This window comes from Urocitellus parryii, unplaced genomic scaffold (assembly GCF_045843805.1).
Source record: "Urocitellus parryii isolate mUroPar1 unplaced genomic scaffold, mUroPar1.hap1 Scaffold_61, whole genome shotgun sequence".
In the NCBI taxonomy this organism is placed as follows: domain Eukaryota; kingdom Metazoa; phylum Chordata; class Mammalia; order Rodentia; family Sciuridae; genus Urocitellus; species Urocitellus parryii.
This window is the reverse complement of record NW_027554109.1, coordinates 2,058,959-2,131,047: the sequence shown is the minus strand read 5'-3', so window position 1 is coordinate 2,131,047 and position 72,089 is coordinate 2,058,959. Positions and strand designations below refer to the sequence as shown.

The 72,089-nt window shown below is 36.4% G+C and overlaps 1 protein-coding gene across 1 annotated transcript; it reads left to right on the top strand.

The window, feature by feature from the left end:
- Positions 1-29,341: 29,341 nt before the first annotated feature.
- On the top strand, positions 29,342-67,021 carry LOC144252843 (E3 ubiquitin-protein ligase TTC3-like). Its single transcript, XM_077794926.1, is given in 21 exon segments — positions 29,342-29,815; positions 34,156-34,310; positions 34,774-34,816; positions 35,134-35,284; positions 35,947-36,031; positions 37,568-37,621; positions 38,567-38,728; positions 41,068-41,160; positions 41,780-41,844; positions 42,706-42,842; positions 43,874-44,108; positions 44,110-44,195; positions 46,713-46,964; positions 50,102-50,148; positions 51,156-51,212; positions 51,368-51,437; positions 52,499-52,572; positions 54,935-55,099; positions 64,437-64,483; positions 66,507-66,694; positions 66,799-67,021. Coding segments are annotated over 17 exon segments (1,869 nt in total). The 5' UTR covers positions 29,342-29,682; the 3' UTR covers positions 52,543-52,572; positions 54,935-55,099; positions 64,437-64,483; positions 66,507-66,694; positions 66,799-67,021.
- Positions 67,022-72,089: the final 5,068 nt, after the last annotated feature.

Genomic DNA, 72,089 nt, shown 5'->3' with positions numbered 1-72,089 from the left:
AAGTGTCTCTTCCTTTTTGTAAATTATTTTTCTTTGCAGAAAGTATTTTCCAGAGCATTGTGCTAATGCTGACAGAAGCAATTCTGTTTTTCTTTCTTTGGTATGTAGTATGGTTTTAGAGGTCGATGTGATGTACTTTAGTATGACATGAAAGTCATTGTGAGATTTATGGAATTGACCAGAATTTTATTGCAGCCAGATTTTTTCCTAATAACCTAAGCCTGACATCAATTTGGATGATGAATGCACTCAATTTAAATTTCCTTTTTGAATACATACAAATAAATGTTAAAAAAAATACAGAAAAACCTGCATTTGGAGTAGATACCCAGTTCCAAATCTATCATAAACTTGCGTTAGTAATACATTTGAACAATAAAATGTTTTGAGTATTGTTCTTGTTAAATCAATACATTTACCTGTACTTTTGGGGTAAAAAATTCTTCTAAACTGATTTGTATTTATGTCAGAAAAATGTCATCAAATGTGAGTTTGCCTAAATACAATGGAAGGAGTGCCTGAGGAAAAAAAAGTATGAAAAAAGAGAAAAGAGAATGGTTACAATAGATAAAAGAACACATATAAAAACAAAACAAAATTTAAAAAGCTTCAAAACAATAGAGCAAGCACCTCAGAGACATGAGAACATGTCTCTGTTGTTTTATTTTGTTTAAATACTTTGAAGCACTCAACTGTAAAAGCTTTCAGTATACAAAATATAAATACACTTATTTGAAGAATGAAATAGTAAATTTGGAATCAGCCAAATATTAGAAACTAAGTTTAGTAAAGCAGCGTATTTTTGAATATCTAATAAATTATCTAAATGGATTTTTGCTTTGGAAACACTTCCAATAATCTGTACTGAATACTGGGGAGAACAGAACAAGCCTTTTTGAGAACTCAATTTTATGTATCCCAGACCAATCTACTTATGGAATAGACAATGATGACAATGACCTGTTTTTAAAAAGTCTATTATTTATATTAAACAGACTATCAATTCTGTAGTAAAGTTTAGAAGTAAACTTTGGTGTGCTAATCTTCTCTGCTAAGAGAGCTTTTGGGGATAAAATATATTCTGTTATTCTGAAACATTTTCTTGTGTACTGCACTCCGATGTAATTATCCATTTGTGAATTTTTAAAAGCATGAATTAATTCAAGCAATTGTTACTAAAATACAGCTAGTCAATATTAACATATTTTTCTAATGGTTCAATTCTTTGACTACATATAATCATTTAAAAAAAAAACTTTTGTCTTAAGTTTGTTTCAGAAAAATACTGAAAATAAATAGAATCTTAAGTATACTGTTTTCCAGACATTACATTGACCTTATGTTCAATTGACCTTATGACTTCATGTACATAGAAATTTCATTTGTGATATTGGACTGTTAAAATATTTCATTTTTTAAGAGGTAAGCATTTTTAGGTTATATAAATCCTTTTCCATTTGAAGTTTAAGAAAAGCAAGGATTAAAAAACTGTCTCAGAATGAAAAAATTAGAACTACAAGGCATACACATTGCAAATAAAATTTATAGTTTAAATGTTTTTACATGACATATTACTAAATGTTTTAAAATTTATATCTTACCCCTCTGGAATCACTTGACAATTACATAATAGGTTGATTTCTCATATCTGTTTAGAATAGTATGATTCAAATATTGAAGGAAAGCTATATTAGAATCTATATATTCACCTATATCAAAATCAATTTTGATATTGCTAAATATATAGCTCTACACATAAATGAATACTAGAAGAAAAGTAAGAAGTCCAAATAATAATAGTAAAATCATAGGTGATTTTAATTTATTTTATACCATTAAAATACAAAGTTACAACAAATCTAGTTTTGCAGATCTTAGTTGCATTCTTGAATTGAGCAGCTGTCTGGACTGGAAATGATTCAGAATGCTGCATCCGCCCCACCACTTGTGCAGTTTATATTTATAGCCAGAGAAAGGAAGTGACATGCAGAAAAGGGAAGTGAGGTACAGAAACAGCTGGATTAGTTACAGCTCTATATTTGCCTTCTTACTATAGTTTGAATAGTTGACTGGCTGTGATTGACTGAAGTGCAACTTCTGTGATTGGTTGACACTCACCTATTTATTACCAAGGCAAATTTCAAGTCAGGTTTTCAGTTTCTGTACTAAGTTAGGTTGCAGTTAATTATGTAAGGACATGACTGGAGCCTTCCTCAGGCCAAATGTAGCTTGATTTATGAATAATTTTGTATACTTTCTCCTTGCTTCAATAAAGGTAAAGTACATTTATAATTATAACAAAATAATGGTATCATAAGAATAATTTCTTATGAAAAATTTCTTTAGATTTGATTTCTTTAACAGAATGAGTCTAGGAACTGTCTTTTCATGTCCTTTATTGTTATGTGTTGTTCCTAATTAATTCTCACTCTCAGCAAGGAAAAGGTAGCAAAACTGTTGTTACTTGTAATTTCATGGCTTAGAACTTGAAATTGTTTGTTCCAAGAAGAAAATTGAAATTTGTTTATACTGAAACAATATAAATCTTTTTTATTATTATTAATACATATGAATTATGCAAATTAATGGGGTACACAATGATATTTCCATTCACACACATATATAAATATGGTTCACTGATCATTAATTATGTCCACATACCCTTCTTCTATCCTTGCTCCCTTTACCCTGCACCCTTCCCAATTATTACACTTAGACTTTCAATTCTACTTTTTTCTCCCCCTTTTCATTTTTTCAAGTTTCCATACATTAGAGAGTCTACAGTTCTTCTGTGTCTGGCTAATTTCACTTAGCATTATATCCTCCATTTCCATTCATATAATATACATCTTTTTGCCTCTGTTATTCTTCAATGCTAACTTTTTCATGCCAGTTACATCCTTCCTTAGGAAGCTGATTCATCCCTGATACTGTCCTGGCTGCCAGTGACTATCAAGAGATAACACTGTACTTTATTAATGATGACCACAAAAGCAAGCCTTATTCAGAACATGCAGGGAACAATGAATGATAATTCCCTTTTTTTGTTTATGCTAAAATGTACCTTTTGAAATTTTATAACATAGAACAAACATCTTCCAACAATGTCTCTTGAACTCCTCAGTTCATAATAATTGCATTCCTAGGATATGATCTCTTTCTATTTTTTATTAATTTTTAATTTGTTTTAATTAGTTATACAAGACAGTAGAAAGCATTTATGCATTTTGGAATATCAGACATAGATGGGATATAATTTCTCATTTTTTGAGTATACATGTTGTAGAATCATATTGGTCATGCAGTCACACATATACACAAAATAATATCTGTTTCATTCTACTATCTTTCCTATCCCTTCCTTTCACTTCCCTCTACCTAATCTAAGATAATGCTGTTCTTCTCTAGTGCCCCCTGCCTTATCGTGAATTAGAAATTACAACACTGCCCTTGACACACCACCAAAAATGTAAGTTAATGAGATGAGCTGGGTCAGAGAAAGAGTTCCATTTGAGAAAGATATATCTCTCTTATAATATGACTTAAAACTGACTGAGAGAACATGCATCCACATAGATTAGGGGTAAGAGATAATATTAATAAGGAGGGCCCAATGGTGTTACAGAGCCACAGTCTCTAAAGTTCTCAAAGGGCCTGGGATGTGACCACCTGCAGAAGGGTGGATGGCTTCCCTGTCTGCCAGCATGGGGAGATAACCTATCTCTCTGGTGCAGTAGACTAGAGAGAGCTCTACCATTGGAACACATGGGCAATAATGTGATTCCTACAAGCAGCTTAAACTCAAGGTTCCATCTCCCAGAACCCTGCATTCATCTATTGGTCCTATGGCATTGTAGAACAGAATGGAAATTTTAGCAGTTTTAAGAGCTGACAGACTGTAGTTTTGCATGCTAACACACAGCAACTCTGCTTGTTGACATTTAAACTTAGAGGCCTGCAGCAGTTAACAGGTACCTGTAACAAGATAGCCACAGTAGCAGAAGCAGTAAACAAAGTAGCAGGGAAAAAATAATCCCCCTTTAGACTGAGTGCATTAAAAGCCCCTAAGCTGTATGAGCTAAGAATCCCTCGACTGTTGACAAGTTTGTACCCATATAAGGAATGTAAAATGCACCCTCTAATAAAATTGTACCAACTCCATTTCTTGATTATCTCAAACTTGCTTATATAGAGAAGTAAAAGCCCTTCTGTGTTCGGGACTCAGACTTTGGGAATTATTCCTCTGGGTCATGGCACCTCTAATAATGTGTTGCTTCCCAGTCTCAGTATCCTGACCCTCATTTCCCTCTACAATGGTAGATAAGTCAGCCATAATCAGTGTATCAACACCACTCTGGTGGACCAGTCTTGTGCAAGATTCAGGAAAGAAATACTGTGCCAGCCAGAATATGCTCAGCATAATGACCCCTGTATATCTGTCCCTTCTGTGAGCAGAGGCCACCCCACAGGTTCCAGTACTAGTCCTGGGGAAATCTATTTGGCTCGCTGAGCACAATAGAAGGTTAGAGAGCTCCTCCAGCTGGAGACATAGGACTGAAACCCACATAGCTCAAATCTCAGCCAGGTGCTGCTCCAAAGCACAGCACTCGTGATTTCACTGCAACAGGGCTTCTAAAGAGGTCCCCCAAAAGGGAGGTAGACTTCTACTCAGGCCTAGAGGATCCCAGACATCACCTCAGAAAGGAATTTAAAGAAGGGTCAAAATGAAGCCTAGACTGACTTAATTGACAGAAAAAAAAAAGCATATACTCTGAAAGGGTAGGATACAGACATTGGAGAGGAATGGTACATCTTAGCTAGATATGTATATATATATATATATAATCTAATAATTCAGAGGCAGGATCTAAAAGGGTATCTTTAATTCTCCTTTATGTTCAGAACTGGACATGCTGACCATTCACAGGAAAGGGGTCATTTTCTGACATGTTGACCATTACCAGGACAGGATCAATTTCTCTTCCCTGCTTTTGATGCATTCTGCTTTGTGGATTTTAAAAAACCATATGCTTTTTGTGAAATTAAACTATGTGGTGCATTAGATAAGGCCTAATAATTTATTTAATAGTGCTCTTTGTGATCCAAGTGTGTGAAAGTGACTTTTAGATCTGGACTTTAAATTGTGGCCACTCTTGTGTTGTCCCACTTGTTTCCTTCATACCTGTCCTTATCTCTTCTATCCTATCCCTCAGTCTAAGCCAGTTCTCACCCTGGAGAGGGGCTTGGAAAATTTGAAGGAAAGGACTTTCAGCAATGACATTTAGGTGGATGTGTTGTATTTTTATGTGCTAAATCTGGCAATCCTATCTTTTTCGCACTTTATTCATTTCAGAAATGACTAACAGTGCATTTATACTGTAATTTAACCATTACTTATTTTGATTATTTATTTTCCATCTAGAATGTCTTAAAATGATGTTTTCAAGAAGAGCACATAGGCAAGAATTCTTTCTACACCTTGGCATGTGCTCATATCTCCACTATTCTTTTCAAATATATAATAGTTAGGTAGAAATGAACAAAGGTCTGTCTCATATAGGATTTGAAGTAAAGAACCTATTTTGGGGGTACTTGCACCTGTGTACCAAACAGTGATCACATACTAACACTTTATTCTTCTTTATATAGCAGAAACAGACCATTACCTGCCTAAAGACAGAGCTCTGCTTTACTCATTTTTGAGTGAATAAGTATACTCACTGAATATGCATTTTCTTACCTGTGCTCAATCTTTAGAACTGGTTTAAGGAATACAAAAATTCAGTAATTCCATGTAAGGAAAGAACAACAGATAAGGAAGAAGAAAGCTGAAAATTGGGAGACACTACAATGGTGCACCTTCTTAGAAACTTAGGGTCTGTGTATGATACACTGGGAAAATGGATTTAGAAATGTAACTCACTACCATGTTGTGGAGGGCTAAACCAAGGGATTATTTTTTTTAATATGAGCAACACTGAAAAACAATGTTAGTGAGGGCACAAGCTACTATTTAATAACCACAGAGGCCTGCTTCCCATCAGGTGTGTTATACCAACAGCTTTAAAGGATACTGAGTGATGATGCACAGTTTTAAGTACTGAGCCAATAGATTGCTGGTCACCTCCAGAGTCACTGTGTTCTCTGTTTCTCCAAGACTTGGCCAGCCTTAAACAAGGCAGCATTTTTTTCTATTTATTTTAGGTTTGGGGGAAAAATCATATGCTTTTTCATAATTACTCATCAGCCTTTAGAATTTTTGACTTCACATTTTTGTATTCTATCTCATTAAAAAAAATAAAAATAAAACACACATTCACTCAAGTCTCTTACTCCTGAACAGTCTTTTAGCAAACTATAGCAAATGACTGTTTCTAGAGCATGGTGTTTTACTGACAACTATGTTAATCTCTAAAAATAATTTTTATAAAGAACTTAGTTTCTAAAAAGCCTTTCATATATAATGACATTCCTCGAAATGCCAGGATAAAATAAATAGATGAAGAAAGCGTAGAACAGTAGGGTTTTATTTTTATATAAAAGGTCTCTTTGAGAATTGGATTAAAACTACCAGCAATACCCACCAGATTTACATAACAATCTCATGGAGTTCCCACCTCCCAAAGTCCCACTTCCAAGATGTCTGGATAACTCAAGTTCAAAAACTGATTTGATCTACATTAAATTATGTTCTCTTGTATCTGTCCTTATTCTTTCCTTTTATCTAAACATTTTAAATAAGGAAAAACCAGAGGGAAATAAAATTCATGGGACTACAAGATAGGCAATTAAGTACTAATTATTTAGAAAGCTTCTGTACCAAGACCACAAAACATCATAAAGTAAACGCATTGGTTTCCTAATTTCTCACCATAGAAATCAGCCTGCACTAAACTGATTTTAGTTATTTATTTCACAAGCGTTTATGAATACCTGCAAAGTAGCACACTGGGTATTATGGGGAAAGCAGAGGAATTTTAACACAGTCTATGTTCTCAAGGAGACTCTGACCTAATAAATGCACTAAAAGCCTTGCATGAGTAATAATAATGCAAAGCAGAATGTGACTCATCTTATGAAAAATACAGATCATGTGGTAATATATCATGAGATCCCAGAAGAGTACAGTAGGAAGGCTATCAGGTCCATCAAGGAAGGCTTCCCAAAGTATTCCAGCCTGGCTATGCATGAAGAATAAGATAATACATAAGAATAAGAACATTTTTTTTAAAAAGGGGTTATTCTTGGTGAAGAGAATGAAGTAGTGTCTGGCACAGAGTAGGCCCAAATATATTGTTATTCCATGAATGAACAAAGGAGCAAGAAAAGGTAAGAAGCAGGGCAGCTAAAGGCCTTCATGAGGCACAGTGAGCAGTTGGCTTTGGTGAAAGTAAATAGGAAGGGGAGCCATGGGGAGATAAATGGGAATAGTGGACTAAAGCCCTAGATGGGGAAGTTGGGGGGACTGTTAAAGGGTTTGGAACTACTGTGCAGCAAAACCTTAGCTGTGTTTCAGTGGGAACAGAATAGGATATAAAATTGAAGGGCAGAGCTGGGCCCTGGGAGCAGGGTGGAGCACATCTCAACCACTCCCTCCCAAAACCTACTCAAAGCACAATGTGCCACCCTGAATCTCAAGTAAAAAGCACTGAAATACTCCTAAATGTACTGGAATAGGAAATATGACTGTATTTCAAACTGACACCCCATGGTGAAACAATTGTCTTGGAGCTAATTCTTCTGTCACAGTAAAAATGGCTAATTATCCTCAAATCAGAAACTGAGAAGACAGTGAGTAAGCACTTCCAGGAAAGAGCCACCACAAGCATGTCAGAACACTCATGTTTGTTCTCATGACCACATATGGGACTATTTTACTGATGGTGAGCTTCCGTGGTAGACCTCCTGACCTAGCGCCTTCATTTTCAGAATAACAATGTCATGGGCCTTCCCAAATCCCCAGGCTCCAACATTTACATGCAAAGAAACATAAATGCATCTTCAAGTCAATAGTTATAATACAAAGATGCAATTCATAAAATATCCATTTATTATCTGACTTGCTCATTATACTAGCATCTTTCTCAGAGATGTCCTCATTTGACTAAAATCAGTAACTGGTATGATGAAGTTCATGGAAAGATTTTGAGTTGGGTATGGAGGAGCATGCCTGTACTCCCAAAAACTCAGAATGCTGAGGCAGGACGATCACAAGTTAGACACCAGCCTCAGCAACTTAGGCCTTAAGCAACTTGGCAAGATTATCTCAAAATAAAAAACATAAAAAGGGCTGGGGATGTGACTCAGTGGTTAGGCACCTCTGTGTTCAATCCCTGGTACCAAAAAAAAAAAAAAAAAGAAAAAGAAAAAAAAAGAGAAGGAAAGAAAGATCTTGAAATGTCAGAAAAACTTGTTATGTTGATTTTATTCCTCATGAGAAGAAATATATAGATATACAAGCTCAAATATGTAGGCCTACTTTTTACACCAAGATAAGAGTCTATATTATCTATGTTTGCTTTTAACACATTTTCAGCTATGTTCTAAATTATAAACTTCAAAGTAAAAACAATAGGTTCACTGTCAAAACCTACCAAAAATTAAATGAAACATTCTAAAAAATATGTAAAATATACAATAGGTAAATCATAATCAGGACATGAATTCATAACAAGTTTGTTACATAACAAAAGTACAATGTCAAGGGAACCATCATAAATTCATGCTAAAATCAAGATTTTTTTCCAATATAATCCTACTTTTTAACAACCCTGAGGTGCCAGGGTTTAAAGAGGATAGATATCAACTGGTTTACTTGCATTTATACTTATAATTTGTACTTACTTTCAAAAACTTTTCCATGAAAGGATGCTTTTCAAAAAGCAGTTCCTTCTATTTGCTTTCTTATTGTCTATTTCTCCAGAAATCGCATGACTCAATCCTGCCTATAGAGTATAATACCTAACTCACTCTACTGCTCAGTATAGTTCTGCAATGAGCTCTATGAAAAATTAAACAAAACAAACTAGCCAATTTCAACCTAAAAACCACCCAATAGTACTTCAGGTTTTTGAAATTAGCTTTTCACAATTTTTATGAGATTTAAAGTGCCAGACTTTCCTGCTACAAATCTTATCAGTGGAGAAATATTCTTATTATACAATGCATCCTAAGAAGTCTAACCTTTACTTGGGAATTTTAGTTCATTTATGTTCAAAATTATTTTACAAATCTCCATTTATGATGTTTGAATTTTCATTGAATTTTTATCTACTAATTAAATCATAGTAAATGTAACAAACATCTATGGCATTAACATGCTTAAACTTTTCAAAATGATATGTTGAAAAGTGAAACAGTATTTCTCATGTCAAAATTAATGATTTTATAAAATAAAGCTATGTTAGCAATTTTTTAAAATATGAAAAACAAAATTCAAAGATTCATTTTCTTAGACTACATATCCTGAGATAGAATCATACACAAATTAATAATCCACTATACAAGAGGCAGTCAATTTTTATGCAAATGGTAAATGTTTACAAGAGTAACTTTTACTGGATCTCATTTGCAACATAGGTTTATTTGTGGGAAAACTCAGAATCAAAAATAATAATAATTATTATTATTATTAGCAGCTTCTAAGCTCACAAATAATTTCTCAGTCCTGAATAATACATTAGCTAATCCACAAAGACTGCCAAGTTTTCATTAGATGCCACAGCCACAACTCTAATATTATCAAGTTATTGATAAAGGTCACATTTTCATTTTTAAGTTGATTCAATTCACCAAATGTTTGTTGGACAACCACTAGACTTTGGTTAGGAGAATCTTTTTAAAGGTGTGACATGTTGCTGTCTCTGTACTTATCCCAATTCACTCAATACACTATTCCTTCAGCACCTGTTTCAGGCAGTGGATAGGCAGGGTCATAGTGATGAACCAAAAATCAAAGTTCCTGTCCTTCATGGTACTTAACACACACATGCACAAAACTCTTACATAAAATATATGTGCCAAAAATAAGAGTACAAATTGCTGAACATGTCATGAAAGATAAAAGTCCCCTAAGGAAACACAAGTGTAGTTTCATATGGATGCTGTGGGTGCAGAGGGGTTAGAAACAGAAGTGGAAAATGGAGCCTATGAAATATAATACATATCCTTTGGAGGATGAGCAGTATGGATTCCGGGCCCATGACAATACTTTAACCACTGCATTGCACCCACATCTGTTTTATCTTGCAAAGTTACATATGAAATTTCATTTGGAAAAAAAAAAAAGATTCTGTTGAAGGAATAAAAGGAAAAGCTTTGAAAATCACTGACCTAATTACTGAGCTTCGTTTTATTTCTTAAACTTGATGAAAAGCTAGAACTGTGTAAAAAATCCTTTGATGTTCTGGGAAAAAAAGTTTAAACTGTTTTCTATTTAAAGATTGGATTTGGAATCATATTCTTCTCTAGTTGCATTTTCCAGACATGTCCCGCTACACCAGAGATGCCCACCCATTTCCTGCATGCCCCTCACACCCCTCTCCAAGAAGACAATTGAGTGTCCATTTCAGGGATGTTATTCGTGCTTGTTAAGATGACCCTGCCCTCTTCGTCAGAAGAGTCTGGACTTGGGTCAGTCATATTTTTTTCTCCTAGAAATGTGCAATTATGACTCACCACTTTTATCAGTTTCTGAGTGCTCAGACAGACATATAAGACTGCAAGAATCATTTTATGGCATAAACACTGAGAAATAGAGAAGCAGGTTTACAGCAAAAGACAGGAAAGAATGACACAGACATGCAGACAAGGGCAGAAAGGAGTGACCCTGAGGCTCTGGAGAGAAGGAGAAAGTCAACTTTATTTCTGGTTCCGAGTTCCTCGGCTCTGGTGTCTCATGAGACTCAGATATAAAATGGATTATCTTTCTTTCATCTGGAATCAGTAATAATCCATTATACACAGTTCCTCCATTTTCTTGGTAATTTCACTGTCAGATTTTCCTTCCTTTTTTTTCTAATACAGAATAATTGTCAGCTTTAAAAGACTGTAGGTAAAAGCAGAGTTTCATTAAAGGTAAGTAACCACATTCATGAATGCTAACCCTCTCTCCAGAGCTGTAAATACCTCCGGTGCCTAGTTCCCACCCTAAAAGGTGCCACAGGTGAATTCACATGGTATTGTTATCTTCCACTCTGGTCCTTCTCAATCACCTAAAGGTCACAGTCAGCACCACACTCAACACCCATGTAATGACATCAATGTCTAGGTCTGTACAATTCTACTCCTCCCATTCTCTCTTAAACTCACTCTAATTAAACTTTTACCCATACTGTATTTGTCATTGCCCAGGTGGCTTTGAGGTGCAAAGAAGTTTATTCAGATTCAAATCATGTTCTTCTCTAGCCTATTAAATCATGCTGATAAAACTTATTTAAGATCTTCTTTCCAATGTTCCAATACAAGATATAAACTTAGAAACATTTATATTGAAAATCAAAAGTTGAAATCAATTACTCAACTGCACATTTTTAAGTTATTATACTGCCATTCCAAATGGCCAAAATCTTTACTTCTTTGAAGCATATATAATAAATATAAACAAAGCCTTCCTTAACACAAATATGAATGCCATATTTTTGAGTATTGAACACTTTTATGCTATATTCTAAATCTTCTTGAAGCCAAAAAATGTACAGCCATTAAGGAAGATATCTCCATCCCTAGGAACTGATATTACTTTAACCAGAGAGTTGGTGACAGAACAGAAAAGTGGATAGATACGTTTCAAGGTGTCATTCCTGGTGTTCATAGTCCACCCATTAAATGAGACACATCATGTTACTGCATTCCTCAGAAGCCTCCACAAACTGAAGCTGCTGGAAAGAATGTCCCTTTTTCCAAACTGCACAATATCTATGCCCACATGTCTCATAGTTATCCTGCTTCCTACAAATCCTTAATCTCCTTCTCCCTGAGGCAAAGTCCATGGCCCTCCACTTGCCAAGTGAGAATGAATCTCTCCCTCCTCTGTGTTTCTGGAGTATGTTGTTTATGTTTCTCTCTTACCAGTTAGAACATTCTGCTTTGAGATATATTTAGTTGAATGCATGTGTTACTCCTCTCTCAGAACTGTAAGCTCTTTAATGAAAGGCACTGTTTCTTACTTAACTTCATATGCCAAAATGTGTTCTGAAAAGCATTCATTTAGTAGTAGTTTGTACTAAAATTATACTTATTTGAATTGTAAAGCTTTTATGCATAATGTTAAATGAGTAAAAAAAATAAGAACTATACATTGATTCAGACTGTGGACCAGAAATATGTATAGAAGCATAGAACAGTTGAAATGACCCTTATGAGATTTTGCACAGGCAAGTGGCCACAAACAGAGAGGTAAAATAGTATGCAAGATAATGTATGATCAATCACTAAGTTGCCTGGATATAAATCCTATTCCATTTACTAGCTGAGTTATCCACACTTAACCCCTCTATGACTCAGTTTATTATTCTATGCAAGGGGACTAATAAAATCCTCAGTTCACAGAATGATTATAAGGATTTGAAGCAAAAAAGGAAGTCCCTGTAGAGAAACATCTTAAAAGATTACCTCTGGAGGTACTGAGAGTAATGTTATCTATTACTATGACATGAACATATGGCATATGAAGTTAAGTAAGAAACAGAGCCTTTCATTAAAGAGCTTACAGTTCTGAGAAGGGAGTAACACATGCATGTAACTGTTGTCTCAAAGCCTAAATTATGAAATGCAAAATAGGAATTTTGAGTAAAGAGAAAACTTATTTGAGAAAATAATATTCAAGGGCTCTTAATGTCTATTTGTCTCATAAGTTTTCCAAGAATCAGACTTTGATATTATAACAAAATAGTAACAAAAATGAAAAATTCACATTTTTACTATCCCAAAATCAAGGGTACATAATTAATAGTCCCGGGATTTCAAAAGTTGTTTATTGAACAAATAAATAAAAAAGATAACACTTTTTAAAAAGCAAGATAAATGTTATAGAATGTTAATTGCTAGTTTTCAATTTAAATTATATTGTTCATATTCCTTTTATCCGTCTGGATTTTTCCCAGAAATATTTTTTACTTGAAATGCAAAGACTCAGATTAATCTAACTCTAAATAAACCTTAGGCAGTGATAAAAAGAAATGAAGTAATGAGTAAGAACAGTTAAAGATCAGTGAATGCAGTACCAAGATATACATATGAATTGTTAAATTTCTTTAAGTTTTCTCTAAAATAGATATATCATCCTTTTGGGTCTAACTTAACCATGGAAGTTTTCAATATCCCATATTGTTCATACCTCTGGAAGCCTACATGCTCAAACTCCAGAGATTACCTGAAATGTAAAACTTTTGATTCCAGAGATCACAATTCAGTTATTGCAAGTATGGGTAAATTAGCAAAAGGAAATAAATATCCTTGGTTATATACAGTGCTGCTTTGGTTGAGGGAACAACTTAATTATGATACATATATCATAATACATTACCAAACTTAAACTCAAACTTTAATTTTAGTCCTCATTCATTCAGCACATATTTCTTTATGTTCTCCTAATGCAGATTATTATTTTTGGACCTCATTCTAATTCCTAATATTTACAAAAGCTGCCAATATCGATAGAGGATGCTTTTAAGTGTGTACAACTTCTCCCTAGAATAGGAAAAAGAAACAGGCAGGCCAAAGTTTGAATTCTGCATTAACCTGTTGAATGACTTACTAACTAAATTCTCCTAAGTTTCAGTTTTTCATCTGAGAACATGGAAAATATACCACCTCCCAATTATAAAGTGAGATAATTTAATGCAATGTCTGATCTTCAATAGAAAAGTACCTATTATAAGTCACGACATTATCATTACAGATCTATAAAGATCAGTGGAACGGGCCACATATACAGATAGACAGGCAAGAAACACTTTCTCCTCTCAGATCCAATCACTAAGACCTATAGAGTTAAAAGGAAATCAGAGACACCCTCAAAAACACCAGGCAGCCCTTTGATCTCTGCCTCTGCTGAATTCTAGCTTCTATCCTTGCTATCCTTGGATATATGTGCCTGTCTTTCAGATAACTCCACAAGAGTGAAAACAACATGCATAGAATCTCAGAATTGGAAGAGTTTCAGAAGGAGACATAGGGTAGCCCCCTGTACTGAGGTGGGAGAATGCTTAAATCATCCAAGGCAGATGGCTATCTATTCCTAGTTTTAAAGATCTCTAAGGACTGAACTTCCCCAAATACCTTGGTTACCTGTATCGATTTTTAATCCCTTCTTTCTACTTATATCCATCTTTATGTTCAACTCAACTTTTTCTCTTGCTACAATTTAAAAGTATTTCCTTTTATTTGGTCTCCTGTGAAAGTAAAGAACATCTGTTCTGCACCTTCCATATAATAACCTTTCAAATACTTGAAGACAGTTAAGTCACACCTTAGTCTTCCCTCCTCCAAGTTAAACAGTCCTGATCTCACTGAGCCCTCTCTTAGGACCAAGTCCCCATTCCTTACATCACTTTTGCTGATCTTCGCTGGACGTGCTCCAGAGTCTCCATATTGTTTGCCAGATGCAAAGACCAAAATCGAACACAGCAATAATGCCAAATAAAGCAGAAGGATTACTTTTCACTTCTGTATCCCTCTCTTGATAAAACATTCCAAGTGGTGTACTTGCCCTTTTTTCCAAAAATATATTGCTCTTTCTAAGCCTCTTTGCTTTATAATCATGTATGCTATCATCTTGTGGTACCTTTCTCCAAGGCTCATATCAGATTTCAGGTTCTTCAAATAATTCCTGTCAGTAAGGACCAAATATAGAAGCAAGCTGTTTCAGAACATTTTCTACCTTCTATAAAAGCTAAAATAGAAAAGCTGTGAAAACAAAATCAAAATTCATGCAATCCATGAAATAACCATCCACATTTACATCTTGATGGCATACAAAACAACCATGATTTTTTTTCATGATTTGTACATAAAAATTCATCTACTTCTACTTCATGGATGATATAATCTAACAAACTCTGTAGGCGTGTCTTATAAACAAAGAACAAGAAAACAAATTAAAAGTTAAATCAATAAGTTTGTGAAAATGTTGGGTTCCAGATTTTTAAATCTTATTGGAGTTTTATATTTAAATTTATAATAATATACACTAAGCATACTGTTTCCTACAAATAAATATGAAAAGCATAAATAACCCAGTAAGAAAAAATGGGCAAAAGACATGAACAGGCTTTCCATAAAAGAGAAACACAAATGTCAAATAAACAAAGAAATTTCAATTCAGTATCTTTAGAGAATATAGAACATAAATCAGTATTACAGTGAGAAACTCCTTTTAAAATAGTTGTGTGGCAAAAATAAAACAAATTATGACAAGTTTTTAATAGGATGTAGAGTTGAAAGATACTTTATTAATATTTGTTAATTAGTAGTAGGATAAAACCTGCTTTAGCTACTGTGAGGTAAGCTTAAACATTCATAAACCCAACAACTGACATATCCAGTGTATAATACATGCCTAAGAGAAAGCTTCTATGCATTAGGAGACATGTTCACAGCAGTTCTCTTCACCACAGCAAAACCTATAAGCAATCCAAAACCTTTTACACATCAGGAATGTGTGAGACTCCATGGTGATACATTCAATAGAATGCTATGCAGACAACAAAGCAAATGAACTCTAGCAGCATACACAGCATGAATGATTCTTACTAATAAAATATTACACACTCATAGATTGTTGGTGGGAATGCAAATTGGTGCAACCATTATGAAAAGCAGTATGGAGGTTCCTCAGAAAACTTGGAATGAAACCACCTTTGACACAACTATCTCACTCCTTAGTTTATACCCAAAGGACTTAAATCAGCACATTACAGTGATGCTGCCACATCAATGTTTATAGCAACTCAACTCGCAATAGCTTAACTATGGAACCAACCTAGTGCATTTCAACACATGAATGGATAAAGAAAATGTAAGATATATATATATATATATATATATGTGTGTGTGTGTGTATGTGTGTGTGTGTGTGTGTGTGTGTGATAGAACATTACTTAGTCTTAAAGAAGAATAAAATTATGACATTTGCCAGTAAATGGATGGAGATGGAGAATATCATGCTGAGTAGAACAAGGCAAACCCAAAACACCAAAGGCCGAATGTTTTCTCTGATGTGCAGATACTAATCCACAATAATGGGGAGGGCTAGGGAAGAATAGAGTTACTTTAGATTAGATAGAGGAAAGTGGAGGGAGGGTAGGGGGTATGGGGGTGGGAAGGTTAGTAGAATGAATCACACATTATTACCCTATGTACATATATAACTATATGAGCAGTGGGATTCTATATCATGTACAACCAGAAGAATTAGAAATTATACTCCATCTATATATGATGTATCAAAGTACATTCTACTGTCATGTATAACTAATAATAATAAATAAATAAAAGATAAAAAAGGTGATGCCTATCAATATTCTTTGTGAAATGAAAACAATTAAAATTGAAAATATACTCTTAGGGTATATATATATATATATATATATATATATATATATATATATAATGAAATTATATAAAAAGACAAGCAAGAGGATTATGAGCACAGAACTGAGGATATTGGTTAATTTGTGATTGCAAAAATAGCCCTAATTTTATACACACACACACACACACACACACACACACACACACACACATATGCATACCTACTTATCCATAAAATATATACATTTGTTACATAATCATTCACCCAGGAATCTCAGGAGCAATTTCCCTAATACATAATTACACAATAGAAATGAAGTTTTTGAAAGATATATTAGGTGTAGATTTTTGTACTGTGACTCTGAAATAACATTGATTCAAACTGCATGAGTTAAATCACCCACCTCTTGGGCCAGGCCATGAGTACCAAACTAGACACCTATAACTGACACTGGATAAACATTCATGCTACAAACAGAATGACAGCTCATCTTACTGCTACCTTGTTCATAATATAAGCAACAACTAACATCTCAAGCCTGACTTAAAATGCCATTTATTCAACTAGAAATTGACAACTTAATATTTACCAGGCATTATGACTGACTGATGAGACAGTGATGAGCAAGAGAAAATACAGATAACTGCCCATATATAGTTCACTGGTATTAAAGGAGAAAACATTACATATATTGATATAAACAAAAATTCAACAGGTAATGAGACCTCTTAGAAAAATAAAATAGAACAATTAGCAAATGATTGTTTGACTAGTTTAAATGGCAGTCTGGGGACACCTCTACTGAGTAGTGACAAGTAGACTAGGATCAGAATAACAAGAAGGAGCCAGCTATAGAATGATGGTCAGCAGAAGAACTTTCCAAGCAGAAAGAATAGCCAATGCTAAGAATCTAAGTTAGGAACAACCTTCATGTTCACAAAGGAGAAAAATCAGAAAGATCAGTTAATACTGAAGGAGGAAAGAGGACAAGGATTCAAAACAACAGAATCATTTTATACCTATTTATAATAGCCTTGGAATCCACAAATTATTTACTATACTCTAGTATCTTTCATTAAAAATCTTTAACTTGTAAATAGTAACAATCTCTATTAAAAAGAAATGTTTTGCAGCACCTATGTAAACAACTTTTATTTATTTATTTTTGTGGGCTTTTCCAAAACTGTTTAAAATTCAAGTATTTTTAAATTACAAAAAAAAATTAAATGGTAGTCCCAATTTAGTCTTAGACCAATAAAGTTTGTTATCACTATCCAAATCCAGGTGCAAAAACTTTTTTGCTAATGTTACAAATTCACTACTTAGAGAGAAAAGCTCCCCAAACACACCTGCACCTTTTCAAAATTGATTTAATATTGTGTTAAAGTAAACATATTAAGGACATGAATGTTTAGTCATCAAAAAGCTCCATTGCCCAATCTGCTTTTTAAAGTAAATTAAATAGGCTACTTGGATTCTGATAAATAGCATTTCATGGTACCCTTTCCAAAACCAATATTGTCAGGAAGTACCTGAATATTGGTTTGATCTGATGACTTAAATAATTGAGAATAAATTAAATAATGTCTAAGGAAGACTCTACATTTGGAAGATATAGCACTGAAAACCATATTTTCTTACACGAGGTAAGAGAATATAGTTGTTAAGAACCCAGACTTTAATACCACTGCTTGAGTTCTCTTCTTGCTTCTGCCTCTTAGAGTTGTATAAATTAGTTACAAACTCTGTGTGCTCAGTTTCCCCATCTATGAAATGGAGTCTGTACTTACATGCACCAAGATGGCTATGAGTATTGAACAAGTTACAACATGTACAGCACTCTCCAGTTCCTGACATATATCAGAAAATGATAGTTATAATGTTAGTATTTGTTATTAAGTCATTCACAAAACACACACATCATTCTGCTGTCTGAATTTCACACTCACTAAAGTTATTGTAACCAATTACTTATGTATTAACAGACACATAAAGAAATGTATATATTATAAAGTAAATAGCACATAAAGAAAAATATATAACAACTAAGAACAGAGCAGGGAGGAAGAGCAGGAAGAAAAGATCATCATTAAACAGATACACTAAGTGGGAGGGAAAGGGAGAGAAAAGGGAAATTGCATGGTAATGGAGGGAGACCCTCATTGTTATACAAAATTACACATAAGAGTTTGTGAGGGGAATGGGAAAATAAACAAGGAGAGAAATGAAATACAGTAAATGGGGTAGAGAGAGAAGATGGGAGGGGAGGGGAGGGGGGATAGTAGAGGATGGGAAAGATAGCAGAATACAACAGTTACTAATAGGGCATTATATAAAAATGTGGACGTGTAACAGATGTGATTCTGCAATCTGTATTTGGGGTAAAAATGGGAGCTCATAACCAACTTGAATCTAATGTATGAAACATGATATGTCAAGAGCTTTGTAATGTTTTGAACAACCAATAAAAAAAGAAAAATATATAAATAAAGTATAAATTGAAAAAGTCATAAAATTTGCAAGTTGATAAAAATAATCCAACAAAATAGGGATTAAAATTCAATTTTCAATGTCTAGCATTTCTCTAATGTTAATTCATTTCAGGGATATACCTCACATTCTTTTAACATCATAAACAAAATTTAAAAGGAATCATACTAAATAGGTTGAATATAATCATCTTGGTTAGAATAATTCTACTAGCAGGTGGTTTAGGTATACTAAAAATAATTAATTACATATTACCCATCATAAAAAATAATGCTGATCCTAGGATAATGCTTACATGATTTTAAAAATTCAATTACTGAATGTTATAAATGTAAAATATATATTACACATATACTATTTTCTCAATGAATGTTTACAAATTTTTGTTTCGGGCAAACAGGGATGTGTAAGGTTATATTGTGCTGACTTCACTCATAAAAAACTAGAAGAAATCCTGTTGATCTATCTCTGATGCTCTCCATATTACACACTGTGTACTGAAAATTACCATCTCTAACTCTAAATGAAGCAAAGTACTATAATAATGGGGATTTTCCATCCTTATGACAAATATGTGTTTACATTTTAAAGAACATTCCCACTAAATAAAAATAAAAACGAACAAGAAAAATAATTCATCACCTAAGCGAATTGAAAATGTTGACAAATTTGAGAGGAGGGTGTTGTGTGTGTGGTGGAAGACTTCTGCTACTCTATTTACTTGTTTTCCATAAGCAGTGACTCTAAAATTTTAATAGAAGGAAAGATAAAACAGAAACACATTTTGTGTGTGTGTGTGTGTGTGTGTGTGTGTAGAATATAAAAAATGTTTTAGGTTCTTGAGGCTCAATCATATTTCATTCACTATGCTGTATTAGTGCAATGAATAGAGTAACAGAGTTAAAGGAGTCATTAGATTGTGAACAACATCTATCTATAGTGATAAAAGATTAATTCAATGACAATAACAATGAAGGGGTTTTTATGGTCTTAAATTTAGTTTTAGAACTTTATTCAAATTGGTAAAAACAGCAAGAAGTTATTTGCCCCAGGTTTACATTTCTTTTACAAAATCTTTTATCTAATATCAAAATCTTTTATCTAATACCAAAACCTTTTAACTAGTATCAATCAAACATAAACTGAAGGTTTCTACTTTAAGGCATGATCCTTGGAAAATATTTTTAAATCTTTTTCTGATAAAAAGCTCTCAACAAATTAGATATAGAATATATCTCATATAATAAAGAACATATGTGATAAGTCCACAATTAACATCATATTCAATGATGATTGCTTCCTTTTAATATCAAGAATAAGACCAGAATTGCCCTCCTTGCTAAATATTTTCAATATAGAAGAGTTAGTCAAGAAAAAGAAATAAAAGATATTTGAATCTATCTGAAGAAGAAAAATTATGTTTACAGACATTATTTTCCACATTTAAAAAAACTAAAAATTCCATCAAGAAATGCTTAGAATAAAAAACTCATTAAATTTTCAGGATACAAAAATAAATACATAAAAATCAATTGTATTTGTATAGACTAACAATAAAGTATCCAAAATTTAAAAAATCCCATTTACTATATAATTTTTTAAAACTTAGCAACAAATTTTACCAAGTGAGTAAAATATCTATATACTAAAAACTATAAAATATTAGTGAAAGATTGGGGAAGACACAAGTAAATGGGAAGATACCAAATGTTCATGGATTGGAAGAATTAATACTCTCAAAATATCCAGACCATTTCAAGTGATCTACAGATTCAGTGCAGTTCCTCTAAAAATTCCAATGACATTTTTCACAGAAATACAGACACAATCTTAAAATTCATATAGAACCAAAAAATGATCCAAATAAAGCAATCTTGAACAAAACAATCAAAACTAGAATTACTGTACTAGATAATTTCAAAATACACTACACCAAGGTGTAACAATCAAAACAGCATTTTACAGGTGTAAAAACAGGCATACAAATTGATGAACCAGACCAGAGAGCCCAGAAATAAATCCATGCACTGTGATCATCATCAATTAAGATGAGAAGGACACACAATGGGAAAAAGACACTTTTCTTCAATAAATAAAATTTGGAAAATTGAATATCTACATGCAAAAGAATATAATAACACCCACATCACCCTATGCACAAAATATACTCAAAATGGATTAAAAACCAACGTATGACCTAAAACTGCAAAACTACTGGAGGAAAACAAAGGTAAAATGTTGAGACTGAACTGGGCCACAAATTTTGACATGATCCCAAGAACACAGACAGTAAAATCGAAAGTGTACAAATCGGGCTACATCGAACTGAAAAGGTTCTGCACAGAAAGAAACAACAGAATAAGAGACAATCAACAGAATGGGAGAAAATACTTGCAAACCATACCTCTGAGAGGTATGGGTTAATATAAAATTATAAGAAATTCAACTCAATAGCAAGAAAGTAAAGAACCCAATTATAAAATGGCTAAAGTCTCTGAATAGATATTTCTCAAAAGAGGATATGCAAATGGTCAGCAAGTAATTGCAAAAAAATGATCAATGTCACTGGTCATCAGGAAAATGCAATTCAAAACCACAATGAGATCAAACCTGTTAGAATGGCTATTATTAAAAAGACAATAGCAAGTGCTAACAAAGATGTGCAGAAGAGGGAAATCTCCTGCACTTCCATTGGGAATGTAAATTGGTATAACCATTACTGAAAACAGTATGGAGGCTGCTCAAAAAAAAAAAATCAAACTAGAATTACTGTATGATCTGGCAACTCCATTTCTGAATATATACCCAAAGAAAATGAAATCAGTAGGTCAAAAAATATCTGCACTCCCATGTTCACTGAAGCATTACTCACAAGAGCCAAAATACGAATCAACCTAAGTGTTCCCTGATGGATGAATGAATTAATAAAATGTGATATCCATGTGCACACATGTGTGTATGTGCACACACACATATATATACTCAGTGGAATATTATTCAGCCTTAAAAAATAAAAATGTCATTGCAACAACATCAAAGGATATGAAGGAAATTATGCTAAGTGAAATAAACCACAGAAAAACACTACATGATCTCACTTGTATGTAAAATCTAAAAAAGCCAAACTCAAAGAAGCAAGGAGAATGGCAGTTGTCAGGGACTCCAGGAGGAAGGAAGTAGATTTGGTCAAAGAATACAAAGTTTCAATTATGCAAAAAATAAATAAATTCTGGATATCTAATATACATCAGAACTATAATTAATAACACCGTATTACATGCTTAAAATTTGCCAAGGTAGCAATCTTAAATATTCTGACCATAGTGGGAGTGGGAGAATAACTATGTGAGGTCAGGGGTATGTTAACTAGCTTGATTGTGATAATCATGTCACAATATGTTTGTATACCAAAATATCACACTGTATACCATGAGTATACACAACTTTTGCTTGTCAATCATACCTCAAAAAAGCTGGAAAAAAAAAAAAAAAACAACTCTAGTAATCAATTCTTATATCAGTAAAACCACTGTGGAGCCACTGTGCCTGGATTTTTATCCTAGCTCTACTGTGAACAAGCTGAATAATTTTAAGAACATTTCTTTAAATCTCTATGCTTGGATTTCATCATCCAGAAAATGGGTTTAAAGGTTAAATAAGACTTTATTTAAAAAGATGTTAGCACTAAAGTGTCTGAACGTTAGAATGTGAGCAATTGAGCAATCGAGAGACAAAGTAAAAAATGCCTCTACCTAAATCAATTAGTCAATGTAATATCAGAACAGGAGTTACTCAGACAGCGGGTTTTGCTTTCTCAATGACTGAAGCAAGCATTTTTCCTCAAATAAACATTTTTTCTGCTAAAGTCTTATCAATATATTTATCCCTGGTACTCTGATGCAGCTAAAGCCAAAATATACCCCATTTATCCTTCATTCTCAGATATTGTTTACATTCGATTTCTACTTTGGTCTTATGTTAAAGTACGGGACCCTTGCCCAAGTTACAAATTTGAAAACAGCTGAGAATTCTTGATTTTTAGTTCCCAGAGTTATGATATTAGAGTATGTTTTTTTAAAAATCCCTAGACTCTCTAAATGGGCTTATGAAAGACTGACTTAACTCCAGAGACAGGATATAGTGGGGAGAGGTATTGAAAGCAAAGCCCTAAACAAAATTGTTTGTTATTTTGATACTAGGCAAGAACAATAGAAGATTACTTTGAGTAGAAAATCCAAAAGACAATCTAGATAAATTATTGTCTATCCAATAAGGAATAGTAAAGATAATAAACATGGCCAGGGTGATGAAAGGAGAGGTTAATATTAGAAATCCCTCCAACATCTTTGAACATTTAAGAGAGTAAAGAATTTTAAAAAACTATATGATCAACTATCTCAGTAAACCACATTAAGCATATACACTGTGAAGAAGGAAATAGTAGACACTATTCTTTAATACCAGGAACAGTACAAGAAAGTCCACTATCAACATATATTTACCCATGTACTACAGTGCCTTTCAAGAACAATTTTTTAAAAAAGAAAATTAAGGCGAAATGATTAGAAGAGTGGCAATAGAAATATCATTGTTTTAAAAATGATATGACTTCCTACATTGAAACCCTATCTGCCACCAGAATCTACGGAAAAATTATAAGAAATGAAATATATAATAAAATTCACATAAATGTTATGTAAAATTTTAATCAAATTTTTTCTAAAAAAGCATATATTTAAATAAATGTGTGAAATAAAGCAAGCAAAGTAACTAAGTTAAATATTTTAAAGTAGGTATATATCAAAGAAATTAATTAAAAATGGAAGGAAGGAAATGGTTGCCAGGGGCTGAAGTGGGAGAGGAAATGGGAAGCTTCTAGTCAAAGGTAAAAAATTCAGTTAGGAGAGATAAGGTTTGAAGATCTGTTATACAGCAAAGTGAATTCAGTTAATAATGATGTATTGAAAACTCAAAATTGCTAAAAATAAAAAGTAAATGTTCTCATCACAAAAGACAAGAATGTAAAGTGACTAATATGTGATATTACACAATATGTAAATATTACACAATGCGCACATATTTTTATGCAAACACCATATATTATACAAAATATTACATTGTATACTATAAATACACAATTTTTCACTCATCGACTTAAATAAATAAGAAAATAAGGGCTATGGAAGGAAAAAACTTTTAATTTTATAGTTCAAAGAGACCCTCACTAGGACTCACAGTTATCGTTCTGACTCAATTCTATGTGCCTGTAGTACTTATTTAAGAAGGGGCCCTGGCATTGACTTTGCTTCCTGAAACAAATATAATAAAGCCTTCAAAGTTTTTGGTTCATGTGCTAATTTTCCAAACAATATCCTTTCCTCCCTCCATTCACATCTTCTAAGTCATGTGTGAAACTTTTTACCCTGATTGATCACTATATAGATATTTTTCCTCTCATCTCTGAAAATGGGTTCTACAGCCAGCACATTTCTTTTAAGCTCACCCCAGCTCCTAGGAGATCACAGTAGTTAAAAGTGCACACAAAATTAATTCTGTAGCACCAACAGTATAATTTGGCAGTTTCATTCACAGGTAATGAATGAGACATTACTAATTCAATGCCAGGCAATTTTAAAAAGATTGGTTTTCAAATATTAACATTATGCAAAAAAAGTACTATGACAGATACCAATAATGTACTGTGTATTTTAAAATAAAAACTAAAAGAAAGGATTTAGAATTTCTTACACATAAGAAATTGATAAATGTTTGAGGAGATAGATATAATTAACCTAATTTAAACATTATTCACTGTATATGTGGATGGAACATGAAGAAAGAGCCTAAAGAATGGGAGAAAATCTTTGCTACGTGCACCTCAGATAGAGTATTAATACTCGAGAAATATAAAGAACTCAAAAAACTTAACATCAAAATAAACAAATAACCCAATAAATAAATGGGCAAAGGAACTAAACAGACACTTCACAGAATAAGAAATACAATCAGCCAACAAATATATAAAAACATGTTCAACATCTCTAGCAATTAGAGAAATACAAATTAAAACTACACTGAAGTTCCATTTCACTCCAATCAGAATGGCAATAATCATGAATACAAGTAACAATAAATGTTGAGGAGAATGTGGGGGAAAAGGTACACTCATACATTACTGGTGGAACTGCAAATTGGTCCAATCACTATGCAAAGCAGTATGAAAATTCCTCACATAACTTAGAATGGAACCACAATTTAACCCATTTATCCCTTTCCTCAGCATATACCCAAAGGACTTAAAATCAGCAAACTATAGTGACACAGCCACATCAATGTTCATAGCAGCTCAATTCATAGTATCTAAGTTATGAAACCAACAGATGAATGGATAAAGAAAATGTGGTACATATACACAATAGAATATTACATAGCCATAAAGAAGAATGAAATTATGGCATTTGCCAGTAAATGGATGTAAGCAGAGACTATTATGCTAAATTTGAAATAAACCAATCCCAAAAAACAGAGGCCGAATGTTCTCTCTGAAATGCAGATGCTAACTCACAATAAGTATCAGGGAGGGAAGAATAGAAATTCATTGGCTTAGAGAAAGGGGAATGAAGGGAAGGGAGGGGAGATGGGAATGGGAAAGACAGTAGAATTAATTGGACATAAATTTCCTATGTTCATATATGAATACATAACCAATATAACTCCATATTACGTACAACTACAAAAATGGAAAGTTATTCTCCATGTATGTATGATATATCAAAATACATTCTGTCATGCAAAACTAAAAAGGAGCAATTTTTTTAAAAAAATTTAAGTTAGATTTTTTTAAAAAGGTATTGCCAGCACAAAAATCAGCATTTTTGTCTGAGAAGCAAAATTCAGTAAAAGGACAATAATGAGAATTTTTAAGGTATTTTGTTACTGTTTGACAAATAGCAATAAATAACAGACATGGAGTTGGAAATCCAGAAGAGCAGTCAAGCTTGCTTCTTCACCCAGGTTAACTGAAAACATAAAAGTGGGCAAGATATGAAAGTAGTAGTAGAATACACAAGCAGTACAAAAACCAAAAATTCATCCTTTGTGGGAGAAGTTACAGAAAAGATGGCAGACATCTTCAAGTGTGGAAGACAAATGAGAAGTTATAAGTTAATATAAATGCAAAGAAGGGAACATTTTAAGAAGTAGATGACCCCTCATTGCTATTAAAGACAGCAGCAGAGGTCAGGCCTGTGGGGTGAATTTGAGAAGAGATCCTCAAATTTGCCTATGAAGGGATTATGAATAACTATTTAATGAATAAACAAAATTTAGGTAGAGAACTAAATTAAGAACAAAATTGAAAGGCAGAACCTAAGTAATATTCTGAAGAAAATGGCATAACTTTTCAAAAACCTGAATTTTATTTGTGCTTTGATTAATTGTTAGCAGAACTATTATCTTTTTTAATTTCATCTATGTTATTTTCTCTTTAAGTTTATTCTAATCTAGAACAGGCTAAAACCTGAAGTTGGGAATGTTGATGCTTGCTTGTAATCTCAGCTACTCAGCAGGCTGAGGAAGGAGGATTCCAAGTTTGAGGCCAGCCTGGGCTACTTAATGAGATCCTGTATCAAAATTAAAAAAAAAAAAAGACTAAGACCTAAAACTACATGTGATTATGGTGGCAATGTGTCAACTATTATGTAGGTCATGTATACACTTGGTCTCTTGAATTAGAATTAACTGCATAGATGAACATGTTCAAATAAGTACTCAGCAAAGGAAATATGATATAAAATTGCTTTTTGCTGGATAGAGGATAGATGCATGGATAGATATTTTCCTTGAAAATATCAACATTATCAAATATCATTAACAATCACTTGCTTATTGTTAAATACATACAGGTTTTGTGTGCGTGTGTGTGTGTGTGTGTGTGTGTGTGTGTGTGTGAAGAGAAAGAGAAAGAAGGAGGGAGGAAGGGAGGAAGAGAAACAAAGAACAGAGAGAACAAAAAAAATAAAAAGAGTGAAAACAAGGGAGAAAGGAGGGAAAAGGGAAGAAATTCAGGGTGTGTTCTCAGAGGTGTTACAAAATCCAACTAGTTAATAGTGAACATTAACTGTCATATGATTTGGGGAATCATTAAGTATATCTGAACTATTTTTAATGTAGTCCTACCTTTAATTACATGGGAAAAGCTCTCAGTGAGTCAAGAGTTCATCCAGTATAGCTGTGCATGTATCTTATTAGGAAAAGGTTGCATTTGAAATACTTTTTCAGTAACAAGTACACATTAACATTTATTGAAAAGAGTTATAACTCTAATAAAGTAAGTTACATCTAATAAATAATAAATAAAATAGAAAGAACTTAGATACAAAAAAAAAAGAATCTCCACTGACAATACTCATGCTGACTTAATCGGATATGGGAATTTAATGAGAGATTGTAACATACTTCTTAGAAATAGCAAGCTAATTAAACTATATATAGCCTAGAGTAACAGAGCTCACTTGTGGTACTTAACTCCCCACAAATCCATGAAGTAGAAATGATTTATCCTTTTAAATGAAAGCTTAGAAGACAATCATCTTGATAAAGCTCACACAGCAGAAAATGGCAACTTCTAGAACAAAAATTAAGAAAACAGTCTATCAAACATTGAATTTCAACCATAGAACCAACAAGAGACAGACCAGAGCAAGAACAAAGAGTAAGAGAAACCCATCCCCACTACCAAGACACAGGTATTCAGGGATTGCTGGAACCTCAGCTCAAGATCCAGCAAATCAACTTTCAAAATTTAAAGCAAAATACTCTTATAGACAAGTTGTAGGTGAGAAAATTCATTACTAGAAGATCAGTTCATATATATATATATATATATATATATATATATATATATATATATACACACACACACACACACACACACACACACACATTTAAAAGGAATATAATACCAAATAAAAGAAAAGATCCACACAAAGAAATTGGAACTTACCAGGGATGGGAAAAATTAGGATTATATATTTTTTATTTTTAATCACTTTTAAAATAACTGTCTTTTGTGAAAGTACTAAGAATGTCTTACAGGATTTATAAATATTTAGATTTTTTTTAAAAAAGGTGGCAAGATAGTACAAAATGTGGGAAGAATAACTGGAACTATAGTAAGATTCTTAAATTCATGAAGAGGTTAATATTATTTGAAAGTAGACTGTTATATTTAAGTTAAAGATGAATGTTTATAAACTCTTTAGCAATCACTAATTTAAAAAAATAACCACTAACAAAAAGTTTGTAAATGTATAAATCATAAGTTATTGTTGAAGATTATTATTAACATGTTTTTTAAAGTCTAAATTCAAAAGAAGAGGAATAAAGAAACAAAGACCAGATTTGACAAATAGAAAACAGCTAGAAAGATGGTAGATTTAAATCCGAACACATCTATGATTGCAAAAATACAGATAAATGGCCTAAATACACCATTAAATACAAGGATAGGTATATTAAATGTTTAAAAGCAAGATTCAAATATATACCATCCATAAAAAAGCCATTCTAAGCATATAAGAATAGGTAAATTAAAAGTAAAAATGATGGGGAAAAATATATGAAGACTCTTTAAAAGTTGAGGGGCTATCAAAGAAAAAGTAAATTTCAGTAAAAGAAATTTTGCCAGGAATAAAGTTTTCATAAAGCAATGATAATAAAGATTTTATAAAACAATGGTATAGAAGTCCGCTCAGCCAAAGGCGCTTGGCCCCGCCGCCCCGCCGCCCGCGCCCAGCCACCTGACTCTCCCTGACGCAGAAGACGCGCCCGCCCACCTGACTCTTGCTGACGCAGAAGACGCGGCCCTGGCCCTTCACCTTCTGCGGCCTCCTGCTGTGCTCAGGTCCGCCAGAGGCCGCGCACCACGCGCGGCGCTGCGGGGAGGCCGGGTTCCCTGGCCCGCGCGCCCCGCCCGCCAGGCTGGCTGGGGCTCCCGCTCAGCCGAAGGCGCTTCCGGCCCCGCCGTGCCGCCGCCCTGCCGCCCCGCCGCCGCCCTGCCGCCCCGCGCCCGGCCACCTGACTCTTGCCGACCCAGAAGACGCGCCTACCTGACTCTCGCTGACGCAGAAGACGCGGCCGCCTACCTGAGCGCAGCAGGAGGCCGCAGAAGGTGAAGGCCCTGGCCCGCGGGCCCCTTCCGCCAGGCTCGGCGGGAGTCCCAGGCAGAGGAAGGCGTTTCCGGCCCGTGCTTCCGGCCCGCCACGCCGCCGCGCTGCCGCCCCGCCGCCCCGCGCCTGGCCACCTGACTCTCGCCAACCCAGAAGACGAGCCCGCCCACCTGACTTGCTGACGCAGAAGACAGGGCCCTGGCCCTTCACCTTCTGCGGCCTCCTCCTGCGCTCAGGTCCCCCAGAGGCCGCGCACCGAGCACGGCGCTGCGGGGAGGCCGGGGTTCCCTGGCCCACGCGCCCCGCCCGCCAGGCTCGGCGGGGCTCCCGCTCAGCCAAAGGCGATTCCGGCCCCGCCGCCCCGCAAGCTTCCGGCCCCACCGCGCCGCTGCCCTGCCGCCCCGCCGCCCCGCCGCCCCGCGCCCGGCCACCTGACTCTCGCGGACCCAGAAGACGCGCCCGCCTACCTGACTCTCGCTGACGCAGAAGATGCGCCGCCGCAGCTCAGGCACACGCGCGCGCCGCCGGGCAGCACCGCCACGCAGTGAAGGTGAAGGAGCAGCGCGAGGCGTGCAGCCGCCCCATCGTGGTGCGCACGAGCGCGGCAGGCTGGCGCCCACAGGTACAGGTAGCACAGCGGGAGGCTCGCCCGCCCGCCGCGCTCCGCCCCGCCGGCAGGCCGGAAGAGGCCCGCCGCACACAGGCTGCGCGGGCGGGGGAGCGCGGGCACCGGGAAGGGACACCGCGCGGGGCGAGCGAGGCCGCGGAGGCCTCTGGGGCGGGTACCTGAGTGCAGTGATGCAGGGAGAAGCCCCCACGTGGGAGGTGTGCAGCGGTCGGGGAGGTCAGGACCCGGAGGGTGTTGGGGTAAAGACACTGCAAGTAGTTCCTCTTTTTTCAGTTGTCTGAGAGAGTTTGGATTGGTCTGATTTGTTTCTTAAAAAAATTGGTGAAACCTATTTGAAAATGACCTAGATTTAGTATTTTCTTTGTGGAAGCTGAGTAGTCATTAGCAGTTGAGTGGTAGTAGGAGTGTTCAGGTTCTCTATTTATTTTAGTTTTAGAAATTTGTCCTTTCATTAGCATGTTTAAAGTTTATTGGCATCAAGTTAACAATATTTTAATATCCCTTTCAATCTTTTCTTTATTTGGATGTTCCCTTTTCTCATTTTGAATATTATTTATGTCTGACTTCTCTCTCTGTCTCTATTTCTCTCTTTTATTATTGCCAAAGTTTGTCTGTTTTATTAATCTTCACAAAAGACTAACTTTTTACAGGGGCAAGGCGGGTGCTAGGGATTGAACCCAGGTCCTTGTGCATGCTGATTTTCCTCTTTTATTTATGATTTCCTTTCCTTTCTTTTCTTTTTCTAACTTAAATTGCAAGTTTTAACATCAATTTTAGCCATTTTTGTTTTCTAGTATAAGCATGTAATGCTATGAATTTTCTTGAAATTCATTATTTTCTTCATCTAAGTTTCTAATGCTTTCATTAATTTTCAGAAATTAAGTTCTTATAAAAAGCTCAATTTTCTTTTTTTTTTTTTTTGGCTTACTATTTAGAAATGCTTTTTGCTTGTTTGTTTGTTTTGTCTTGGTACTGGGGATTGAACCCAAGGGGCTTAACTACTGAGCCACATCCCCAGCAATTTTTTATATTTTATTTAGAAACAGTCTGTTTCTGAGATGCTTAGGGCCTCGATAAATTGCTGAGGCTGGCCTTGAACTCACTATCCTGCTGCCTTAGCTTTCCCAGCCACTGGGATTACAGGCATGTGCCACCACACCTGGCGTGTTTTATCTTTTCAAATGTATCTGCATTAACTTTTTCATTGTTTTAATTTTCAGGTGTATCAACGTTAATTTTTTTTTTCACCTATGTTGTTAGAGAATGTGTTCTTGTTATTCTTTCATTCTTATTTTTATGACCTTGTCCATAGTAAATTCTATAATTTTCCTGTAATCATTAAAGGTAAGAAATTGTGTTGTTCAGTCTTTATATTAGTTTTTATCATATCATTAATTGAGAAGAGTATGTTGGAATCTTCTGTTACCTTCTTATAGACTTTTTATACTTCTAACAGTTTTTGTTTTTATGTATTTATTAGCTGCATACAAGCTTAATATTTTCTCAACATATCTACTCTGTTGTGATCCTCTCTATTCCTAATTTTGCTTTTTTTGACTTAGAGTCTTTGGTGGTAATTTATCTAGAATGTGCTTTTCATTTGATTTTCACTTTTTTCATATTGCTGGTCTTATCTTTCAGGCCCATCAGACAATCAGTGTCTTTTAATTGGTAGGATTAGAAGTTCCTTTAGTTCAAGACTCTTGATTGGTGGTCAACTCAGTTTTTATTTCAAACTATTTTATAACCCTTTTCTTAAAAGAATGTGGTGAGAATATTATGCAAAGTCTGCTGCTAGTTTTATTTATGCTTTTTTTGAAGAAAATATCTTTTTCTTATAGCTGCATTGGATTTTGTCTTTGATTTATATCATTTCATTTCTAAGTTTAGATGGAAATTAATTTTTTTATTCAATTTTGGATACTTGATGTTCATTCTGAATGTTGTCTTTCATGAGATCTAGAAGATTCTGGAGCCTTGTATTCTTTAAATATTGCCTCTTTTTTATTTGGACTGTTCTCCCCTTCTGGAGTTTTAACTGGCTATATGTATGTGTAACTGTTTCTAGATCACTTACTCTTCCCCCCATCCTACTTTTCATCTTATTTCTCCTTAATAAAATTTTTAGTGCTGGGTAATTTCATCCTTCTTATGGTCTAGTTTGCCATTTTTCTCTTAGGTGTGCCTAATTTTCTCTCTAATCCCCCATTTTTTTTCACTTTTAACAATTATATTTTTAATTTCTCAAAGTTCAGCTTGGTTATTTTTCATATATACACATTCATTCATTGTAGTCTCATGTTACTTGCTCATTTTGTAGTTATTCACAGACTGTGTCTGGAAATCTCAATGTTTCTATCCTTAGGGGATCCAAATTTATTGCTTTTTTTCCCCCATCTGTTGTCTGCCCCTCATGGTGGCTTCTTATTTCCAGTGCTTGGTGATCCCCTTTTAGAAACTCTAAAGATCTATTTGGTAGGAATTTGTGAGAGTCTTGAGAGCCTAACTGGAAGTTACTTGTCTTTCTGAAAGCATTTGTATTAGCTCTGGCTGGGAGACAGGAGTTTAATTTGACCCACTTTTCAGTTCTGACATTTTGCTTCCAGTCTAGGGTTCACTGTCTTGAGAGAGTCTCCTGAAATATATTTCTGTGAGCAGAAAGTACTTAAAAGTATTTTTAAAAAGTCCAAGATCTGCTTTCCTACTACTTACTGCTTTTGGTTGCCAAGTTCCTGTCTAAAAGTTTGCTGCTTTTTGGGGGGAGAGGGTCTCCTGAAATGTATTTCCGTGAGCTGAAATTACTTAAAAGTATTTTTAAGAAATCCAAGATCTGCTTTTCTTGCATTGGTAGTGTCCTTCAGAATCTAGTTCATCATAACTGATGTGATCAGAAGTGTATTTTAAGATTAATTTTAGTAATATATTTAGCTTGTATTAGAAAACTTTTGTTGTATCAAACATAGTATTTCTTTATGTTATCAATTTTCTGTTAAAATAAATTTGTTTAAAAGGTTGGGTTATTCTGGAGGGAGATATTAAATAAATAATAGTATAGGTGGCAAGCAGACTGCACAGTGTATCCTCTGGACCCATAGTGACCTTGCAGAAATGAACCTGTGGTGGTCAAACAGTGTAAGAACTGTGTCAGGAGTGGGCAGGGTGCTCTAGGCTTGTAGAGTAGAAGTGCAAAAATAAACTTGGTACTGTGGAAAATGCTTCCTAGAATTGAGTGTCAAGGATTGGTAGGCACTAGGTGGTCACAGAGTAAGGTTTGTTTAGGAATGATGAGCAGTTGGGTATGACTAGATTCCATGTTATATGTCACGAAGTGACTGGAGATAGAAACAGGAATAGGATCACATGAAACCTATGCTTATAGTAAGGAGGTTGGACTTTATTCTGATAATGAAGGAAAGATGTTGAATGATTTTCTGCTGTAATATTATATGATCAGTGTTTTAGAGGATACCAGGTTTGACAGTAAACCACAGTTAGGAGATCATTTATGCATTTTTGAGAGGAATAAAGGTAAAGATACAACTAAGGCAGTGGCACTGGACATGAAGAGGTATGTGTGTGCTAGATTTAGATCTTGGGGAAGAAGAAATTGAGGACTTAGTGGTCAGTTGGATAGAAATGTTGAGGAAAATAGGGAGTCTAGATTGACCCCCAGATTTTTGGTTTGAGTAACCATGTGGCATGTAGAGCAATTAACTGATAAATAGCATATAGAAAGAGGAAAGAACTTGGTTTCATTTGCTTTTTTTTTTTTTTTTTGAGGAAAAAGTTGTTTGCTTTTCAACTTACTGAAACTTACTGAGGGACTTATGGGACATCTTGGTTAAGATCCAATAGCAATTGGCACAGAGGGTCTAGAAGTTAAGAGAAGGATTTGGGATTTTAGCATTTGGCAGTTTGGAAGCCATTGTTTTCCTACAGTACCATATGAGATAATTTTAAATGGTACATGGATAAGCACTTGAAATTTTTTAATAGTTAGGATTTTATGTGTATGAAAAACATAACTTGTGGATCAAACCTATGACATCATGGACATTATCACATAGGCCAAGTGAGTACAATGAAAGGAAAATATTAGTAAAAATACATGTGATATATGGAAATGGCAACAATCATGGTGAAGCTATGCAAATAAAGTTTTGGGAGAGAATGGGGGGAGAATCACAGAATGGGGACAAAAATCAGTGTTCTGATTGGAGTTCCTTGAAGCATAGGTTTTAAGTATTTTTCAATTATACTATAGAAGCCAGGAAGAATGCTGCTCATGTCATCTCAAATGATTTAATTACTGAATTGGATTGTTATTTCCTTAGGATTGTGTGCCATGGACAATTTTACTGATGGAGACTTCACTGTGGCAGATTATGCATTGTTGCAAGATAGCCCTTTCGAAGATGATTGTGTCTTTGCTCCTGAATATAAGACGGATGACTATGTTCGTGTGACCCAGCTTTACTGTGATGGAGTGGTAAGTAGGTTTGTTAAATTTTTGTTTTTAACATGGTATATCCTAAAGGCGTTCTGATTTAGGGCATTAGAGTAAAGATTTTGTGTGTGTATGTGTGTGTATGTGTGTGTATGTGTGTGTGTGTGTGTGTGGCTATGGGTTTTTATAAGAAGGAACACATGCTTTTGAAGAGGTTATTATTCAATAGAAATAAGTTGTGCCTCAACAATAAGAATAGATTTCAGAGAATAAGAAGACATGAGGCGGCTTTCTGAGAATTAGAAAAACTCTTGAATTGAGTTCTAGAAAGATACTCAGGAAATATGAAAAAGGCCTTAAATTAAGACTCACTGGCTACAGATATATTCAAAGCATATAAGTAAATGTACATTAGATTTTTTTCAGTTTAGTTCTGCTAATCAAAAAGTATACTTGTGTATTTTACCAGTTGCAAATCGAAATAATTTTCTTTTTTTTTTTTTAGGGTATGAAGTATAAAGATTATGCCCAAAGCGAGAAACATTTAGGTGAGCATGTTGACATATTAACGTTAATTTATTGATGGACCACAAATGGAGGTGATTTATCTAGTCATATCAACAAATCAGATTTATATGTCTTCTTAAAAATAGATTCTTACTATTGTTTTTCCTGGAAACCAAAATCTTTCTTTGTAAATTGAGTTTTAGCCAACACTTAAATATTCTTAACATCTAGCAGTTTAAAAAACATTAATTCATTTCTTGTCTTCTCATATCCATTTTTACCTTTTCTGTATAGCAGTGTTGATTCATTAAAAATCAGGGCACAAATATTAATTTTAAACTTTTTTATTTTAATTAAGAATTTGACATCTGCAATATACGGTGTAGTAAACCACTTTCTGTCCTGCAAGATTACTGTGATGCCATTAAAATATATATCTTCTGGCCACTTCTTTTTCAACATCAGTACAGTTCTGTAATATCACGATTACATCCCTGTGTGGAGACCATGTAAGTCACTATATGTTATTCATTTTGGATGAGCGGTGATAAGCATGTTGCACAGTGCTAAGGAATGCCAAATACAATGGAAGGCTTATACCTCATTCTTTTTTTTTTTTGGTGATACTGTGGGTTGAACTCAGGGTCTCCCCCGTGCTTGACAAGCTACACCTTCGACCCTTTTTTAAAAAAATTATTTTGAGATGCAGTCTAGCTAAACAAAGTTTCAGCCCGCCTTAAACTTGAAATCCTCCTGCCTCACCATCTGGAATAGCTAGGATTTTAGGCATATGCCACCACACTTGGCTTACTCTTCATTCTTATATGCTGTTCAGTTTTGCTTTTGTTTAACAGGTAGAAAAAGTAATTTCTTGGAATTTGAATATGAAAGAAAATTTATAACATTATAATGAAATAATTCTGAATAGTATTAGATGGTAGACTTGAAGTTAAGTCAGGAAAAATTAAAATACTTTTATAAATGTCAGTGGTATAGAACTGAGAGAGAGAGGATATATGGTTTGGTCCATTTAATAAATTCCTTATTTATGTTACCTAGAGTGGAGAAAAGAACTGAATGTTTTTGTCAGCGTGTAATATAAGCATAAAATTCAGTGAATTTGTATATATGAGAATGTAATCTTTCCCAAAATAAATTTGTCTTTAAACAGTTCTCGTGCCTCTGAGATGAGTTTGAAGAAATTACAATATCTTGAGTTGATGTAAGATATTGTGGATTTGGCAAAGAAAGTTGCGGTAAGTGGTAGAATGTAAATATAGAGTGTCAGTTGTTAACTGTTAACTGCTATAAACTGTGTGACCAGTTTATAGCAGTTAACAAATAAGCTTTTCAGTTTTCTTTACCTGAGATTATTCTGCTGTCAGAGTGTGCATGGTATGGAAGTGATAACGTTGATGACCAATGTCCTGGTTCTGCCATGCCATAATGGACCAGGACAGCTTCTTGATATTAAAGGAGAGAAATTAGAATTTGTCACAAATGAAAGGGGGCCCTGGTTCATAGAAACCTTAATCACAGGTTCTAAAAGTAAACAAACTCCGTCTTTTGACATAAAAACATACCACTATTGACAAATACTTTGCCTTTGGGATAAAATTTATCAGGATAGATTTGAGGTGGTGTCTTTGTACTATGGTGATTCTCTCTCTCTCTCTCTCCTTTGGGGGTGGGAGACTGAACTCAGGGGCACTCAACCACTGAGCTACATCCCCAGCCTGTTTTGTATTTTATTTAGAGACAGGGTTTCACTGAGTTACTTAGTACCTCGCTTTTGCTGAGGCTGGCTTTGAACTCATGATCCTTCTGCCTTGACCTCCTCTCTCTTTTAAAAAGCCATTTGATAATTTTTCTTATTTCAGTTGGTTATGGAGCCAGGTGTTATACTTGTTTTTATTCTGACTGCGAACTTAAATTTAGAAAGCATTCTGGTGTTTATTTCTGCTGATAACTCATTACAGTAACAAACCAGCCAATGTGCCCTGTTAGAAAACCTAGGTTTAATGAACTTTAAAAATCTACACATCTAAAATTTACACAAAATCAGTTTATTACTAGAGCCTTGTGGAAGACTTTTGATGAATTCTTGTTTTAGAGCTCTTAAGGGGTAAATTGATCATGTAAGTGCTTGTGGAAAATATACTACTATGTAATACAGTTAAACATTATTTAATGATTGGGTACATTCTGAGGAATGCACCATCAATTGGTTTTGTTGTCTTAGTATCATATAGTATACTTATACAGACCCAGATGGTGTAGATTAGTCACTGGATGTGACCTCTTAATGCAATTAAGAGACAAAGTGAACACAAGTTGTGACTGCTGCTGACATATGGCATGATACTTTACAGTGAAGTTTGTTTTTTTTTTTATTTCAATAAGTAGCAGTACACTCTAAAATAACAGTTACATAAACCAGTAATGTAGTTGTTTAATATCATTATCAAGTGTTATACATATATATAATTATCTGTACTATTCTTTAATATAATTGGTAGGGCAGTAAGTTTTATATCAGCATCACATAAGCTTGTGAACAGTACATTTTATTGTGGTATGTAGGATGTCACCATAGCTACAATGTCATTAGGTAATAATAATCTTAAACTCTGTTATAATCTTTGGTACCAATGTCCCATTTGGCTCATCATTGATGGAAAATGTCGTTATGCAACACAAGACTATTCCTAAAATGGAGATTTTTTTTTTCTATTACAAAATCCAGGAATAAGGAAAAAATGCTTTTTTGTTCTTTTTTTTTTATTTTGCAGAATGATTCATTCCTTATCGAAGGCTTATTGAGAATTGGTTATAAAATAGAAAATGTAAGTGTTAAATGTGGAAACCCAGCTCACCCACTGAATAAATGGCAGTCACATCACTGCCCATTTTCCCATGTATTGAGACCATATATTCAAAGTTATATGTAATATTTGGTAGTATGGTTTCTATATTTTACTCAGTGTAATCTCATTTTGCAGGTTTGTTTCATTACATTTTTTTACCCATATATGTTACAAGTTTTTTTCTTGTCTTTTAGATTGTTTTCCTAGCATATATTCCCCCAAATGAAATTATTAGGTCCCCAGTATGAATATTTTTACTGTATAATTACTAGGTAATCCTCAGATGCAGTGATAAACCAAATTTTAATGGTACTGGTGATAGAAATGTCTTCATGTTTCCTTTAAGCCTTATACCAGCAGTGGCAATTCAGCTATTTAATTTCTGAGGTTATTTCATACATTAAAAGAACAAACATTTCTGTTAACTCTTGACCCTTCCTGAGAATCAATGCTCTGAGCATCCATTTGCCTAGCCATAGTCTTGATTATCTCATAATAATTCTTTTTGCCACAGACTATGTAAAATATGTAGTCCCTGTGGAGAACTTTAATCTATACCTTTAACCTTAGGGTAAAGAGGGAAGTCCTAGTCTAATTGAGATTTGAGACTTCTTTTCTACCTTGTAAATTTGTACTCTCATACTGCAAAGGATAGCCTTTGACCAGGTTGTACACCTCAGCTTTCAGGTCTGTAATCATTGCAAAAGCATTTTGAACTCAGGGTAGCCGGAGGTCACCCAAAGATGGAACACGTGAGTCCACAGTTTCTGTTAACTTGTATGTTGTAGTCCAGTTATCCTCTATTGTGTGATGCAGTAATGAAAATACATAAGTTTTGTATAAAGGTTTGAAATACTGATTAAGATAAATATATATTGCCACAGAATACTTGAGTATAATTCTTCTTTCCTCTTTTTGAAACAGAAAATTTTGGCAATGGAAGAAGCTTTAAATTGGGTAAAATACACAGGCGATACAACAATTCTACCTAAATTAGGATTAATCGACAATTGTTGGTCTATGTTAAGTATTTTCTTCACTGAATGTAAGTATAAGTTCTTTAAATTGTTAACTCAGTTTTTAAAGGTATTATTTGGGAAATGGAATATATAATTATATGATTTTTCATTTATTCTAGCAGCATTTAAAAAATGTTTTTCTTTATAGTGTTTTTCTTCTGTATATGAAATAAAATAACTTTATTTTTTTTATTTCCTTCATTTATTTTTATTCTTTTTAATAGTGACAGAGTATATTTTGACATATTATCCATACCTGGAGTATAACTTGAATAAGAGAACTTAAACCTTATAGTTAGTTTTATCCTGTTTTTTACCATTCAGATTATTGTGGCATCATACTTTAAAAATCCTATCTAATAGTTGTCATAAGTTATAATATGTAATACTCAAATAAAAAGCTCACAACTGGACCCATGTCTTTTTATTCATATGAGAAAATAACAGAAGGTAAAATTCTGATTTTCATTTTCTTGATAAATCTGCTATTCTTTTATGTATGGAGAAATAGCCTTACATATTTCTCCAGTTTTCTGAAATGTTTTTCTTCCTTCCTTTCTTTCTTTCTTTTTTTTGTGGTGCTGGGGATTGAATCCAGGGCCTTATGCATGCTGGCCAAGTCCTCCGCCACTAAGCTATGTCCCCAGCCCTGAAATGATTTTCTTTAAAGCATTTGAATATTAGCAGTAAATTTTTTAGAGTATATTTTATAGGAATCTTGACACAGAAAATGTTTTGACTCTTTAGTTGATGATAATCCATAATCTGCAATCTCCATTGTGAAGAGGGAAGATTTGTCTATTGACTTAAATAATAGAGAGGAATTAAATAAAGATAGCTCTTTCTGTTAGGCTCACTAGATAGTGGGATGTATTATACTGATAGAGGTTATTCTCTTCATTGTTTTGAAAGCCTCTGATTCTGGACCAGGTTTTAGGGTAGAGGTGGAGAAGCAATATCATGTATTGCCACTATTGTGGGCCCATTTCTGATTCTCTCATAATAGCCCTGTGGGGTGGCTGTTATTCTCTCTTTTTTTTGCGGGGGTACTGATGATTGAACTCACAGGCCCGACCAGTGAGCCACATCCCTAGCCCTATTTTTTTTTTTTTGTATTTTTATTTTTTAGAGATAAGGTCTGTGTTGCTTAGTGTCTTTTTTGCTGAGGCTTGCTTTGAACTTATGATCCTCCTGTCTCAGCCTCCCGAGCCGCTGGGATTATAGGCGTGCACCACCATGCCCAGCCTATTATTCTTAATTGTAGAAGTGAACAATCTAAGACTTATGAGGTTAAGAGAGATTTCTACAGTCTAGTAAGTAGTAGAACTTAGATAAGAAAGCAAGTTGCAGAATGATTTGTACAGTATGATGCCATTTATATAATGTTTAAAAACATGCAAAACAATATGCATATTCTTAATACAGAGAATGTATTCAAAATGTTTTAAAAATGCATGGGCATGTTGAACACCAGGGGAGTGGCTATCTCTGGGGGTAAAGGAGGGAAAATAACTAACACAGTGGATGTCAACTGTAACAAACTTCTGCAAAAGAAGCTGAAGTAAATATGGCAAAATGTTAATTTCTTGCTAAGTTGGTACACAGTTGGTACATGGGTGTTCATTATGTTAATGTTACTCTTTGTACTTTTATGTATACTTGAATTATTTGATAAAGTGTAATTAAAAGTGCACATAAGAGGGGAAAAGCCCAGAATTCTAAATACCTTCTATTAATTTTTCAGCTTTCACTATGATATGCTGAAGTAATATACAACCAAAATATTATGACTAACAATGAGAGGGTCTTTTCTTGGTTATATTACTTGTCCTGAAGTTTTGTCGTTGTTGGCCAGGGTTGAGCTGCAGCTGGGTCTATTCTCTGTGGCCATGTTCTTTATTTCCAAATCCAAGTTGTACTTTTTTGGAACATGTTTCTTTAACAGAGGGAAAAATAACAATAGCCAGTTCACACTGTGTTTCCTAGAGTGCTCATTTAGACCTGGTGTATGCTATGGCAGTTTGACTTCCTTTACCACAAAGCAAGTCACAGGGACAGGTCTGCCCCATACGAGTGGATACAGTCTTCCTATAAGAAGGCTCTGAAATGGCAGCAATCAGGCACTTTCGTTGCCTCCCTAAAGGAAATTTCATAGTATATTTTGAATGTACTTTGTGGTTAAAATAGTATATGTGTTGGGGCTGGGATTGTGCCTCAGTGGTAGAGCACTCACCTAGCATGTGTAAGACACTGGGTTCGATCCTCAGCACCACACAAAAATAAATAAATAAATTAAATAAAGGTATTGTGTCCATCTACAGTTAAAAACGAAGTTTAAAAAATTGGTATACATGCATAGATTTATCCCTCCTACACATAACATTCTTCTTCTTTTAAATCAAATAGGATTTTCTACAAGGAATTTGTCTTACCCCTGACTGTGAAGGTATCATTTCTAAGATTATCATCTTTAGCAGTGGTGGTCAAGTTAAATGTGAAGTAAGTATCTAATAAAGGAGAAACTTTATTAAATTTGTAACCAAAATGTTTAAACCTGTTAAAATGTTTTAAGTTTGAGGAAGTTGTGTGATTTGAATCTTGTCTTTTGTAAGAAAAAAAAAGTTATATCATAAGAAAATAAATATTAGGACATGCATTGCAGTGAAGCATTTTCACATTCTTTTATTTCCTCCTAGGAAAAGCATACTTTTTATATTTTGGTTTTACTCTTTTTGATAACTTCCATTTTATTAATACCCCAAAAGGGGTAGTGGTGGAGGTGTGGGTTTTAGAGAAGGGGAAGAGTGCCTTGAGGGATTACCTTTAACTTCACCATCTGAATGTGGCAGGAGTGGGTAATTATAATATATATAATTTATTGGATCTTCTGCTTACCCTTAATTATTTAAAGTTTCTTCATAAAGTGTGTCTACTCTCTTGTTCCTCTTTTCAGTAAATTATTTTGTTAAAGCTTTCTGGGCTTTTGTCTGGGTCAAAACATCATCACTGTTCTCTATCAAATTGAACATTGTGTGTGCTTCTGGAATATTTATTACTTGTGGTTTTGTGCTTTATGTCATGGGAGTGTGAGACAAATTTTGGATGTCTTTGTTTTAAGTTTGAACACAAGGTCATAAAAGAAAAGGTTCCTCCAAGACCTATTCTGAAACAGAAATGTTCTAGGTAAGATTTTTAACAATCAATCAGTTTTTATATTTTCTCTTAGTATATAACTCTGTTAAATGCAGATTTCTAAATTGTGCTATTTTTTAAAATTGGCTGTGTACACATATATAAATAAGTATTTTAAAAATTATTTTATGGATATTTAAAACAGAACTAGCTTTAGAATGATTAAATACTGAAAATTTGAAAAAAGTCACTATTTAGTGGTTGAACTTGTAAGTAAAATTATAACATTTCATGTTATGAAATTACTTATAAACAGATTTGGCATTTAACAAAAATTATATAGTTAGCTTTTGGCTTTTAATTTCAAAAGCATTTTTGCTTTTTTATGTTCCTCCATTTTAAACATTTTGAACCAATGACTATTTCTTACCTTGAAATACTTAGTGTATTGTCAAAATTATTCACCTCTGTATCTTTCTGTTCAGATCAAATAATTCCAATCCTTTTTTCTTTTCTTTTCGGTCCTGCTTCTTGTTTTTCATCCTAAAAGTTGATTTTTTTTCTTATAATTTGTGACCAAGAAAAACCAAAAGAAAAGATGTATAGAATTATTTGTTGAAAAGGAATCAGTGTAACCAAATCAACCAAATTCCCATGTTGTTATTGGGGTGAAAATAATATTTTATTATGGGATCTTGCTTGCAGAGTACATGTACTATTCTTATTTACCCTACACAGTAATTTATATACATTATGTACGTGGAAATAACATCTATACAAATTATACATAGCTTTCTTAATTAAAAGTCACAGCCTATTGCTTGGAGAATGTATTTCTATAGTAGGCAACAGAAAGTAGTTCATTGAGCAATTAACAAAGGTAAATTATCACTAATTGTAAATGTTTATCAGCCTAGAGAAGCTAAGACTGAAAGAAGACAGAAAATTGAAAAGAAAGATCCAAAAACAAGAAGCAAAAAAATTAGCACAAGAAAGAATGGAAGAGGACTTAAGAGAAAGTAATCCACCCAAAAACGAAGAACAGAAAGGTATGCAGAAGTCCAGACATGATAAGAATAATATGCATTTGCTTAAACGTACAAATACAGAATTATAAGGCTCATATTATTATTTAATTGAAGTATAGATTTCAGTTAGTATTTTCATACTATCACTAAAATATAGAATTCAGTTAGCATCTTTGTCTTCTATTATTCTTAGATAGTGAAGGGATTGGTGTGAAGAATATCATTTTAGAAGCAGTACACAGCGATTCATATGCTGTCCTGCTGCTAACTCTAGGCAAACTGTGTCTGTTTCCTCTTCTTCAAACTGAATTGGAACATAATATCTGACCTGCATATTGTATGTTTGACAGTGCATTGTACAATCTGCTATGTGAATTTAAGTTCCAAAATATTGAACTGTAAATTAACTACTAATTGTCTGGAATAGTTGAAATAAAGAGGCAGTTCATAAAAGGTATCATAGAGATTGCCTTGCCCAGCTTGTATTTTCATTCTCTAATAACATGAGGATGTCTCATAGGTGTTTTTACTATTCCTGTATACATCTTAACCAGTATATTTATTTTTAGTTTTAAGTTGAAGTAAGTTTTCTCAGTTTTCTACATTGTGCCTGGATTTCCAAAATGAAATAGTTACCACTTGCTGTCTTTTTTTTTATCTAATATACCAGTACTGTTTTACAGATTGATCATAATTATCTTTGCTACTGAAATATGTATTTTTAACTTTGTGAATGTATTTTAATTTTGCATGTTTAAGAACTAAAAATATTTTGGAGGTGATGAGATTGGGTTGGGATTGTTGAGGGAAAAAACTATTTTAGAGGAAATAAAATTTTAGATGTTATTACATGAATGGTGTGAAATGAAGAGAATATAGAAGTATTGTTAAATATTTATATTCCTAATTTAAAGTTTCTTGAGTTGTCTATGTAAAATAAAGCAATCAATCTTAATTGTATCTTATGATATAATGTTACGTTATTTCTTTCTAAGTTATGCCCTTGCAAATTAGTGTAATTTATCACTTTAACCTTTGTTATTTATTCCTAGAAACTGTAGACAGTAGTCAGAATTGTCAGTTCATTGATGACAGAATTCTGCAGTGCATAAAGCAGTATGCTGACAAGATTAAATCGGGTATACTGAACCCTTCCAAGCTTCTCAAAGAATTGCTTTCTTGGAAAGTTTTGAGCACAGAAGACTATACAATGTGTTTTTCTAGCAGAAATTTCCTCAATGAAGCAGTGGACTATGTCATTCGTCACTTGATTCAAGAAAAGAATAAACACAAGGGTATTTCTTCATGTTTTGAGTGAGCTTAAAGAAGTGGAACCCAAATTTGCTACCTGGATCCAGAAACTTAATAGCTTTGGTATGTCCCTTTATATTCTAGTCTGGTAAGAAGGATAAATGTAGGTCTCTGATTTCTTTTTATCTTCCTATCTTATCGTTTATGATATTTTAAATGTGGAATACACGTGTATGGTGAAAAATACTACCATCCACACATAATTTTTAGGTTATTCTATAGAATGGAACAGTATGTTTTTTAAAAAGATCTAAACAAAATAAAAATCAGTCAGTAGGGAAATCTAGACTTGTATTATACTAAACATTTGTGAGTACTAGACACTACCCTGTGTAACCAACACACCCTGGAACCTAGGAGCTATTGAGTGCCTTCTGGGATTGTGCACCTCAATAGCCTTGTTGAGAAAGATTAAGATTCTGGGAAGAAAAATTAGGACAAGCAGATGGGACTCATTGTTTAGGAGTACCTCAGGCAAATCTATATTGAAGGATGAGAAGAAATGTACCCTGGGGTTCAAGTAGGTGGTTTTGAATCACAAGGGAAGGATGTGGAAGACATCCCCTACCTCCCATTCAGGCTTCTTGCCCAAGGCCATGCAGGACTGCAGAATGAGCCCTCAGGTATGGTAGCTGTCTAACACGAGTAAGGATGCTTTGGGTACCTCCCAAGATGCTATATATTACGGCAACTGGGCTAGCATGATTGTTGATTCAGCTGGCAGCTATTGATAAAGTTCTACGGGAGGCCACAGGAAAGAGAGTAGTGCTCTCAGACCCAAGAATAGCACCTGCCCAGCTTCTACCAGCTACCCCCACCTTTTTGAGCTTTTACAGAAATGCAGTTAGTAGAATTTAAGGGTTTCAAAGAAGATTCTGGTCAATTTCTGTTGGTAGAGAGAAAGTCAGATGGCAGCAAGCTTGGCATATTCCTGCTCTGAGCATAGGTCTTAATAAGTTTCTGGTCTCAGAAAATCACTCTTAAGTGATAAGATTGCCGATAATGTCCAATAGAAAAGTAAATTCATAAGTTCTCACTTAACACTTTAATCTTCCATAGAGGATAGAGTCACAACTGGAGAAGTGGGCCTTATAGGTTAGACTACATTGGAAGAATGCCAGTCAGTGTTTATTCAGGTAAATGCAGTCTTGCAGCTGACTGGCAGGAAAATATGACTATGTCTTGTGATATAACCCATGTATATTCTGAGGAGTAAAGGTATCACTTTAATAAGTTTGTATATATACTAAAGTATAAAATTAGCTCAAGGTTGTTAATTAGTAAAGATGTTATTATAGCCCTGATGTAAACTCACATACATTTAATTAAAGCAAGCAATTTTCAATTCCAGAAGTCACATCGTGAATATTTGACACAAGAGAGGCCAGTTTATATGTTCAGCAAAAGATGGAGGGAGAAAGAAATAGCAGAGCACAAGTAGGAGAATATTAGTTTTAGTAGTACTATGGTTGGCCTACACCCCCTTCCTGGAGCACATGCCTGCACATGAGACTGGATAGGGAATGTGAATGTATTTCTTAACTGGAGGTTTCTTTGGATATTTTGTTCTATGAATATTTTATGTGGCCACCCATTCTGGTGTTTTATGCTAATTTCTCATGCAGCATGTCCTTTATAAGCTATTTCATCTGAAAGAAATAGCAGTGAGCAATCCAGGGTAATTTTGACTTTAGTAATAGCTGCTCCATTTACTGATTTGAGAACTTCAGGCCCATGCATGGTTGACAGTGCTGTATTTAGAGGTATGATGAGGAATTTGTATAAATTTCCTCTTTGCTTTTTGGTGGCTGTGTTAGGAAGGAACGAAGATTCACCATCCTTTCAGTGAGAATTTATAAGGTTGCAGCCACCCTATTTTCTGATGTGGAGAACAGGGAGTAAAAACAGGAATAATGGGCTGGGGTTGTGGCTCAAGGGGTAGAGCATTTGCCTTGCATGTTTGAGGCCCTGGATTCAATCCTCACCACCATGTAAAAAAATAAAGTTATGTGTACATCTACAACTAAAAATATTTAAAAAAAAAAAAAAGAAAACAGGAATAGTGACCACCTTGATTTTTGTATCATGATGAGGAACCATGATATTTTGGAAGATAAGGAGCAGTTCTTGGAGGTATTGGAGGAAGAATGAAAGGCAGTTAGGCAAAATTTTGCATGTTATTGATGTTTGGTTGCTATGGAATATACATAAAAAGACATTATAAAATCTTACTAGTTTATCAGTTAGAATGAAAAGTTATTATACATTAGTCAAAAACATAGTATTTTTCTTAAGCAATTTAATGTCATTTTGTCATCTCCTAAGAGCAAAAAAGATATTTGTAATGATAGAAGTCTTTGGCTTACCATACTGAAAATTATTGCATTTTAGTATATTAGTGTTCTGTGTGTTTCTACAAATGCATAATAACTCAAACAAGTCTGTTTTCAAGTATTGGAACATTTTCACTGAAAATATAAGCAAACTATAATGGAACCACTTTCAAAGATGTGAAACTCCACGTAATTTTACAGTAAAAATTTTTTCCCAGTTGAGATTTGTATTTTGTTTTCATTGTAGGCTTAGATGCCGTGGGACCTTTTTTTTCTCGATATGGAGCATCTCTTAAGGAGCTTGATTTTAGCATCATGACGTTCCTTTGGAGTGAGAAATATGGCCATAAACTAGCCTCTATAGAAGGAAAGCAACTTGATTACTTCTGTGAACCAGCATCATTAAAAGAAGCACATTGTTTAATATGGCTGTTGGAAGAACACAGAGACAAGTTCCCAGCATTGCATAGTGCTTTAGATGAATTCTTTGATATAATGGGTATGTGGACCAAGCTTGGATTTATATTGTATTTAATCTTAAAGAAAATATCTGAAAAAGGAGCTGCTCCTATAAATACTTAATGTGAGAATTATTATAGTACAATCAGTTCACTTGGAAAAGATGATTGATGAGAGAGCATGAAAGTGCTGAGGGCTTCGGAGGAAAAACCCAGCACTGGGTTCTCCCTGTTAGAGGAAAACTGTGGAGCAGGGATAGAATCTTGAGATGGCCTATGAAAGCCTGTAAAAGTGGAAATAGAATTAATTGGACAGGTGGAAGTTGGGCCTTAGAGAGGTGGCTTAGAGGGGAGTTGAGAGGCCTCTTTGGATAACTGCATGGAGTCCAGTTTGACACAGTAGACTAATTAGCAGTTAATTTCCTAGGCTTCTCTTGGATTTTAGTTTCCTTATCCTTAAAAAAATGAAATGATTTGGAGCCAGTGATCTCTGATCCTGTTTTACTTCAAAATTCTAATATTCTTAATTTTTAATGTTTTTATCTTTCATTCTGTGTGTGCACCCTAATAGTCTTCTCTCCTTTTTTTTAATCAGTCTCCTCTGTATGTTGTTAGAAGTTAGATTCAAATTTCATGCCATTTGATTTAAAAATCTGACCTTGTATTACAGTGTCACACATTATAAAGTTCAAATACAGTATAAAAAACTGAAAAGCTTGCTTTTGTTTTGGTTCTTAGCAAAATGAACATTTGCATATAGATGGCGTTGTCTTTCCAGGATACTGTTTTCTAATGGGAGGTGACGTGCTACTTGATAGCCTGAATTTAGTGCCATCAGTTATTGCTGTTGGTAATAAATTTTATCTTGAAACTAAGCCTACAAAACCCAGTGTATGTTGAGTCACACAACAGGACCACTACAAAAGACAGTTTTCTCTTAGTGACCACTCTTCCCAATTCTTATGTTCTATACCTAAAATACTCAGAACATCTGGCTGCCAGTTTCACTGCTGTCATCCATGGAGTCAGAAGCTACCAATCAAATTTATGGTGATCTCAACAGATTTTCAACTCTAGTAGCTGTGTCTCCCACCCTCACCCCAGACATTTTGAGTATTATGTCTTATTATTTAAAAGAAGGATAGTATTAACTTTTCAAAATCCACTGATCTTTTATATCAGGGTATTCAATAATTCCACCAATGACATGAATATTGGGACTCAAGTTTCACTTCTGAAATCTGGATGCATGTTTTCCTAGACAATTTCTGTGTAGTCAGCTAAAGGCCCTTGCAAAGCAACATGACTAAACCCACTTACCACATCTCAAAGACTTGTTTTTCCTAAACTTTTGTTAGTGACTGCAAGGAAAGCTAAGAACAGGGAGATGGGAGAGTGAGAAATGAAAGGCGGCGACAAGGCAGAGATACACACAGAAAAGTGTTTGGTGGAGCCGAAAAATAAAGGCCATCTCTCCATAGACAGAGATAAGCAACACAGGTTTGGGGTTCAAGACTTTTCTGAGGTCAACAGTAGGGATCATAGCTGTGAAAGCTGTGGCTGAGGGTGCCCCCAACCACCCAGTAACCCTGGGAGTGCTAGATGATCAACAGTCACTTTCCAGGACCTGTAGGTCATTTAGGTTGACTGGAGACATGGGTCTTTCCTGAAATGTCTGATGGTGTGCAGAGAGGGCGTTTGGCAGAATAGAGGGCCTGGTCCCATGATGGAATCCAGTTCGGGGCTCAAGGATGCTCAGTGACCCTCAAAGAGGGGATCAGGCACTCTGTGGAACCTGATCCCAGGTTTCGGCACCAATGAAAGGAAAGTGAGGAACCGGCAAACGGGAGAGCAATAAATGAAATATGGAGACCAGACAGAGATACATATGTGAGTTTGTTTGTCAGAGCTGATAAATAAAGGCCATCTCTCCATAGAAGGAGAGAGGCAACACGGGCTTAGATTTCAAGACTTACCTGGGAGAGGCTCAGGGATTAGAGCCAGGTGGGTCCTAATGTGGACTGTTATGGGTGGGGTTGGTACGCCCTTGGGTGGGAAAGAACGTGGGGTGGTGAAGGGTTGGGTTGGTATGAGGAAGCCGGAAAATGGTGACTGTCCCTTAGGATGGCCGTCCAGATGTCTGGGGAAGTGACCATTGATTGTCTACTATAAGCAAGGACCTTATAGTGACCATTGTCGTAAATCTAATTTTTAAGCAAAAAAAAAAACCTTAAAATTACCCTTTATTCTTTTCCCTATTACTAGTTCTGTTCCCTATTACTAGTATTAACTAGTTTGTCACCAGGTCCAAATAAGCTTTATCTTTAATTTGTCCTTTCCTATGCATCTCATTTTCCTAAGCCAAGAGAAGACCTTAATTCTCTTTCCATGATTAGACCATTATAGAAGTCTCCAAACTGGCTTTCATGCCTGTAATTTTCCTCTTACTCCTACTGGAGACTCCTGTAGAATATCTGTTACTGAAAGCTTTCTGCAAAGGAAATATTAGTTCTGCCTGCAGATTACATTCACCATCTCTCTGCACTTTCTCTAGCTGCCCTCTGAGCTTACACCTACTGATGCTATATCCAGACCTGTCTTGTGCTTTCATGCCTCTTGCCATTGCTTATGCAGCTCTAGCCACAGCTTTCCCTTTGCCTGTTTATTCCAAGTCTAACTTAAATTTCTTCTCTTCCCCAAAGCCCTAACTCCCCTTGGGCCTCTTGACTGAAGACTATTATTTCATCAGGTTTTTTGACATCTTATTTGTCATACCTGTAACATTATGTTTAGTTAGTCATTTTGCCCTTGGATTTGTTTTGTTTGCAGTGCCAGGGATTGAACCCCAAACCCTGCATATGTTAGGCAGTTCCTCAATCACTGAGCTACACCTACAACCCCTTTTTTAAAAATTTTGAGATAGGGTCTCACTAAGTTGCCCTAGCCTTTAACTTGTGATTCTCCTGCCTCAGCCTCCCTAATAACTAGGATTATAAGAGTGAGCCACCTGCCCCACTACATTACTACCCTTGGTTTTTAAACTAAACGTTTATCAGAGCCAAATAAGGAATAGAATATAGTCTGTGATAGTGGTCTTGAGGTAGTTTTAAGACTTAAGTATATTATATGGTAATGTAAATATTTAGTTTCCTCATAGAACCTTCTGTTTCTTCTACAGATAACCGCTGTACTGTATTAAGGAAACAAGATAGTGGTGAAGCTCCGGTAAGCTACTTGACCACTTTAAATCATATGTTCTAATTTGCATTAGCCAAAGGAGAAGAGGAACAACGAGGCCAGTATTTGCTTACATCACAGGTAGCATTTCAGAACCAAATTGAGAGGATTTCTGAATATGTCTGCCATTTCATTAGAAAGTTATTTCCACTCATCCTCTTAGGAATGGGGCGTTCCTCAGCAAACTCTGAGGCTTAAGTTAAATACTTTCCATAAAGTTTTACAACTAATAAATGTTAATATTAGAAGGAGAAAAGGAAAAGTTCTTTAGTTGAGAAAAAAATTGTGGTATTTTTGTGCTGAAGGAAAATAAAGGGACTTTGTTTCACTTAGCTCCAACATGAGTTTAACTTAAGAGTAATTCAAGAGTTGTTTTCCTTGACAACTTGTGGTTGTCTTTTATTCTTTCTGGCAGGCCAGAAATTCTTCATTTGAGGAACATGATTAAATAATGAAAAGGATAGCACTGTGGCAGTTTTCAAAGAGAAAGATACTTGTTTATCAGTTTTCAGGATCAAATATATGGAATTCTGTCTTACTCTGCTCTATCAGATTTTGCCCTGCTAAGTATGGAAGTACAGCTAACATACACATATAGAGAAATTAATACTGCTCCTTTCACTCTTTGTGCCCCATTATCTGGCTGGGTGTGGAACATCTGTTTGCTTAGTAAAAGGGATATCATTAAATGCTATTATAGCACATAATCAGAATTACTTAAAAGTTTAGTTAATTATTTAGAATAACATAAGCCCTGTTGAAAATGAAATTAAAATGTTAGGACAATTTAATTTTAATCATAACATTTGGCATTATTAAGCCTTTTCTTCTTTTTTATTATAAGCCATAGCACTTGGGCTGATATACAACATTTTATATACATATAACTGATGATTAGTCTGTGAAACTTAATGTGGTTTGTTTATGTTGACATACATAATGCTGTTATTTGAGTGTTCATTGTTTTGTTTTGTTCCCCCCCACACATTTTTCAGTTCAGTTCTACCAAGGTTAAAAACAAAGGCAAGAAAAAGAAGCCAAAAGACACAAAGGTATGGAATATTTTCTGAATCAATTCCTGCCCAGACTCTCAAAAATGGATATATAAGTTAGAAATAAGCAATTCTTTTTTTTAAGAGAGAGTGAGAGAGGAGAGAGAGAGAGAGAGAGAGAGAGAGAGAATTTTTAATATTTTTTTTTTTTTTAGTTCTCGGTGGACACAACATCTTTGTTGGTATGTGGTGCTGAGGATCGAACCCGGGCGACACGCATGCCAGGTGAGCGCACTACCGCTTGAGCCACATCCCCAGCCCAGAAATAAGCAATTCTTGCAGTATTTTGAAACATTTTGTAGAGAAAGACTTTCTAGGGTTTAGTCTATTTTGGCAGTCTTCTATATTTTGAGGAAATTTAAGGTTCATGTTGCACATAAATAACTCTTGAAAGAAACTCTTAATCTTTATAGTTATTTATATTTTATAGATATTTCTGAGTAAAAATATAATGTAGTACTCTATTATGGATAGCCATAGGGTAGAGTTCCTGTCTTGGTTCTACCAATTATTTTCTGTGACCTTGAGCAAGTTATTTGACTTTCCTGTGCCTGTTATAATAACCTTTGCTTATTAGGTAGTAAATCTTTAATAATTATTTATTATTATTTCTGTGCTGAATTTTAGGGAGAGATAAGAATATATAAGATATTGTTTTCTATATCTCATATAAGAGCAGATAAGATATTGGTTTCTAGTATTCAAAAGCTCTTGTTGGACTTATTTATTTAAATATTTATTATCTAAAATATTCAAATAAGAATGATGAATTCTAGTCATCATATCAGTCTTAGAATTGATGGGAACTTTTCCTTTTCACCTATGGCTCTATTCTCATTATTTCAGCATCATAGTGCATTCCTCTTGGTTTCAGCATGTCTTGGGGGCAAAAGAGGAACAGGGGTAGAGAGAATGAGCAAGTGTTCAAGGAGGATGCAGGCAGCTTGGAATTCCAGTATAAGATTCCTTGTACCTTTGACCATGTGTCTTTAACTAATATGGAAATTTAAGTGACATTTAAAGTTTTTTGGAGGACTGGAAACTATCCCAAATGTTAATTTGAATTTATTTCTGGCCTTTGAAACTTATATTACTATGTGTTCCTATTTATAAGAAAATTTGGATAGGTTTTTCATATTGTTTTAAATATTATTTAAATATTGTTTTAAATATTAAAAATAGGTTTTAAATATTATACAAATGTTTATAAATTTTAATGATAATGTTTTTCTTTCATAGACTTTTAAATTAGATGTCATTGTCATTTTTTTTTTCTTTTAAACCAGCCAATGTTAGTTGTTTCTGGAACAACTACAGTAACACCAAATAATGAGACTATCAGTTCAGGTGAAGATTATAAGTAAGTATGATTGTTAGAATTATTGCCTCATTATAACTCACATGCTTTTCACTTGATAAGGCATGTTAATTTAATGTACTCTAAACTTGTGTTTTATTTCCCTTTCATTTTTAAAGATTTACTTATTGACAACCTGATATAATATATCTCAATTGAATTAATAGCATGGCTTGTCATTAAGAATTCTTATGAGTTAAAGTCTCAGGAATGGTGATTTATTCAGTAAGCATATATTGAGGACGCACTGTGTTCAGGGCACTATGGGAAATCCCTAGAAAAATGTCTAGAAAATGTCCTTTAAAGTATTCAGTAAAGAGATTGTCCTATTGATAATTAACTAATGCTACTATAATAGGAGAAAGAAGCTATTTTGGAATCTATATATGATGTTATGGTTTAACTTTATCAGTTTTAAAGAAACTGATAATACCAAACAAAGAAGCTCACATTTCTTAGGGAGTTTAAGAACAGTTAAAATTTGGGCTGGGGTTGTGGCTCAGTGGTAGAGTACTTGCCTCAAATTTGTGAGGCACAGGGTTCAATCCTCAGCACCACATAAAAATAAATAAAGGTATTGTGTCTATCTACAACTAAAAAATATATTTAAAAAAGAAGAAGAAGAACAGAGGCTGGGGATATAGCTCAGTTGGTAGAGTGCTTGCCTTGCATGCACAAGGCCCTGGGTTCGATCCCTAGCACCAAAAAAAGAAAAAGAACAGTTAAAATTTGCGCTCATTGGGGCTGGGGATGTGGCTCAAGCAGTAACGCGCTTGCCTGGCATGCACGGGGTGCTTGGTTCGATCCTCAGCACCATATAAAAAATAAAATAAAGATTTTGTGTCCACCAAAAACTAAAAAATAAATATTAAAAAATTCTCTCTCCCCTCTTCCCCCCCCCTCTCTCTCTTAAAAAAATTGCACTCATTTTCATGAATTCTCTAAGTAGAGGAATTAAGATCCAGTCTTTGTCCATTTGGGCTGCCAGAACAATATACCATAAACTGAGGGGCTTACAAACAACAGAAATTTACTTCTCACAATTTGGCTTTTCCCAGTTCTTTAGGCTAAGAAGTTCAGGATCAAAGAGCTGACATGTCTGTTGTCTCATGAGGGTCTGGTTCATAGATGGTACCTTCTCACTTTTTTCTCACATGGTACATGGACAAGTGTTTTAGTCAGCATTTTTGCTGCTGTGACCAAAAGATCTAACAAGAACACTTTTAAAGGAGGAAAAGTTTATTTGGGGGTCATGGTTTCAGAGGTCTCAGTCCATTGACATCAGCTTCATTGTTCTGTACCAGAGGCAGCACATCATGGTGGAAGGAGGTGGTAGAGGAAAGCAGTAAGGCTCTCAGACCCCAATCATTTTACCTCAAAACTTTCTTGCATTGTCTCACATGTGAGATTTTGTGGGACACATCATGTCTAAACCATAAAAATAAGGCAGCTTTCTAAAGATACTTTTGTAAAGGTACAAATCCCATTCATCATGTCTTTGCCCTCATGACCTATGAGTTTTTGGGGAACGCAGATATACAGATCATAATATAACAGTCTCCATTGAAATGAACGAATATGTATGAGCCACTACTCTAAGGCATTTACATATATAAATTAATTTAATCCATTCCTCCACTCTAAGATATAAGTACTGATATTGTGTCCATAGTATAAATAAAGAAACTCAGGCAGTTGTAGTTGAATGACTTGCTCCAGGCACAAGGCTTATATAAATAGCAGAGCCAGGATTTAAACCATACTGTCTGGTTTAGGTCTCACACTCAATCTACTGTATCTTTTGAAAGTACTAAAATCTCATATTCTTTTTTAAAAAAATATTTGTTTATTTATTTTTAATTATAGGTGGATACAGTGTCTTTATTTTTTACTCTATGTGGTGCTAAGGATCGAACCCAGTGCCTCACGCATGCTAGTTGAGCACTCTACCTCTGAGCCACAACCCCAGCCCTCATATTCTTTTTTTAAAGAAATCTTTTTATTAGTACTTTTTACCAGTCTCAATATCACTTAAATTAATAGCAATTATAAGATCTTCATTTGTCTCTCAACCCTTTAACAAGTTACAATTAATACAACATTGATTTTTTTTTTTTAAACTGGAGCTGTGGGAAAATGTGCTTGGTTTAGGGCTAAATTAAAAGTGCTTACTTAGAATGTCAGATATAATGTTTCTTGACTATAATTATGAAGGGTATCTTTTCCACACTAAGCTCTCTGGTAGTACTTTCCTTCCACATAAAATCAAGTCATATGTTCGTTACCATCATGTTGTTTTTTTCCATTAAAAGTTCACCTAGCCTATCCAAAAGTTTATTATTAACAAAATTATTTTTTTAATTAGAAGACGCAATTCAGATTCTGCAGGCCCATTTGCTGTGCCTAACCATTTTCAGCAAAATGTAGAAGAATTTGAAGCTCTCTATGACCAGCACAGTAATGAATATGTTGTCTGCAATAAGAAAATATGGGATATTAACCCAAAACAAAAATGCTCAACTCTGTATGAGTAAGTAGATTAATATTGCTACAACTAATATTCCTTATACTAAGACTGCCAATTAAAATCAAAAGTCATTTTTTTTTACAGTACTCATTTATTGGTTCACAATCTCTGGGGAAGAATATTCTGAGAACATTTGCCACATATTACATGTAGTTAATTGAGGATTTTTAATTATTAAATTTAGGGTCAAACTAATCTTTGGTTTTGACAGTTTGAACTGCTAATATAGATACTTCTAAAATTGTTCTGGTATGTCTCGATAGAAACGATAAACAAAGCTTTCAGCTATAATATTTTTATCATGAATTCCTAGGTATTCATTTGACAGAATAATATGATTATTTGGTCTCATTGTTCTTATGTTGAAGGATGCAGTGGCTTGGCATCTCAAAATGCAGCATCTCAATTGGCATCTCAATTATGTAGCTTGGTGAAGTATTACTCTTTTTATTGGGGAAAAGAATCCTAGGATACTATTAGTACTTCAGCTTGGATTATAATTGTTCAGCTGTGTTAATAGTACAAATACAGAATCCTGTCTTCTATTAGAGACTGGACTTCCTGAAAATGATGCAAAAGAGAAACATACTTTCCTTTTTTTAAAAAAATATTTTTTAGTTGTTGATAGACTTTAATTTTATTTATTTATATGCGGTGCTGAGAATCAAATCCAGCACCTCACATACCTCAGGCAAGTGTGGTATTGCTGAGCCACAACCTCAGCCCCAACATACTTTCCTTTATAAGTGACTGGGTGTGAGTTACTTTAGGATTGAAAATATGAATGCAAAATTTAACAATTGAAGTTTGAGTAGGGTGGATAAAATCTAGGGAACCGCTTACCTTTCTGAGATTGGCATTAATAAGCAGTACACAAGGCTTTGTTTAAGAAATTGAGGGTTAGGATCTCTATTAAGAAATTAATTTTAAAACTAACTATTTTCCTGAAAATTCTGTCACTCATTCATACTATGGTCATTTCTTCTTTTTTCTTCAACCCATTATTGCCATTCAGTCTAGTTAAAATTGGGTTTCGTTTTTGTGATTTTTCCTTAGAATTGAAATACTGAGCAAATCATATTTCCATAGGACTCCTAGATGACAAAATATTTACTTATAAAATTACACTGGTATTCTTAAAATATCTTGGAATTTGCTTCAAGCATCCAAAACTGAAGCTAAAATATGTAGTTTTTAGTAGCTTCTTTCTTAAAGAATTTATTGCCACTGAAGTGGGAAGAAATTAAACAGATTTATGAGAAAAAAAGTAGACTGATTTGTTTTTTTTTATTTTTGAGATAAAATTTATATCTTATCATAGTAGAAAACATAGAAGTTATAGGAAGGTATATCTTAAAACCTAATTCTTGAAATTTCTAAAGTAAACTGGGTGTGGTGGTGCACAGCTAACATTCTGGAGGTTCAGGAGGCAAGTTCAAGGCCAGCCTCAGCAACTTAGTGTAGCCCTGAGAAACTTAGGGAGATCCTGTCTCAAAATAAAAAGTAAAAAGGGTTGGGATGTGGCTCAATGGTTAATCGTCCTGAGTTCAATCCCTGGTACCAAATTTTAAAAAGTAAACATATGATGGCTTATTTTATTGGCTAAGTATAAAAGGAAATTAAAATTAAACTTTTATATTTGAAAAGAATGTTGAGTAGAAAAATATTGGACAAGGAGTCAAGAATATGGGGTTAACTACTATAAATTAAGCTTTTCTTGACTTTAGTGTAACATCTTTTTTTAATATTTATTTTTTTTATTTGTAGTTGGAAACAATACCTTTATTTCACTTATTTATTCTTATGTGGTGCAGAGGATTGAACCCAGGGTCTCTCATGTGCAAGGCGATAGCTCTACCGCTGAGCCACAACCCCAGCCCCATTGTGTAACATCTTAAAATAGGAATTTAGCCTAATTTCTTTTTAAAGGCCCTTTGTAACATTTTAGGATTTATGTAGTTGAAACAGGTACTTTGCCTTTATTGTTTCCTAATAGCACCTCAGTAGTGTTAGCTGAGATTTATTAGCCACATAAGGTTAAGTACTGTTGCAGATTTGAGGAAAGTATAGGGCAGAGGTCTCATGTAGCCCTGCAGCATAGAGGAGAGTCAAGGTGATCGTTGGTAGTTTTACAGTGTATTACACATGAAGGTGATGTTTTGAAATAAGAATCGTGAACATGATTTTCAAAGGGTACTCTCAATAGCAGAATGGGAATGTCCTTGGAAATGTCTTTCCCATCCTCGTCGTTTCCTCTGTGCTGATGGTGACATGCCCTGGCATTCTGCATGTCCTTCTTTGACCACTTGAGATAATAGTGATGATCATCAAATTATGAAAATGTTGTATATACACAGAGTAACATTTATATATATATATATATATATATATATATATATATATATATATATATATACACACACACACACAACAACTATTAATATCCCTGATGTAATTGACTTTATTATTATTTTTTACTCTTATATGTGTGTCTACTACTTCATCTCTGGTTAGGTATAGGAATACTATCCCTTTTAGAGTCTGAGGTATTTGAGGGGGGCCAGATATTGAAAGAGAAGAGAAATCTCTTAAACTGAAGAAACTGAAATGATGTTGAGCCTCATCATCTCAGTGTATTTAGCATCTTTCATTATAACTTCTTTCATCTTTACTAAACAGCCACACCAGTACTAATGTGCACTGTTGAGAGATTTGATTCTAACCCTTGTAAAACACTAGATTATGAAAAAAAATCATATTTGTGCTATTTTGGACCCTGTATATACTAAGACTAGAAAAGTCTAAATATAGAGTAAAAATTCATTTTGTATTTTTCAAATAATAGTAACTATAAAAATGTTCTTCATAGTATGGTTATAGTACCATTTCTATTTGAGCTTAAAAATCCTTGTCGAATTAAATTTTGTTCTGCTTGCATATATGAAAAATTCATTGCTGCTTAGCATTAGAAAAAACATGGACTGTTTTTTTTTCTTTGAAGATTTTTTTTCTAGCCAGACAGAGTGGCACACATCTATAACCCCAGCAACTCATAGGCTGAGGCAGGAGGATTGTAAGTTTTGAGGTCAGACTCAGCAACTTAGTAAGGCCCTAAGTTACTTAGCTTGTCATTTGCTTTTTTTTACCTAATTACATATGGTGGGTATTTTTCAACAGTAGAATGGTATATAGACTCTTTTTTAAAAAAATTAAAACATTCATTGGACTATCAGGTGGGTGAGTGATAAAAGGGTGGTAGCTGAAGGGTATTGGTTCACTCTTCTTTGGCATAATAAAATGTTCTAAAACTGACTGTAATAATGGTTGCACATATCTGTGAACATACTAAAAAAAATCACTGACCTGTATGATATGTGAATTATTTCAGTAAAGTTGTTTTAAAAAAGAGAGAGATCTGGGTGCGGTGGTGCATGCCAATAATCCCAGCACCTCAGGAGGCTGAGACAGAAGGATCAAAAGTTAAAGGCCAGTCTCAACAATGTAGCAAGATCCTGTCTCAAAATAAAAAGGACTGGGACTCTAACTCAGTGGTAAAGTGTTACTGATTTCAATTCCCAGTACTACCAATTTTTTTAATTTAAAAACAGAAGAGAGGGGGCTGGGTAGAACATGGGCTTAGCATGCATGGTTTTGATCCCCAATGCTATGAGAGAGAGAGAGAGAGAGAGGTGTGTCTGTCTATAATGGGCTGCCTGATAATTCATTACACAGTGAAAACACTTCTTAAAATATGTTTTCATACTGTCCTTGTTCCTGCTACTCTCCTGCAATTTGCTTCCTAGGCAGAAAAATTTTTCTGAGCCCAGAGGAGGGAATAAAGGGGCCCCTGGTTCCCAGGTCTGTGCTTTTCCCAAGGGCCCACACTGTTGTGATAAGGACATGCCAAGACCCATCAGGTCTGGACGGAGGGCTTACAAGTCAGGTCTTTCTCCTTCCTCTATCTGGTTGGTCAACACAGGGTTTCCAGTGATCCAGGTGCGCTTGAGGGGAGTCGTGGGCTTCAATTGTGCAGCCAGAGGGCTGTGGGCGATGGCAGCAAAGAAACGGGAAATGTAGAAAGTGCCAGCTCCTTCTGAACCCAACTCCCTAGGTCCCAGCAGCTCCCAGAGCACCGTGGCTGGGAAGTAGCTCACAAAGCTGGTCTTACATTGCACATGCAACTCATAGCATTCACCTGCAGGAAGAAGGCTGAGTGAATGGGATGGGGGAGGGAAGGAAGAGACCCTCCCACCAACATGCTGACCCCGACACTCCGCAGCCGGACCCATCCTGAGAGGAGACCACTGGACAGCCACAGCGTGTGCTCCAAAGCTGCAGCCCTGCAAGGACAAGCCCTGCCTACCAGAGTTCTTTCCTTTGGAAAGCTACTCACCAGGGCCCAGCAGGCAGGGCAGCTTCTGGTCACCATAGTAGAAGGCAAACTGGGGTGTCCAGCAGAGAGGAAAGAGGTGACTGAGGGTAGCAGGTTTGTTTCCTCTGTTCAGGAGCCTCAGGGTCAGCACCTCCTTGTGGTTCAAATCCAGGCAGATAAGGAGCTGCTCATCTTGTGCTTCTTGTGGCCCCTGGACTTCCATGTCCACCCCATGCTTCCCGTGAAGATACTCAGCCCTGGGGAGAGTGGGAGTCAAGGGTGGGGGCCAGGGTAGGAGGGGCCTGGGCTGGGGGATGCCCTGGGGAGAGTGCCAGCCATGTTCCCACCCACAGCCAAGCCCCCCACCTGCTTCCCCCATTCCTTAAGGAAGAGGCCTCCCCACAACTTGAGCAAACTACTCTTTTCTTGGTTAGACAGCCCCTTCCCCCATGCCCTGAGCACCCCTCACAAGCAAGTGTGTGTGCACCAACAAACACACACACACACACACACACCTGTCATAAAAGTTCTTGGCTTGCAGTGACTTGTGGTGCTTGCTGATATCTCCTCTTTTCTGGGAGCCGCGAGTCAGTCCAGTGGTCTAGTTTGAAGAACCTGACCCGAGTCTTGGTGACGTATGCCAGATTTGCCTTGAGAAGCACTGAGACTGAACCCAGAGATTCCAGTGTGTGACCGCAGTGCAGCGTCTGAGGCTCCCAGGGCAGCCTAGGGGAGGGGACACATCTCCCAAAGATGAATGGGCACTACCCAGGCAAAAGAGGGAGAGCACAGTGAGTCAAGGTGAGGGGGTTTTACCTTGCTACCTGGGCCGTTACTGCACCTCTGGGAGCCTCGCTTCCCTCTGTTATGAAATGGGAATGGCAGGGCTTACCTCTTTTAAAGGCTGCTGTGATCCTCACCCAAGATAGTAGCATTGCGGCAAGCCACTTAGCCCAGCACCTGGCACATAGAAGACCTCAGTAATAGTGAGTGATGATTAGTATCACATAAAGAAGTTTCAAATATATCACACCTTGTGTTGTTCTCAAGTAGTTTTCCATAGGAGGCCACACAATCTAACCTAGTGTGAGGAAATGTCCAGAAACCAAGTCATTCTCCAGCTGGGCTAACCTTGTACCTTCTTCCAGGCCAACAGTATAGGAAAGCCAGGAATAAAGAATAACAGGCTTTAGCAACAGGAAATGCAATGTCAGTGAGAATCAAAGCTACAAGGATGGGGAAGATGAAGCAGGGGAAAATGTTATGTTGTAGAAATTGATTATGCAAAGTAGAGGAAAAAACTAGGAGCGCAGCCAAAGATTTTACCCTTTTTTCCCCTCCCCCAACTACCCGATGAAGCCCCAGAGGAGTACAGATGGTGAACAAAAAATTGCCATTGCTTACCATCTCAAAAACCTATTTTTCCACATGCTGATATATGTCCTATATGTCAGAGAGAAAGATGAATATGGATTTTTTAGTTGTTTCAGCAAAATCTTGTATCTATTATCTCTAGTCTCAGATCCGAGATCTATGTACTAGTGCAAATAAGAATGGTTTCCATCAATGAACTACATACAAAGCAGGAGTGACAACTAAGGCCTTGTGAAATTTATCACACAAATCAACAGGTAAACCAAGTTTAGATTCCAGATGAAATAAATGGGCAATAAATAAAATCACATGTGTTACAAAAAAAAGTACAAGGTCTGGTTGATTGTGTCAAATTTCATTCACTTAAGAAAACAATGAGATGTTGAGTGATGGTTCAGTTGAAGAGCAATTGCCCAGCATGTGTGAAGCACTGTGTTTGTTTCTCAACATCATATATAAATAAATAAAAATAAAGTTCTATCAACAACTAAAAAAACAAAATATTTTTTAAAAAGAAAACGAGGGCAGCAGGATGGAGGCTTCAAGTGCTACAGTCTGGCTGGGCACAAAATCATGAGCCACTCACACCTTGTAGATTCAAACAGCAACTCTTTATTCTCGAAACTCTCACTGGCACTCTACAGACACATTCTGGGGAAATCCACATTCTGGCCAAATTCCACCTCCACTCTCTGAATCCCTTGAGAACTCAACGGGAACTCAGGCAGCAGGATACGCCCTATTCCCAGCAGGAATAACCTTAAACCTGGAACCGCCCTAAACCCGGATCTGCCCTGGTCCTTGAGCAAGGTCACCTTACATGCAATGTCACTGCAAATGACCAAGGCAAGCCCATTTCCACAATGGAGAGTCCTTCTAAGCAACATGGGGTATGCTGACAAGGAAATTGCCATGCGTCATACCTACTTGGCTAATGGCTCTCAGCATTCAAGGAGACTGACCAGCTGCTGCTAGAGTTCAGCCCATAGAGAAGGGCATTGACACTTATCACTGTATATATGGTTAAAGTAATTTGTGAATAAATATGTATATATTTTTATTTATGGAAATTATATCACAGTTACATTAAAAATTATTTAACTTTTCTGTTCTCTGCTCTTATAAAAAACAGCTTAAGATTTAAACTCATTAGTAATTCCCTGAGTCAGCAATGTTCCCATATTCCTCCCCTCAAAAAAAGTGACTCAATAAGTATAATTTTAAAGTTTCTACTATTCACATTAAAAATGAAAACAAGGGCTGGAGATGTGGCTCAGCGGTAGCGCGCTCGCCTGGCATGCGTGCGGCCCGGGTTCGATCCTCAGCACCACATACCAACAAAGATGTTGTGTCCACCGAGAACTAAAAAATAAATATTAAAAATTCTCTCCTCTCTCCTCTCTCACTCTCTCTAAAAAAAAAAAAATGAAAACAAAAGTCATTCACAGTGGAGTGCCCCTGATTTCATTCCCTTGTTTCCTTCCCTCAAATGGGCCTGGAGGTATTGCTAAGCTTGTACAGTGTTTGCCTTGTAAGCATAAGGCCCAGGATTCAATCTCCAGGATCATGAGGTAGGGGGGAAGGGGAGGGAGGACAAAGGAGTTTAATGAAACATTTGGAATGTGTCTATGGGTCATTTAAATAAAATGGTCTTACATATGAAAAAAAATTGTGGATCCATTACAGTTAGTCTCTAGTGTCTGACAAAATAAATCCTCCTATGGAGCAGTTCATTTCTGAGTTTCCTCTGGGAAATCAAGTGGGAAATATACCAGCAGCTGAAATTTTGGAAATTCTGTTTTCTCCATTCATGGTATCTTCAATCATGGCCCCAACCCATGTGTATAGCTTTGTTCTGGCAACCTGGCATTTCCCCAGACTGTATGCTAATGATTGCTGTGATTTTCAGGAGAGAATCCCAAATCCAGGTGTGATTTTTGTTTCTTTGCATAAGGCTTTGCTGGTATATAGGTGATTGAGTTGTTTTTTCTTCCTGAAATTTCTGAGAAGCAGAACATCAAATTCAGAATGCTGGAACTGATCTTTAGCTTTATATTCGTATCTCAGAATATATCCTATATTTTCATTTTCTTGTTCACATTCCTAATGCTAACTTTATTACTCCACAGTATAATAAACAGTTTCTCCTATTATATTTCAGACAGACACAGTATTGTGTAACTATTTTCTCCAACACTAGATGGCACTGTTTATGGGATTTTTCTCTGTTGTACTTTATATGAGAGGGAAAAAAAAGAGAAGATCACTTGGCTCATTTGTAAAACAATGCTCATTTCTGCCCCCTCTTTGTCTTCCATAGATACAGATACCTTATTGGAAAGTCTTTGAGTGGGGATTCCCCATTGTAGACTTGACAGAATGATGTGTCTTCGTGTCACTTTTATACTTTCTCTTGGCTCAGAGGTTTCTGAGCTATCCACAGCTCTCATGTCTATATACTTTGGAGTGTCTAGCTAATTTGAGTCTCAGTGTCCTCTGTTGCCAAGAGAAAATGGTCTGAAATATGGTGTAAGGGTTAACAGGGGAGTAGTTAGATGCCCTGCAGTTACAAGTAATCTCCTGGTACAACCTTCATTTGAAGAAACTTTATTTCTTCTTTTTTTTTTTTTTTTACTACTGACAATTCTGGTACATAAAATTTGGCATGCAGTTGTTTCTTTATCTTCCTGATTCTAATACCTTGAAATTACACCCAGAATCAATTTAACCATGTTATATTTAGTTGTGTTTTAAATGGTTCAGAGTTTACACTATTTTCAAAAATGACATTTTTAAACTTACATTCTCACCCACAGTGTACAAGGGCTTTCTTTTTCCCATATTCGTAGTTTCTTGAGTCTTGGTTATTATTAAATTATTGACAAAAGCTGTTCTCTCTCTTTTGGGGGGAAGGCTATTGAGAAATAAACTCAGGGACACTCAAACACTGAGCCACATCCCAACATCTATTTTGTATTTTCTTTAGAGACATGGTCTCACTTAGTTGCTTAGTTCCTCACTGTTGCTGAGGCTGGCTTGGAACTCTCAATTCTCCTGCCTCAGCCTTCTAAACTGCTGGAATTATAGGTATGCACCACCATGCCTGGTGATAAAAGTTATTTTAACAATGGTGCTTTGTATACAATTGTCCACTGTTTGACTTGTGTATCAAATCCCTGATGAAAGATTGTAGAGTTCAGTCTGTCATGTAGCCAAAGAAAGTGTGTGTTACAAACCTTTTGGGGGATTAATGGGCAAGTATTATTTATAACACCTTCTCTGCACGATTGCTTGGGATTTTAGCAGCCCATTGAGAAACTTGTACAGCAATGAGAAATGACTGGATTGTGATCTAGGGGAGATTTGCACGTGTTCAGTAAGCTTACTCCCAGCGCTTGAGGATTTAAAATGGCTTTATATTTGGGGTCCTTCAGCCTAAGCCTCTCACTATTCTTTTGCCACGTAGGTTGGGAATCTTTGTTTTATGTGAGACAATTAGTTTCTTTCATTGAACAGAAGCTATTAAGAGAGAATACATTCAGTGATGAAAATTTTTCCTTCTGGAAATAATTGGCAGTCTTGTGATTTTTACAGGGGAAAACCCAAGATTGGAGCTCTTCGTTTGCTGAACACTCATTAAGGTAGAAGCCAAGTTCTTTTAGATTTAACTTCTCTCTCCTGATCCCAGGAGTTAAAGTCCATGGAGGTCCTTGCCTGAACATAGACAACTATCACTTTTTCTCTGATCTTAGCACTTATGAACGTGTAGATCCTTTCACAGCACAATGTAAATTAAAATAGAAAGCACAGAAAACTGTTTAGTTAGGGTGTCATATAAATGGTCCCAATCTTGCTTTTCTCAGGGTGACACTGGCTGTTGATGTTTTTGTTTCAATTATGTAGCATACTGTCTAAGGCTGGACTAAGGCCTAAGTCTACCCTAGCTTTTTTATATCATTAAGTGGCAGATATGTTCCCAGTTGTGCACAGATATAAATCTCTCAACAAATAAACACACACACACACACAAAAAAAAAAAAAAAAAAAATGAAAGTGGATTAAGAACAAAGATTTGCTTTACGAAATCTATCCCCCCCAAAACCGAATAGCCAAGAAGTAAAGAAAGCACTGAGACCAGTGGTGGTGGTGGCAGCTGCTAAGGCAGATTTGTTGGGCTGGTGGATTTATTACAGGAGTACTCCTGGTTGGATGGAAAGGCTCAAGCTTATGCTTTTCCCTCTTTCCGCTTTCCTCTCTCTACCTCCTCCCACCCATCTCCCATAAGTACTGATGGACAAAAGGTGACTAAGGAGAGGTGGGGAAAATATCTTTGGCAGGTGATATCAGAAAGCTATTTGAATTCTCAGCGAGGAGGGAGGCGAGAGACGTTGAGAGACGGTAAAGCTCAGTATTGGCTGTGCGCGCTGGCGAGCTGCGCTCCATCTCCCCGGGGTACACGCTAGAGAGTTGCCCTTCCCCAAGCTCGCGCCCGCAAGATGTCCCCCTGCGTGCTAGTGAGCGCCCGCACCCGCTGCCAGCACTCATTCTGTGCGCCGAAAAGCTGGCCTGAGGCTCCTTGTGCACCGCGCGTTTGGGGAACCTTCTAGGAGCTCTGTCTCCAGAGGACGGGTGTGTGTGAGAGCATGTGAGGAGAGCAGCTGGGTGGGAGAAGAGGGAGGGCCCTAAGGGCGGGCGGGAGAGAGAGAGGGGCGGGCAAAGAGAGCAAGAGGGGCGAGCGGGAGAGAGAGGGAGAGGGGCGGGAGGGAGAGGGAGAGGGGCGGGAGGGAGAGGGGCAGGCGGGAGAGAGAAAGGGGGTGGGCAAAGAGAGAGAGAGAGGGGTGAGCTGGAGAGAGGGAGAGGGGCAGGCAAAGAGAGCGAGAGGGGCGGGAGGGAGAGGGAGAGGGGCGGGAGGGAGAGGGGCAGGCGGGAGAGAGAGGGAGAGGGGCGGGAGGGAGAGGGGCGGGAGGGAGAGGGGCGAGCGGGAGAGAGAGGGAGAGGGGCGGGAGAGAGAGGGAGAGGGGCGGGAGGGAGAGGGAGAGGGGCGGGAGGGAGAGGGAGAGGGGCGGGCAAAGAGAGCAAGAGGGGCGAGCGGGAGAGAGAGGGAGAGGGGCGGGAGAGAGAGGGAGAGGGGCGGGAGAGAGAGGGAGAGGGGCGGGAGGGAGAGGGAGAGGGGCGGGAGAGAGAGGGAGAGGGGCGGGAGAGAGAGGGAGAGGGGCGGGAGAGAGAGGGAGAGGGGCGGGAGAGAGAGGGAGAGGGGCGGGAGGGAGAGGGGCAGGCGGGAGAGAGAGGGAGAGGGGTGAGCTGGAGAGAGGGAGAGGGGCAGGCAAAGAGAGAGAGGGGCGGGCAAAGAGAGAGAGGGGCGGGCAAAGAGAGAGGGGCGAGGGGGAGAGAGGGAGCATGCTGGAGGAGTGTGCCATGGAGATCCAGCCAGGGCCATGCCTGCAGGTCACCACTACTCAAACCCAGGCAAGTGCCAAAATGGGTAGTTTCTGCGTCTGGGAATGTTTTGTGTGCTTGGTTCCTACGCTCGGGCTGGCAGCGACCAACTGTAAGAGAAACTGTGAGGCGGGGGTCCGTGGGGTGAGGAGCGTATGGTGAATGGGAAGGCGACTCTGAAGGGTGGGAAGTAAACGCTGGACTTGACCATCCTTCTCTGTCTTTCAGCACGTCATTTCAGCATCAGGATTCAGAATTGATCCAGGCCGCGCAGAAGGGGCTATATCTCAGCTTCCATTGCTGTGGGTCTTGGCCTGGAAATAGTAGTTTTTCTCAGCAAGGACACACTTAACATCTAATTTGTTCAGGTTCGGTACTTGTACAGGTTATGTAGGGACTGCAGTGCAGAGACCTAGGTTGGTAATCTTGCATTGATTTCTGCATGGGAATGGGATCATGGTTGTGACATCTAAACTTTTGTTTTGTTTTGTGGTCTTAATGTATCTTTTTCTTTTTCAAGTTTTCCCTAGTAACAAGCTTGGGGAACAAGTGGGAAGAAACCTGGGAAAACCAAGAGAAGGACCTGATTCTCCATGTAAGAGGGAAGGAAAAGATAAATTTCCACTGCCCCGCCCCATATTTTATTATTTATTTATTTAGCCTCCTAAACTGTAGGCTCTTGAAGTATTTGCTGAACTAGCTTCAAATATGGGCTGCAAAAATATCACTGGACTCCTTACTATGTCTCTGCTTGTAGACTCAATTGGTGGTTTGCAAAACAAGTGCTCAAATAGTTCAGTGATGTGTGGGAGGAGGCCATAAAAGGTAATTCATTTCAAGTGTGGAGTCTTCTTAAGGGTGAGCTGCTTGAGCCACAGGTAAAGTTGAATAAAGCAATTTACTATCATTTTGTCTCCTTGCTCTTCTGCATTTTTATTCTTTTATTCCTCTCTCCTGGGGCAGCATTCATAGTGTCCCCATCTCATGGAGACCCCCAGCAGCAGTGCATGCAGCTTCTCGCCCTCTCCCCGCTGCACTGACCTGCAGTACCCCCAGGGATGCCAGGCAGTGTATAAGTGTGTGCAGTGGGCACTGAAGAATTCTGCCTTCCTGTCTTCCATTCTAGAACCACAGAGCCGGGTGGATCAAGGGCTCCTGGCACCAGCTTCTCCAGCTGTCTTAGGGGCATTTCCAGGAAGTCAGGGCCATGAGAAGTCAGCCCTAGGTCATCTTCTCCTTGGCTGGGGAGGGTTCCACTTCATGATAGCTCTTGAGCTCAATGGGTTGGTGCTCAGGATTGGAATGATCAGGTCTGTGAATGCTCAGGAGAACTGCCAATGAAACCATTGAATCCTAAAGTGGTCTGTGCAAAAAAAAAATTTAAAGTTCAGATTTAGGTTTTTATTAGCTTTCTGCATTTGTTTTTCTTTTTAAGTTAGTTTTGGTAAGTTACATTTTTAGAGGACTTTGTCTATTTCATCTAGGTTTTAAGTTTATGGGAATAAAGTTGTTCATGATATTCTGTCTCCATGATTATAATAATGTTCCTTTTTCAGTTGTGACATTCTGTATTTGCACATCCGCCCTTTTAATCTCCATTATTGCCAGAGGATTGTCTATTTTATTAACCTTTCAAGTAATTAGCATTCTTGACTCTCTGTGTTTGTTATATTTTATTACTTTACTTTTTAATATATTATTTCTTTCCTCTACCCTCCATGGCTTCATTTTATCCCCCTCAATTTTTTTTCTTTTTTAAAAAAATATTTATTTTTTAGTTTTCGGTGGACACAACATCTTTATTTTATTTTTATGTGGTGCTGAGGATCAACCCAGCGCCCCGTACATGCCAGGCAAGCTCGTTACCACTTGAGCCACATCCCCAGCCCTCCTCCTCAATTTTTTGAGGGGGACATCTATGATACTTATCAGTCTTGAGCCATCTGCCTGTCCTAAGATATATGTATTTAGTTCTGGGAATTAAATGCTATGCTGCATTCAACAAGTTTTGAAGTATTTGTGTTAATATTCACTTTGAATTATTTTGTTTTTCATTTGACTTCATTAATTTGCTGCTTAAAAGTGTTTTGGAATTTTGAAACATAGTTTTCCAGGATGTACTTTTGGCTTTGTTGCATCTGATGAGAGTGTCTCTGATTTCAGCAGGGTAGCCTGTGTGCATGCCTGGCTAGGGGGAGCCATTGACATTATTGTCACATGCGGATGGCGCCCCCTAGTATTGTGGGTCATACAACTTGCACAATTCTTATGCGTTTACATTTTGAAATTTGTTGAGATTTACTCTGTGGACCTGCATATGGCCAATTTTTGTAGTGTCCACTATGTACTGGAAATAATGGGTATCCACAGTTGGTGCCACCTTCTTTATGTGTCCATTAAGTCAGATACTGTGGATCTGTCTTTACTGATTTTGACTACTTCTGTCAATAACTGGGGGAGCTGTGTTAAAACTTCACCCTAGGGATGGGGAGGTAGTTCAGTGGTAGAGTGTTTGTCTAGAATGCACAAGGCCCTGGGTTCCATCCCAGGACCTTCAAAAAGAAAAAAGAAACAACAACAACAGCCCCACCCTGTGATAGTACGCATTGCTGCTAACTTTGCCCTGTGATTGCCCTGTGATCTTGCATGTCTGCTCTGGGCAGTGCAGTGATGGTCTGCATTTGCTGCTCTGTGCAGTCCTGGGCCCTGGTGTTGTGCTTCGCATTTGAGGCTCTGTTCCTCATTTGAAGTTATGCTCTTGCATTGCGTCAGCTCAGAATGCCTAGGTATTCTTGGAGTCTGAGCCTGCTGTTGGAGGGGCCCTCTCCCGAATGGTGCTTTTGCTCTGTGTCTCTTTGGTATCAGGAATGTGCTTACACCAGTTTTCTCCTGGTGGCTGTTTAAACCTGTTTTCACTGTTTACTTTTCCCTCTCTTTAGGTTGGCTCCTGTGTTTCTTATGTCTCTTGTAAACAGCTTACAGTTGGATTAAAAATATGCAGACTGGTGTTTTTTCTATTTTAATTGGACCACTTAGTCTATTTACTCTTATTTGGACCAAAACCTGCCATCTTATTTTGTGTTTTTTGTCCTGCCTGTACTTTTTGTTTGTTTGGAGTATTGGGAATTGAACCAGGGGTGCTCTACCAGTTACAACCCTAGTCCTTTTTATTTTGAGGCAGGGTCTTGATAAGTTGCCCAGGATGACCTGGAACTCCCGTCTACCTGCCTCAGTCTCCCAAGTAGCTGAGATTACAGGTGTTTGTCACCACACCCGGCTTTCCTTTTTTTTATGGATTGAAAATATTTATCTAGTTTCTTCCCCTTTACTATGATTTTTGGAAATCATGCACTGTTTCTCTTTCTCATAACAGTTCCCTAGAAATTGTGGTAGGAATGCTAAAAAAAAAATCAAGTAGATCAAGACCTTTGGTCCTTTTCCTGGACAATTCAAAATTTTGGAAATCACTAACTGCTTTGATTCTCATATGATAGTATTGTTGGTATTTCTATTTTTAGCACCACAAGGCTGGGTCTCTCTTACTTTATCTAGTCAGTGTCTTTTCAGGTCAACATAAAATTTATGCCTCTCTTTGCTCTTCACCTTTTTTGGACCTCAGGAAATCACTTATTTTGATATTTTAGAATTTCCTCTCCTGAGGGCCTGCTGATGCCCAGTTCTCTTTGTTAGTCTGAAAATGTCTTCCTTCAGTTCTCATTCTCCTGGGTGTGGGCTGTCGTCTGGTATTTCCTTGCAGCCCTGGAAGCTGCCAGCCACCTGCCCAGTGCTTCAGCTGTCTTGGTGTGCCTGCTCTCCACATTGGCTCCTCTCCTCAGCTTTGATTTTTGCTCATTTTCTCTTTAAATTTGTTGGGTTTCTTGAGTCTGAATTAGAGCCTTTCATCAGGTAAAATTCACAGCTGTTGTCACTTTGGATGTTGCCTATTTCATTCTACACTGTTTTTGAAACTAATTAGATGTATGTTCTCTCTCTTTTATGTTTTTCTTCATATTTTTGGCCTTTTTGGCTTTCTGTGCTTCATTGTGGACATTTTCTTCTGTTTTTCATTATTGAGTTCACAGATTCTCTCTTGATGAGGTTTAAGCTGCTGTTAGAAGGCTCTGGGTCCCCCCATCCCATTCTATATTCTGTTTAGTTCTCTCAATCTACTGAGTTTAATAATATATATATATATATATATATATATATATATATATATATATAGTTGTATTCTAATAGGTTACTTAAAAGAATTTTTCAAATGGAGTTACTTTTTGCATTGCATTTTTTTTTTACTCTAGGCTTTCCACTTATTCTGACATATTCACGTCCCTATGTGAAAAAAGGTTACTGTAGTGTGCCTGCTTCCCAGCTGCAGCAAATTTTCAATTTGCCATTTTTACTTCACTTGAATAAATAGATATAGCATTGTATTATTTGGTAATTCCAATTTTGAATTTTTGGATCTTCTGTTTGTTGCTTAGTTATTCATTACCCCCTGCAGTGTGTTTGTTTATATGCTGTTATTTCTTACTATTCACTGTTTTCATCCTTGGAAAATTATTTGTTGGAATTAGGTGAATAATCATAAGGGATGAAGGTATCTCTGACCAGAGCGGATTCTTGTTGGCTTTTGTCAGGTGTTTGGTTCCAGTCTTTTGTTGGCTTTTGTCAGTTGTTTGGTTCCAGTCTGGGATCACTTTAAACAAGTTCGTGGCTCAGAGTTGCTTGGGCTATCTGGACATGGGAACCCAACTTGCAAAAGTGCATGAAGCTGACAGGAAATCACCTAGTGTGATTCCCCGTGATGTGTCAGGATGACTCTTGGGGTGTGTGTGGAGTGAAGAATGGTTTCAGAAAAAGCTTGACAGCTTCTTTTTGGATGATGAAAATGTTCTAATATTAGTTCGTGTGGTTAGATTTAGCAAAACTCTAAATATTCTAAAATCAGTGTACAGTTGTATACTTATTACAGGTGACTTTTATGATATATAAAGTATAACTCTGTGGGGCGCCACAGTGCATGACTGCACTCTTCCCGTCCTGATGCCTCAGATTCTGACCAACCACTGCATTTGCTCTGGTTAGGGCAGAGTCTAGCTCCGATAGTAAGATGGTCTTCTTGTGGGATGTGTCCCCAGGGTTGAGTTACAGTCACCTGTCCGTGGTAACCCTGCTCCTTCTGACCTTTTTTGGATGGTAAAAGCCCACTTCCGAATGTGCTCGCTCTCGTCAGCCTCTCGGGACTTTCTCTTGCTCTCCCTCTTGGGGGGGCCTGAGGCCGAGAATAGAGAAGCCGCCCTGAAGCTTGTGTAAAGGTAAAGTGTGTCTCTTTTATTTGGTGTCCCTGCAAATTCACAGAGGGACCTTAAGTTCAGCTGCCCGCACAGGTTGGGGGCGGCATAACTCAATAAACTGTTAAAAATGCATGAGGCTGCTTGTGATTCTGTGTCCTCAGGGCCATGATTTTGTGTCTTTTCTCTAATGCTCTTGTCACTGCCAGGTTCCCTGGGGTGTGGGTATGGAGATGGCGCTTGGTCTGTGAGGATGGCCTTGTGCCTGGATTCTGGGACTCTCATCCTGGTTCCTGCTTTCGGCTGCTTTCTCCTTGAATCTTCCCCTCATCAGAAGATTCTCTAGGTCTGCGGAGGCCCACTCTTCTCCTTGGATTTTGACCTTCTAGTTTCATAGTCTCTGGACAGCTCCTCTGTGTTTTTATTGAGATTATAAATCAAAGAAAGGAAAACATTTGGTATTTGGTCTAGTTTACTCCTCCTCTGCACTGTCCCCACCTCCCCATGTGGAAAGGCA